The sequence below is a fragment of the Eptesicus fuscus genome, chromosome 6, assembly GCF_027574615.1.
Source record: "Eptesicus fuscus isolate TK198812 chromosome 6, DD_ASM_mEF_20220401, whole genome shotgun sequence".
In the NCBI taxonomy this organism is placed as follows: Eukaryota; Metazoa; Chordata; class Mammalia; order Chiroptera; family Vespertilionidae; genus Eptesicus; species Eptesicus fuscus.
Genome location: NC_072478.1, coordinates 94,810,633 through 94,871,580, shown reverse-complemented (window position 1 = coordinate 94,871,580; position 60,948 = coordinate 94,810,633). Strand labels below are relative to the sequence as shown.

General features: G+C 45.0%; 2 protein-coding genes and 1 non-coding gene across 6 annotated transcripts; all 3 read left to right on the top strand.

Moving 5' to 3' along the window:
* Nucleotides 1-2,242: 2,242 nt before the first annotated feature.
* SLU7 (SLU7 homolog, splicing factor) lies at nucleotides 2,243-16,143 on the top strand. Its single transcript, XM_054718120.1, has 16 exons — nucleotides 2,243-2,316; nucleotides 4,168-4,353; nucleotides 5,003-5,156; nucleotides 5,497-5,577; nucleotides 6,110-6,274; nucleotides 7,168-7,236; nucleotides 9,248-9,295; nucleotides 9,511-9,642; nucleotides 9,894-9,991; nucleotides 10,335-10,402; nucleotides 10,516-10,655; nucleotides 11,251-11,412; nucleotides 12,705-12,809; nucleotides 12,969-13,040; nucleotides 13,155-13,271; nucleotides 14,300-16,143. Exons 2-16 carry the CDS (start codon nucleotides 4,184-4,186, stop codon nucleotides 14,477-14,479), a joined length of 1,761 nt encoding a protein of 586 aa, XP_054574095.1. The 5' UTR covers nucleotides 2,243-2,316; nucleotides 4,168-4,183; the 3' UTR covers nucleotides 14,480-16,143.
* Nucleotides 16,144-19,046: 2,903 nt separating this feature from the next.
* FAM200C (family with sequence similarity 200 member C) lies at nucleotides 19,047-32,155 on the top strand. 4 transcript variants are annotated; one of them, XR_008556435.1, is made up of 5 exons: nucleotides 19,047-19,468; nucleotides 25,477-25,554; nucleotides 27,797-27,905; nucleotides 31,648-31,851; nucleotides 31,934-32,155. It is a non-coding gene; the product is annotated as a family with sequence similarity 200 member C (transcript). The 4 variants fall into 4 exon arrangements; XR_008556433.1 differs by lacking the exon at nucleotides 19,047-19,468 and having other exon boundaries at nucleotides 24,610-25,554; XR_008556436.1 differs by lacking the exons at nucleotides 25,477-25,554; nucleotides 27,797-27,905.
* Nucleotides 32,156-35,598: 3,443 nt separating this feature from the next.
* Nucleotides 35,599-48,945, top strand: C1QTNF2 (C1q and TNF related 2). The gene is made up of 4 exons (XM_054717035.1): nucleotides 35,599-35,657; nucleotides 46,119-46,211; nucleotides 46,795-47,047; nucleotides 48,159-48,945. Exons 2-4 carry the CDS (start codon nucleotides 46,179-46,181, stop codon nucleotides 48,770-48,772), a joined length of 900 nt encoding a protein of 299 aa, XP_054573010.1. The 5' UTR covers nucleotides 35,599-35,657; nucleotides 46,119-46,178; the 3' UTR covers nucleotides 48,773-48,945.
* The last annotated feature ends 12,003 nt before the right edge of the window (nucleotides 48,946-60,948 follow it).

The window sequence follows — 60,948 nt, the reverse complement described above, 5'->3', positions numbered from 1 at the left end:
TAAAAAATAATGACATTGTAATGGGTTATCTTATTTAGGTAAGAATGTTAGCTATTTTCACTTTTACATTTTTTTATTTTTTTTAATATATTTTATTGATTTTTTACAGAGAGGAAGAGAGAGAGATAGAGAGTTAGAAACATCGATCAGCTGCCTCCTGCACACCCCCAACTGGGGATGTGCCCACAACCAAGGTACATGCCCTTGACCAGAATCGAACCTGGGATCCTTCAATCCACAGGCTGACGCTCTATCCACTGAGCCAAACCGGTTTTGGCATTCACTTTTACATTTTAAAGGACTATAGATTATTTGGAAAAAAAATTTTAAAGGTGATCAGAACAGATGGGACAAAAAAATAAAAAATTCAACTGAGTAAACTTGAAGATCTAATTGGCTTTATTAAATGATTTGTGGATTGGGCAGCACCCCATCTAACAACTACAAGAGCATTGGGGAGGTTTTTATAGGACGAAGGATGGAGCAAGGAGATATTTACAAAAAAGAAAGGGTTTTTTGGAGACCAGGACATCTTTTTTTTGTTTTTAAGGGGGAAGAAAGAAGGGGGCGGATTTTTATCAGGCAGATGGACTCTTCTTTCTGTGGGGGTCGTGGATGAAAAGGGCCCTTGTGACAGATAACCTTACTGGTGCTTGAGAAAGGAAAGAATGTCTAAGCTGCTGCTGGAACTTGATCAGTAACCAAGGGAACACAGAAAATTCCTAACCAAGCCACATATACTTTCCAATGGTATCCATTAAAAAGAGAAATGGCTGTAGAAGGCAGTGACTGTTCTTTCTATATCCTGATAAAAATATAAAAATAACTGCTTCCAGAACCCTCCCCATGGCTCCGGATTCCAGGTGCTTAATGACCCTATCTTATCTGTATATTCTTTCCATCTGATGTAAAGCCATTAATCCTTGACTATATGTCATTAACTAAAACAGCTGATGCATAGCTATATTTTTCTTTGTTCCCCCCTCTCCCGGCCTATATAAATACCCCTGAACTCTACTCTCAGGCAATGTCCTCAGATGTGCCCAAATAATTCTCTTTTCCTAAATCTGTAAAAGTTCAAGTCTTCTTTTCCTTGATATGCTTGATGAGAAATTCCAGACTGCATGATTAGATTATATTTCTGAGAGAGGTTGAAATTGCAATTAAATCCATTTGGAGGGAGGAGTAGGGCAAGGGGCAAAGGAGCATAAGGCTGAAGAACTTCAGAAAATGGGTTGAAAGCTTCCAATTCTTTTTTTTTTTTTTTTTAATATATTTTATTGATTTTCTACAGAGAGGAAAGGAGAGGGACAGAGAGCCAGAAACATCGATGTGAGAGAAACATCGACCAGCCGCCTCTTGCACACCCCCTACCGGAGATGTGCCCGCAACCAATGTACATGCCCTTGACCGGAATCGAACCTGGGACCTTTCAGTCCGCAGACCGACGCTCTATCCACTGAGCCAAACCGGTTTCGGCAAAAGCTTCCAATTCTTAAACATATCCTCATAGGGGAGACAAATGCCAAGTTGAAGAGGGAACAGGGAACCGGGACCTTGAAGGAAGCCGCCATTCTGAGCCTCAGACATGGGTCCAATCAGACCAGGACTCTGTCTTCAGTGTTTTGTTTTTAATATATTTTATTATTTTAGAGAGGAAGGGAGAGGGAGAGATAGAAACATCAATGATGAGAGAGAATCATTGATTGCCTCCTGCACGCCCCCTACTGGGGATGGAGCCTGCAACCCAGGTATGTGGCTGAAATCGAACCTGGGACCTTTAGTCCGCAGGCCGACGCTCTATCCATTGAGCCAAACCAGCTAGGGCTATCTTCAGTGGTTTTTAAAGTAAAAATTGTAAGATATTATGTCAGATTTTAAAGACTTTTTTTTTTCTAACGGCGAAATGATATGCTGGATATATTGAGTTAAATAAAATACTGAAAAGTAATCTTGTTTCTATTGTCTTATTGTGGCTACAGAAATGTTTAAAATGACATCTAGGGCTGGCATGATATTTCTTTGGGACGATGTTGCATTGGAGGGTTTTAAGCTTGGGTGATGGGACGTGATATGAACAAATTAGGGTTTTGAAAAAATATCACTACAGTGTGGACTACTGACCCGAGGGAGTGGGAAGATTAGCAAAATTCGAGTCTCGCGAGACCAACGTCTCGGGAATCTGAGACCCAAAGAGTTGTTACTGCGCATGTGTCCCGCGGTGGCTTCTGGGAAGTGCTGAGAACCGGAAGTAAACATTGACGTATTGGCTTTGTTTCTGTCCAGTGGTTTGGGGGTCCGCTGCGACAGGACTTGGTGAGGAATTATTTTGAGAACTTGGGTGGGAGGGTGAGGAGGCGAGCGGAAGGGGGAGCGGGAGTGGGACGGTTCGGGGGAGTGGGACGGGCGGGCGCGGGGATGGTAGGGGGTAATGGGGCGGGAGGGCGCGGAGACGGGTACAAGAAGAGGAAGGTGAAGCTAAGAGAACCCCGGAAAATGGGCCGGAAACTTCTAATTCTTAAGATATATCCTCAAGGGGCTGATGAATATCAGGTTGAAGAGGGAACAGGGAACGCAGGCCAAAAATGAAGCCTTAGACGTGGTTCTGTGTCCAGTCAGACCAGGACGGTGTCTTTAGTGGTTTCTAAAATAAAAATTAATGTCATTGGAGCTGCACTGCCCAGTATAATAGTCATTAGCTGCTTGTGGCTCTTAAGCACTAGAAATGTGGCTAGTCTGAATGTAACATCCATATCAGATTTTAAAGACAGTTTCTTTTTTTCTTATGGTAAAGTGATATACGGGATATATGGGGTTAAATAAAATATTGCAAAAGTAATTTTACCCGTTTCCTTCTATTGTCTTAATGTGGCTACTGGAATATTTAAAATGACATGTAGAAGGAAAAAGTAATAACACTACGTGGTAGTATTGACAATTAGATGAATATGAATGATATGTAGAAGGTGAAAAAAATTTTAATAATGAAATAGGTATGGGGATTAGCTGGAACAAGTAAAAGGATGAATGGTGGTGTTTTTTATTAAGAGAGGAAATTGGAAGGAGACTAGCTTTCATAGAGAAGATCATGAATTTGAATTAAGATGTGTTGAGTTTATGCGTCTCTGAGTCCTCTACGTGGAGATGCTGTGCAGTAAGCAATTGGAATATATGTATCTGAAGCTCAGATAAAAGGGCTAGAGTAGAGAAATAAATTGGAACCAACGGTGGAATGTAGCTACTAAAGCCTTGGAAATAGATGAGCTTGTCCACTAGTGGAGTTCACAGTGATGAAAGAGGCTCTAGGACTTGCAGAATCCAAAATTAAATAACTAGGCAGGAAAGGATAACCCTGCAAAGGAGCCAGGAGAAGCAGCAAGAGGGGTCCAAGAAAAACCAGAAGAGTGTAGTGTGCCATGAGCCAAGGGATAAGAATATATCAAAGAGAAAGGGAACAACTCAAAAGAGTATCCACTGGTAACTTAGTAGTAACTCTTCAGAGTGGTAAGGGTTGGAAGCTAAACTAGAGTGGTTGAAGAGGGAAGTAGATGATGAAACAGAGGTAATAAATATAAATAACTTTTTTAAATATATATTTTTATTGATTTCAGAGAGGAATGGAGAAGAAGAGAGAGAGAGACGTCAGTGATGAAAGAGTCGTTGATTGGCTGCCTCCCACAGGCCCCACACTGGGGATGGAGCCCTCAACCCAGGAACATGCCCTGAGCTGAAATTGAGCCATGAACTCCTAGTTCATAGGTCAACACTCAACCACTGAGCCCTGCCGGCCGTGCTAGATAACTCTTAAGACTTTCAGTCTTTAAGGATAACAAAGATCAGACTGCGTTTAAGAGTTTATGTGGTGAAAAAGTTTAACATTTACGTAGAGAGGAATTCAGGAATGTATATGAGAGAGTCTTAGGAAATTTTAAATCTGTGTGTATGTCTCTCCATTTGTAAATTAGAATTGAGGGAATAACTACAACAGTAGATACTTTTATTTAGGGGAAAGAAAACCTGCCCTTAAAAATACTATGAAAGAATAAGAATATATGAAACATTATTTATAACTCACAGTATGTGTTATTAAGATGTGCTTTTGATAGTTTCGCTGATGAACTCATGAAGGCCTAGTTTATACTAATATAGATTTCTTCCCTTTCAAAGAGGAGGCCAGATAACAATGGCGGCTGCAGCTGTGGACACAGTTAATGCTGCCCCTGTGGCAGGGTCCAAAGAAATGAGTTTGGAGGAACCAAAGAAGATGACCAGAGAAGACTGGAGAAAGAAGAAAGAGCTAGAAGAACAGCGAAAACTGGGTAATGCTCCTGCAGAAGTTGATGAAGAAGGAAAGTAAGTAATTTTTTGTATGATCTTTTCATTCACAATTCAAATTCATGTCTAACTTTATCAATTCCTCATCCTTTGGCAGGAAGCTATCTTTACCATTTACGTCATGTTTGTTTTATTTATTTTTATCAAACTCATGTGTAAGGTGGAGTAATCAAGTAATATTGAAGGACTTATAATGAACGGCTATAGTCCCTTTCAACCCTCCCCACTCCCTGTCCCACTATACAAAAGTGACTAATTATAAATCTTTGTACTTTTTTAGTTTTTCTGGCTGGTACCTACACATGTCTAATATATCTAACCCATTATTTTAATCAACTCTAAGGTATTACTAGTTTACTTCTTTCTCTGATACAAGATTTTTCTCACTAAAATACATCTCTCTCTTCTTCCTTCAGCTATATCACTGTTCTTAATTTCTTTGTGGGAAACTTTTTACTCGAATTTAAATTATTTTTGTTGTTTTCTTTTAATTATTTAAATTATGGAAATATCAAGTGTATCCTTCCCCCACCCCACTCCCACCTCCCCACCCCCACTGCAATATCTCTATTCTTAGATTCTGTATAGGGTACCTTTAGTAATTTGTAATATCAATTATTTTCACACTTTATTCTTTAAAAAAAAAAAAACTTTTATTTTATTACAGGGACATCAACCCTCATATTCCTCAGTATATTTCTTCAGTACCATGGTATATTGATCCATCAAAAAGACCTACTTTAAAGCACCAGAGACCACAACCAGAAAAACAGAAGCAGTTCAGCTCATCTGTAGAATGGTATAAGAGGGGTGTAAAAGAGGTATGTAGGCAACCTGTATATATCCCTGTGGAAATGGAGATTAAGAACTTAATATAACAGCCTTTAATACAATCCTGTATAAAATAGAAATAGATTATATAACCTTCCATCTGGTATTAAAATTCACACATATGACATTAGCGTCTATATTTTATTTTATAAATTTTATATTGCTGAAGTCCTTAAACTTTCTCATTTATAAAAGTGTAGGAGACTCTAACTGGTTATCCTCCTAATGAATGAATCATTTCACTAGACAGTATAATGAGAGCCAGTGTTATTTCTAACTTATTCAGATAAATGAAACATTTCCTTTGTTTTTCTTTACATTCATTTATAGAATTCCATAACTACTAAGTACCGCAAAGGAGCGTGTGAAAATTGTGGGGCCATGACACACAAAAAGAAAGACTGCTTTGAGGTAAATTCACCTTTGAGAATTTTGGAAACTGTTGTCAGTGTCTCTCTTTCTTGATTCCTTATCGGAGAGCTTGATTCTATTTTTCTAAAATTATCTAAACTTAGCTACCAGTTAAATAAAAATTAATTTGAGTGACATAGTTCAACATTATCAAGTTTTTCTGCTGGAAGACTTCACTGGTAATTTAAGAAATAGACCATAAAGTTCCATGGTATGTTCATACCTGCTCTATAAAGATTATAGGAGCCGAAGCTGGTTTGGCTCAGTGGATAGAGTGTCGGCCTGCGGACTGAAGGGTCCCGGGTTCGATTCCGGTCAAGGGCATGTATCTTGGTTGCGGGCACATCCCCAGTAGGGGGTGTGCAGGAGGCAGCTGATCGATGTTTCTCTCTCATTGATGTTTCTAACTATCTCTCTCCCTTTCTCTCTGTAAAAAATCAATAAAATATATATTTTAAAAAAAAGATTCTAGGAAATTTTCCTCTGGGCTACAGGTACTTAGGGAAAGATGTAATCTTACTCTGTTTTCCAGAGACCTAGGCGAGTTGGAGCAAAATTTACAGGAACTAACATAGCTCCAGACGAACATGTCCAGCCTCAGCTGATGTTTGACTATGATGGGAAGAGGGATCGGTGGAATGGCTACAATCCAGAAGAACACATGAAAATTGTAGAAGAATATGCCAAAGTTGATCTGGTGAGCAAAATTCCCTGTTTTCCTGGTATCCTTAAAGAATGAACGTTTTACTCTACCACTAATTTAGCTACTCTACTTTTCAAGCCTTCAAGCAGTTTAAAAATGGAGGCATTTTTATGTAAGCTTAATTGAATAGTGAACATAAACAGTGTACTGGCCCCATTTAGTAGCAGTTTCGTTTTATTTGATTCTTGTGTTGTCCTTTACTCCCTGACTTACGTTTTAAAAAAATACTGGAAACATGAGAACAGATTAGTGTCCAAGCTTTTGGCTTTTTGAGATTATAAAATTGGTTCTCAGACTGTATCTTGACCAAGGCCTATTTTACAATTGTCTCAGAGCATTTAGAGGGTGATAGAGTGGAAACTAAGATAACCTGTTTCAGAAAATTGAATTTTTCTTTAACTAAACTTTAATTTTCTTCTGTTATGTTTTCACCTACTCATCCTCATTCTTTAAAATCCATAGTCACATTGCCTTTTTATTTTTCTAAGGGGGAGTTAACATTTAAGAATCATGGGATTTCCATAAGCGGAATTTAATCTTTTCTTGAGCAGTGAAATATATGGAAATACTGGGCCTGCCTGACAAGAGTCAGTCATCTGGAGTCAGGTGGCAACTGCCCCTTTTGGATAGGGCTTGCTCTGCAGTTTACCACAGGTGCTGTCTGGCTCAGTTTCCATTCATGCCTGCTTCAAACAGGGGTTTGTAACTCCTATTCCTTAGAGGACCATATGTCTAGAGCTCCGGGAAATCTCAGGGATGACCTTGTCCACTGAGCTTTTCTGAAAACAATAAACTTCCTCTCTTTAATTATATTACAAAAATAAAATGTTCATTTGAATGTTGTAAGTAAATTGCAAATGTTTTGTTTGTTTTCTTTTTTTGGTCAGGCAAAACGAACACTGAAAGCCCAGAAACTCCAAGAAGAATTGGCTTCAGGAAAGTTAGTGGAACAGGCTGTAAGTAATAAAAATGATCAATAAAATTTCAGAGCTTAGTAACAAAGAAAATTGAAATAATATTTAATTTCGTCCTGGCCGGTGTTTCTCAGTGGTTAGAGTGTCAGCACTCACACCAAAGGGTTTCAGGTTCGATTCCTACTCAAGGGCATGTGCCTAGGTTGTAGGTTTGATCCCCAGGCCCCCGGTCAGGGCGGTTGCAGGAGGACACCAATTGATGTGTCCCTCTTATATCGATGTGTCTCTGCTTCCCTACTTCCCTCCCTCTCTCTAGATATATCCTCTGGTGAGGATTAAAAAAAAAATTATATTTAATACTGCAAATCACATTCTTGTATATAACTCTTTATGTAATTGACATATTATTTATTTATGATAAATTCCTAAAAGTGTAATTGTTGATGCAGTTAATATGTTTATTTAAAATTGTGATGACCTATCACTTAGCTTCCATTCAGAAAGGCTATATGATACATATGTATAGTAATACATACACACACACACACACGCACACACACACGCACATGCACGCACGCACGCACTAGAGGCCCGGTGCACGAATTTGTGCATGGGTGGGATCCAGCCAGCCTGGAGGTTAGGGGGGAGAGGGAACACGGGAGGTTGGCCAACTGGCCCCGCCCCCTGGTCAAGGGGACAATTTGCATACTAGCCTTTAATTATATACTAGAGGCCCAATGCATGAAATTCGTGCAAGAGTAGGCCTTCCTTCCCCCTGGCTGCCAGCACCAGCTTCCCTCTGGCACCTGGGACCTGGGCTTCCTTGCGGCTGCTGGCAGGCACCCGGGACCCAGGATTCCCTCCAGCTGCCAGCAGGCACCTGGGACCCAGGCTTCCCTTGCAGCCCCAGCTTTGTCTATAAGGTCGTCTGGAAAAACATCCGGTCTAATTAGCATATTACGCTTTTTTTATTATAGAGGATTTCTTTTTTTTTTACACTTTTTTTATTGATTGATTGGTTTTAGAGAGAAAAGAGAAACATCAATTTGTTTCACTTATTTATGCATTTATTGGTTGATTCTTGTATGTGCCCCGACTGGGGATCTAACCCACAACCTTGGCATATCAGGACAATGCTCTAACCAACTGAGCTACCCAGCTGGGGCCCACATACACTTCCATGCTCCCCTACTAATGCTATAAGGTATTCTTTTTACCTTTGAATTCTTTTAAATGAACATGATGAAATACTGACTACTTTGCTATAGGTGTTCTGTGGAGTTAGAGAAAATCCTGAACAATTGTTAATGAAGAAAGTATGTCTATAACAAAAATTTCATACTCTCCTTAAATCACAATATGGTGTTACTTTAGTAGATTTCTTCATGGCCTGAATTTTTTAGAGGCTCTTTTGGGCTCTAAAGATACTTATAACATGATCCTAGTAACATTTTATTTTTGGACTTGGTAGAACTAGTGAGGTATAATGAAAATGGTATGTCTAAGATTAACACATATGAAATGAATATTTGTTGGGTACATTGTTCATTTTAATCTTTCTATTTCCTTTGTGTGATTAAAATTTTACTACAGGCCCAATGCACGAAATTTGTGCAAGGGCCTTGGCCCTGCCCGCTGCCAGCACCAGCTTCCCTCTGCGACCCCCACTAGTCCCTCTGCGGCAGCCTCTGCCCACTGTGGCTGGGGGCCTCTGCCATGGCCCCTGCCACCCCCCACCCGCCACTACTGCCTCTGCCTGGGCCCCCGCCCGCTGCAGCTTTGGAAGGAAGGACGGAAAGAAGGACGTCCGGTCTAATTAGCATATTACACTTTTATTATTATAGATATCAATAAAAATTCTCTAGAAATGTTCTGGCTTCTAATAAGATAAACTATTCACAGGGACATACCTGTATTAAGAACGTATGTGCTCATTATAAGTGAGAAATATGAGAATTTGTTCAGTTAGATTTGTTATATTATGTTTTTAAAGTGTTAAATAATCAATAGGTTTAGTAGAATAAAAATTATTTTTTCCTTCTGTCTTATGCAGAATTCTCCAAAACACCAGTGGGGAGAAGAGGAACCAAATTCTCAAATGGTAATGAATATTTGCACTATCTGGGTATATGTTAAATGTTTCCATTTCTGATGGCTAATATAATAATACAATTATTACTAATTATATTAACACAGAATGAATAATAGCCTTAAAGAACACAAGTGAATAAGGGTATGGTTAAAGGGAAATGAAAGGAAAACAACTAAATGCTATTCTTTTTTTCTTACTATTTTTTTTTCCTCTCCCTCTTTCAGGAAAAAGATCATAATAGTGAGGATGAGGATGAAGATAAATACGCAGATGATATTGACATGCCTGGACAGAACTTTGACTCTAAGAGACGGATTACTGTTCGGAATCTCAGGATTCGAGAAGATATTGCAAAAGTAAGCCTGGCCAACTTAATGTACACATTCAAATATTTGTCTTCCCAGCCTAAATTTTACCTATGTGTCTCATATCTGGGCAGTATATGGGTAATATAGTCAGTCATTCCAAAATTAGGTATCATTCTGGTTTTTCCTCTTCATCTGTGCCCCAGAATGCATTCACATAAATAATTGATTGTGATCAACTACAGAAAATGTTAGTTTTGGGAATAAACATTAATGCAGCCTTCAAACTTTTTTTATTCTAGTATTTGCGGAATTTAGATCCAAATTCTGCTTACTATGATCCCAAAACTAGAGCGATGAGAGAAAATCCCTATGCCAATGCAGGAAAGAATCCAGATGAGTAAGTATTGAGTTAAATGTACAGATTATGGGGGGTGGGGAGTGGTGGTATTAACCGGGGAATATATGCATAGCCCATGGACACAGACAGTAGTGTGATAAAGGCTTGGGAGGGGCGGGTGCAGGGAGGAGGGGGTCAATGGGGAAAAAACAACAAAACAAAGGGGACATTTGTAATACTTTCAAAAATAAATTTCTAAAAACCACTCAAAACACCCAAAACACAGATATCAAGATAATAATGAATCTGAATTAAAATGAACATTATCTATGATTAGATCAGAAAAGAGTTAACTTTCCTTAAATCAATCTCTGAAACAAATTTTTTTCCCCAATTTTTACAGAGTGAGCTATGCGGGAGACAACTTTGTTAGATACACAGGTGATACCATTTCAATGGCTCAGACACAGTGTAAGTATTTGCTCCTTTGTCAAGGCATTTTATATCAGCCCATAAGAAATTTGGGGGCATTTTAAAAACACTATATAGCTGACAACTTATTAAGATGTTTTTAATTTCCCTAGTGTTTGCATGGGAAGCCTATGACAAGGGATCTGAAGTGCATCTGCAGGCCGATCCTACCAAACTCGAGCTCTTGTATAAATCCTTCAAGGTCAAAAAAGAAGACTTCAAAGAACAGCAGAAAGAAAGCATCCTGGAAAAGGTAATTTTGACCGAAATGTTAAAGTTTCTTAAAGATAAATGACCAGTAAATAAGCACTTGATCTACATTTGAAATACAATCCAAAGAGAGTCCCTTTTAATCCATCAGGAAAAGTACTGTCTTTCCATTGACTTAATCATTTGGCAAATAGTATCAGTATAGCTGTGTCCCTGAGTTTTGGTAGCAAAACAAACCACCCCAAGACTTAGTAACTTAAAAATGCACTTTTCTTTTTTGTTCATGAATCTGTGTATCAGCTGGATCTCCTGGTCTGGGCCTGCTCATGCGAGGCTGGATGGTCTAGGATGGCCTGACTCTGATCTCCAGCAGTTAGCAGGCAGGTTGTCCTAAGGGGGCTCATCTCTGCCCCACCTGGGCTCTCCTCTAGAAGGCTAGTCCAGCTTCTTTCCATGGCATTCTCTGGATACCAGAGACTAGTAACAAAAAAGGTATGCCCCAGTTCATGAGTGATTTCCAGGCCTTTGCATGCGTCACATTTGTCAGTTTTCCATAGGTCACAACAAGTAATGTCAGTAGAGAGTTGAATGCAAATCTTTATTGTAAAATGTATTTAACAGTGTTCAATTTTTTTTAGTATGGTGGCCAAGAACATTTGGATGCTCCTCCAGCTGAATTGCTTTTAGCTCAGACAGAAGACTATGTGGAGTACTCAAGACATGGGACAGTCATTAAAGGACAGGAGCGGGCTGTCGCCTGCTCCAAATATGAGGAGGATGTGAAGATCCACAATCACACGGTATGTGTTAAGCCAGAACCATTTTGTGTCCTTGTTAGCCTTATGCTTTGGATTGTATTTTTATATTATGACTTCATTATTAAATCATTGCTGTGCTTTTTTTTTACATTTTAAGTTCATGAATTTTTTTCCAAAAAATAGAAAAACTGTAAAAGAATACTCTTCTATTCACCCATATACCCACCCCCTAGATTCAGAATTTTTTTCCATGTTGCCATATACATGCTTTGTCTAGGTGTGTGTGCATGCACACATACTAAAATGTGTGTGTATATGTGTGTGTGTGTATTTTTTTTACTGAAACATTTGGAAATTACAGATACCATGACAGTTCACCCATAAACACAATATTATGTAGCTCTTAAAATTAAGGATATTCTTTTTTGTAGCTACATAACCAATTCATAAAATTGACATTAGCTCCTTAATATCATCTAATCTCTTGGCCTTACTCACATTTTTAAAAATATATTCCAAAATGCCTTTAAATAGCTCTTTGGAGTTTTGTTTTGTTTTAGTCAGAATCCAATCGAAATTTATTTTGGTTGTTATGTCTCTTTTTTTCAGAGCGTAATCTTTCCATTTTCATAACAGTGTTTCTTTAACAGATCAGGCCAGTTATCTTGTAAACTGTCTCATATTCAGTACTTGACTGGTTTCTAGTGATATTATAACTTTTCCTCTATTTCCTGTATTTCCTATAAATAGGAATTCAGACTTAAAAGCTTAATTAGATACGTTAAATATTTTGACAAGGACACTTCATAGGTGATTCAGAATTCTTCATATTACATCACTTCATAAAGCATATAAGGTCACTTGCTGTGCTCTTGAAACGCCCAAGCTGCAGTTGGCTCTCTAAGTTAGGGGCTAAAAGTTTAACTGCCTGAGGAGCCAGGCTGGTAAACATACATAAGTGAAGTGAGCCAGGCACATTGTACAAAGTAGAGAGCACAAACGCTGTCTAATAGGAGCATTCACTGTTCAACAACAGCCAATTCTTTCCAAGCAGGAATGTGGGTCCAGAATTTCCTAGTCCTTAAATTTTCAGGAGAAGTCATATATCCAAATTTTTTAATACGTTTTAAGAATAGGATATAAGAACACTGTACTGTAATGCCTGCTTCTCACACTTGAGGACAGGCCAGCCTTTGCTTTTAGCTAGCCCTGGAATTCATATAATTTTCCTTCCAAATTACCTTTAAAGGGACTGTATTTTACACTTCTAACAACCTTATGTGAGAGTCCCTAGTTCAGGTTCCATTTTAAGTAACATCTCTCTCTCTCTGCAGCATATCTGGGGATCTTACTGGAAAGAAGGCCGATGGGGATACAAATGCTGTCACTCTTTTGTCAAGTATTCCTATTGCACTGGAGAAGCTGGGAAGGAGATTGTTGTAAGTAATTGTCCTCTAGTTCTTACAATTGTAAAACAACCAAATCTCCTAAGTCACATCTTTGTGAAACATATATATCCTCATGCTTCAAATTTCAACTTTTTCTTACATGATTCATAACTATGATACTCAAGTCCAGTTACATGTATTTTCCCACAGAATTCAGAGGAATGTATTGTAAATGATATAACTGGAGAAGAATCCGTGAAAAAACCTCAAACCCTCATGGAGGTAAGTCTATCATCATTTGTCCTGAGTTTTTAAATCCCTGAGGGAGGACTATAAAACTTGCACTAGAGCTTTGTTTTTGCATTAAAAATACTATCTTTTAATCCTCCCTGCCAGATACATCAGGAAAAACTAAAAGAGGATAAAAAGAAGAAAAAGAAGAAGAAGAAGAAGCATCGAAAGAGCAGCTCAGAGAGTGATGATGAAGAAAAGAAACAGGAAAAACTGAAAAAGGTACTTTGAGAAGTCTAAATAGTAAAAGTGACATCAGTATTCCATTAAAGATGAAGAAATGAGCTCCTCTTCTGGGTGATTTGCTCACGTCACCTTGTATCAGGTCTAGAACGTGAAGGAAGATTTTGTGTGTCTCCGTATTGCCTGCTTCTTGGAATATTTGACAAATATCACTAAAGCACAGGAAAAAAAAAATGTGCCTTGTAATTTTAGAGTTACTAACATGTTTCCCAGAAAGAATTGCCTTCTAGCTCTATAACCTGTAAGTTCCATCAACTCCTTGGGAAAAGTCAGAGTTGCATTCTTCACCAGAAGCATCATTTGTGGGCTTCTTTCAGTAAAATGAACATCATTCAATTTGGGCTATTAAGTAAAAATTCTTTTTTTTTTTAATTAACCTTTTATTTTACTAGAGCAACTTTAGATCCAAGTAAATTGAGCAAAAGGTATAGCTGTTTCCTATAATATCACATTTATAGCCTCCCATATTGTCAACATCCCACACCAGAGTAGTACATTGTTAAAATTGATGAAACTATATTGATGCATCATAATCACCCAACATCTATCTAGTTCACCTTAGGGTTCACTCTTTTTTATTGAATTTATTCCCCCCCCCCCCCCTTATTGAATTTATTGAGGTGACGTCGATTAATAACATTATATAGGTTTCAAGTGTACAATACTATAATACATTATCTGTATATTGTATTGTGTTTTTACCACCCCAAGTCAAGTCTCGGTCCGTCACCACTCCCCCCTCCGCCCGCCCCAATCATCTTAAGTAAAAATTCTTTAAGATTGAAAATACTGTAGAATGGTTGAGGCTCTATGAAAATAATCATATGAGCCAAACAGTGATTAGTTGCAGCTTGATAGAAGAAGGGCTGACTCCCAAGCTCTTTCAGGTAATCTAGGTTTTTGATGTAGCAGTTCATATTCAGTGGAGTCTTTGGGTTTTCTGCCACTTTGGGACAAAAGAGAACTGATGTAGAGCCATGGCACTCATGTTTTCCCTCTCCCTGCAGGCACTGAATGCAGAGGAGGCCCGCCTTCTTCATGTCAAGGAGCTCTTGCAGGTTGATGAGAGGAAGCGGCCTTACAATATCCTATATGAAACCCGAGAACCCACCGAGGAGGAAATGGAGGCCTATAGAATGAAGCGACAGAGGCCGGATGACCCCATGGCCTCTTTCCTTGGACAGTAGTAACTAGTTGCAGATGGACATTCATGATACACAGCTTCTTGCCAATGATTGTAGATGGAAAAGTCAGTGTCTGCTCATCTTGCTGCCTGACTTTAATAAAGCTTCCAGAAGTCTAATAGTAAATTCATTCCTTTCCATGCTGAAGGAATAGAAGAAAAATAAAGAGGAGGTACATTAAGAGAAGATTAAGATTTTTATTTCTAATTTTATATTAGTGATATGGAAAGAGACCCTGGCTGGCTTGCTCAATTGCTTGGCATTTGAACAGTAGATTAATTACTTTTTCTCAAAACTAGGGCTTCATTTTTTTTTAATTAGTAACTGTAATTGTTATTTTATAGTCTTTTTTTTTTTTTTTTGCCTTTTAATGTTTTTCTGGTTTGCAATTTAAAAAAAATTCTATCTGAAAGGAAATTTGTAGAACATGTGAATAACTTTATCCTCTTTGGTAATCTGTTTTTCACTCATTTATAAAATTTTGATTTTTTAATATTTTCTTGTGTCTTACACCCAGAACTAAATGTGTTAGCCTGTGAATGGAAAAATAGTTGTTTTGTCATTCTTGAGTCAGAGTTGACCAATCAGTGATAGGTCTCTTATCATCCTATATAATAAAAGCATAATATGTAAATCAACCGAACAGTGGAATGACCGGTCGCTATGATGCGCACTGACCCACACTCAATGCAAGAGCTGCTCCCTGGTGGTCAGTGCACTCCCACAGGGGGAGCACCGCTCAGCCAGAAGCCGGGCTCACAGCTGGCGAGTGCAGCGGTGGTGACAGGAGCCTCTCCAGCTTCCGCTGCAGATAGGCTGTAAGGAGTGAGGGGTCCCATACTGTGAGAGGGATGTCTGACTGCCAGCTTAGGCCCAATCAGACAGACATCCCTTGAGGGATCCCGGACTGTAAGAGTGCGCAGGCCAGGCTGAGGAATACCCCTTTTTCCCCCCAGTGCACAAATCTTGTGCACCGGGCCTCTAGTTTTGGATATAAGTGTTTAGACACAGAAATCCTTTATCATAGAGAATATTGTTTGTGATACTATTTTTTTGTTTTAATTGTGATTGATTTTATGTAACAATCATGAATACTAAATTTGATTTTAAAAGAGTATAGAATTTCCTTGTACCTAATCTTTGTAGCCAGTAGGTGTCACTTTGTAAAATTTGCAAAAGCAAAACCTAAAGTTGACAGTTTCTTCAAAGAATTATAAGAATAGCCTGTAGGGCTACTCGCAACTGTGAATGCCATGATCCTCAAGCCTCTTGTAAGAACATTGTGAAAATACAGGGAGAACAGGGTCTGTGGAAAAAAAATTAGTTAAAACATTAGACATGAAAATACTGACTTTCAACAGCTCATTGGATTCTCTGAGCTACCAAAATCTGCTACTGCATTAAGTTAGCATCTTAGAAATAATTCTGGTGGGAGAGTAACTGAGTTGTCAAGTACTATGGATATCTGCATGGTATCTAGATTCAGGCTGGTATGAAATTAAAATAGCAATGCAAATCTAATTCTTAGCCACTTTAAGAATGTCAAAAGTTTATGTTTTCATATTCCTACTTTAATGTAGGATAGTTCAGCATAAATCTGAGATTGGTGTTTATTTTTTATCTTATTTATCTTCTGTTAATAAAGATTTATAATTGAGAATACTTAATAGTATGAATGGTTTGTAGCATTATTTCAAATATTTGGTAGAAAAGTGGTTGCTGATAGGGCTCCAAGGAAGCCTGTGTTGGCTTATATGCGTTTGAATCAAATTCTCAGGGTTCCTTCACTCAAAAAAATGTGTCACCTATCCTTTCTGGGCCTCTGTACCCTCTTCTCTGAAGCCTAATTTACTCTGATTTTAGGAAGAATTCTGTAATATCTGAAATCATGTCTTATTTCTGTTTCAATTTGGAAAAAAAAAGGTAATACCCAAAATATTACTCAAGAGAATGTGTTTTGATTTTATCAAAAACTAGAGGCTCAGTGCACGAAATTTGTGCACGGGGGGCGGGGGGAGTGTCCCTCAACCCAGCCTGCACCCTCTCCAATCTGGGATCCCTCTCAAAATCCAGGACTGCTGGCTCCCAACCACTTGCCTGCCTGCCTGCCTGCCTGCCTGATTGCCCCTAATCGCTTCTGCCTGCCAGCCTGATCACCCCCTAAGCACTCCCCTGCCAGCCTGATCGACACCTAACTGCTCCCCTGCCGGCCCAATTGGCCCTAACTGCCCTCCCCTGCTGGCCTGGTCACCCCCAACTGCCCTCCCCTGCCAGCCTGGTTGCCCCTAACTGTCCTCCTCTGCAGGCCTGGTTGCCCCCAATTGCCCTCCCCTGCTGGCCCGATAACCCCTAACTACCCTCCCTTGCCAGCCTGGTCGCCCCCAACTGCCCTCCCCTGCAGGCCTGGTTCCCCCCCCCCCCAAATACACTTCCCTGCAGGCCTGGTCCCCCCCAACTGTCCTCCTCTGCAGGCCTGGTCCCCCCCCCCAAATGCCCTCCCCTTTAGACCTGATCCCCCCCAACTGTCCTCCCCTGCAGGCCTGGTTCCTTCCAACTGTCCTCCCCTGCTGGCCTGATCACCCACAACTGCCCTCCTCTGCCAGCCATCTTGTGTGTTGGAGTGGCGGTCAATTTGCATATTACTCTTTTATTAGATAGGATAGCTACTTTTTGATAGGTGCTTTTTGAGTGCTGGAACTTGTGCTGTAATTTTCTTTTTTTTTTTATTTAATATATTTTATTGATTTTTTACAGAGAGGGAGAGGGAATAGAGAGCTAGAAACATCGATCAGCTGCCTCTTGCACACCCCCTACTGGGAATGTGCCCGCAACCAAGGTACATGCCCTTAACCGGAATTGAACCTGGGACCTTTCAGTCTGCAGGCTGACGCTCTATCCACTGAGCCAAACCGGTTTCGGCTGTAATTTTCATGTATAACATCTCCTCAAAAGAACTGCATGGTGCCCTGGCTGGTGTAGCTCCTTGGTTAAAGTGTCACCCCCTACCACACACACACATACATACACACTGAAGGGTCATGGATTTGTTCCTAGTTAAGACCATGTACCTGAGGTTGCAGGTTCAATCCCAAGCCCATCCCGATGCATGCAGGAGGCAACAAATCAAGGTGTCTTTCTCACGCCAATGTGTCCCTCCCTCCCTTCCATTCTATCTAAAATCAATGGATAGCCTGGGTAAGGATTAACAACAACAAAAAAACCTGCTTAATGAATCCAAGTCATTTGCTCAGGGCCTAACAGTTAAAAGTGTCAGCCCCAGGACATGAAGCCAGGTATCTCTGACTCTAAAGCCAACTCTTCTCTAGTGTTTAAGCCCCTGGTTCCATGGCCAGGAATGCTGTCTTTGGCAATTTCTTCCGTTAACAGAAACGTTGAGCAGGCCCTCAGTCTTAGCCAAGTTCACCCTCAACACCTGAAAAGGATGCATCTGCCCCACACTCTTGAGCACTTGCTAGTCTCCCAGCCTTGTGGGATGCTTCTGACAAAATTGACTATCCAAAAAATGAAATGTCATTTCCTAAAGAATTCTGGATGAAAATACCAGATAAGAAAGAGGGCTATAATTGCGTCTGTGGGTTTTTAAAATATATTTTTATTGATTTTAGAGAGGAAGGAAGAAGGAGAGATAGAAACAACAATGATGAGAGAGAATCATTGATCATAGGCTGCCTCCTGCACACACACACACACACACACACACACCCTTGGGATGGAGCTGGCAACCCCATTCTACCCACTGAGCCAAACCGGCTAGGACTGGGTTTGTTTCTTTTTTTTTTTTTTTTTCTTTTTTTTTTTTTTCAGAGAGGAATGGAGAGGGAGAGAGAGACAGAAACATCAATGATGAGAGAGAATCATTGATTGGCTGCCTCCTGCACACCTCCCACTGGGGATCAAGCCCACAACCTGGGCATGTGCCCTTGACCGTAATTGAACCTGGGACCTTCCAGTCCACAGGCCGACACTCTATCCACTGAGCCAAACTGGCTAGGGCTGGGTTTGTTTCTTTAAACAATGTTTTCTAGTTTCTCTGATCTAGCTTTACTACTTCAAAGTCCTATTTAAAATAAGTATAAATAAAAATCTTTTCTCTAAGATGGATGATGATTCTCAGGAAATTCATCCACACTCAAAATTTATGGAAGGAGTTGGGGGTGACCGGCGTGGGCAAGAGGACCTAAGCTCTGTCCCATTTGCCTGAATATTTGGGAGTACAATGAGCCTCCTCCTATTCGTCATTGATTACACGTAGAAAATGGTAAATTATTAGAGCTTTACAAGTTCAAAGCTTGACACGCTATAAAATTTTTCTTCCAGTGCTCTGAAGAACTGTGTAGATTTTACACTGCCTGCCACTCTTTAGATTCTACTTTTCTGGTACATACAATAAACAAAAAATGTCCAGCTCCACGTACACAGCCTAAAAAAGCGGGGGGGGGGGGGGGGGGGAGGGGGGCGGAGGAGACAGCCAGCGCGCATGCTCCTTACCCGAGCCAGCCGGGCCCTCAGCAGGTTGCTAATGCGCCTGCGTGCCCGGAGCCGCCTCGCCCAGTCTGCGGGCGGGAAGCCACCGCAGAACCCGGATGGAACCCCGGCGTGACTGGGGCGGAGGTGGCGGCGGGCGCGTCTGTGTCACTCTGGTTCCTGCTCCGGGTTCACACCTAAGGAACCGCCGCCTGGACTGGTTCCGGCGCCCAGAGGCTGAGCCTCAGACTAGCGGACAGTGACCTGGGGCCTGAAACGGGCGCCTCCGAGAAGCCCGAGCGTCCTTGGGGCCTGCGCCTCCCGCTCGGAGACGGGCGGGTGCAGACGGAGCAGGTCTTCTTTCCTCGCCGCCGGCGCCCTTCGCTCGTCTGGGCAGCCTCCTAAGCAGCGTCCGTAATAATAACACCAACAGGTCCTTCCTACCACTTCCGAGCTGCGTGTGCTTTCCACGCATGCTCATAATTAGACATCCCAACGACCCTACAGGTAGGTACCATTGTCAGCCCCAGCCCCAGCCTGTAAGTGACAAAGCCAGGATCGCAGGCTTCTGCCTCCGGAGCGTTTGCTCGTCCCTTTTCTCCTGGCGATCTGCTTTTAACTGGAAAATGTAATGATTAAATCCTCTGCCTGCCCAGACACCCGCCCCTGCCGCGGACTCGCGTAGACTAGATAGAAGTTGAATCGAATTTGGAGTTTTAGGTTTACAGCTGTACTTTGGTGTTGTCACTGCTGAGATGTATGAGTTAGCATTCCCCAAATATTTCTGTTATGTGAATGTTCACCTTTTAACTGTTTTTTTTTCCCCTCTCTCAATCGTAATATTTTTTCATATCTACCCTTATGCTTCATAAACCTGCAAAAAAACATTCTACTTTGTTATAGCAGATCTCTCATTTTGAATCTCAAAAGAAGCCTGTGTTATAGAATTTTGGAAACCTTGGGGATCACTTATTTATCTGGGAAATAAAGTTGTTTCTAAGGTATATTTGAGCCTACCTTTGTATTATACCTTTGTTCATTGTTCAGGAGGGAAAAAGAAAAAGAAAAAGGGATTTGTCATCAATTCAGAAAACTTAAATGCCTGGTAAAGCATTTAGACTCTTTACTTAGCAGCCTAGAATATCTGCTAGCTAGAGATTGGCCTGAACATTCCTCTCAGTCTGACTGTATAGTAGGATATGTATCAGAATCACCTGGACAACTTTCTTTTTGATTCTTTTGTCCTACTTCTGGAGATGATTTATTAGTTCTAAGGTAGGACATGGGCATGTATACTTTCAAAGGGGATCCCAGTGATTATGATGGGCATCTCTTGTTAGATAGAGGTTACTGTTCTAGTTACTCTTCACAAGAATTATCTAAAAATGCTTATTTAGGACACAGATTCTGGGCCCCTATTCCAGAGCTAGAGAATGGGAATCCCCAGGGGCGCTGCCCAGGAATCTGCATTTTAGCAAGAGACTTAGATGATTCCTCCATTTACTAAACTGGAAAACCACTGCCTTGGATTAAGCCAAATCTTAGAAATGCTGCTTATTTTCTTTTTGTTGTTGTGGCTTTTCTTAACTGCTTTTACTGAATGATAGTTATGTGAAAAAGCATCATGAAATTGCTTGTAATTAAGAGAAATTTTTCTGAAGTATTGGTAGCAAGAATAGTTAGAATAGTTGTGTTTCTCCTAAGCAAATTGTTTTGCTTTTCTATATAAACAGTATGAATCATGTTACACTTTAGCAGCAGGAATCTCTGAGCCAAATTTGTGTCCCACTTCTCTGTGAAGAAAGGCTTACTCAGAACTGTTTGAAATTTTCTGCTTAAGTTGGAGTCAAAGCCACTCAAGGATCAAGTGGTTTTCCAGACCTGTTTAATCCTTAACTATTAAAAAGAAATAGCCACCTGTCAAAATATCTGCCCTTTCTTAAAGTATTTAGTGAATTATTTCCTTCTCTATTCAGTGCTTCATAACAGGGGTGTGCATACATTATTGGCCCAAGATGGAAGGAAGGGGTGGTAGTGAGATGCCCTTTCTGGGAGAACAAAATGTACCAGATATGTTTGGAACATACATCTTTGAAAACAAATTAAGCCATAACCACAGTTCACCAGTAGAGGACTTAAGAGTATTCACAACTTGCATAAACCCAAACCTCCCATATATAACTTGCTGGCAAGTCACATATTCCAGGACTTTAGCTGTGAGTTTTAGCTTTAAGTTGGACTGTCATGCCGTCCTGGCTTACTTTGAACTGACATCTATCTTACAGGTTATTTCTTGACATGAACACAGATTGACAGGATGGCATGTGATGTGGCATTGTTTTAATTTGGTTAGCCACTGATTTTTAATGCATGGGTTATATTTTACTCCCAAAGCAAAATTCTGCAGTATCTCTGGAATACTACCTGAAAATTTGTGGGTACCATGTCGAAGAAACGCAAATGGGATGATGACTATGTTCGTTACTGGTTCACCTGTACAACGGAGGTTGATGGAACTCAGCGCCCACAATGTGTATTGTGTAACTCGGTATTTTCAAATGCTGACCTCAGACCATCAAAACTGTCTGACCATTTCAACAGACAGCATGGTGGTGTCGGTGGGCATGACCTCAATAGCCTGAAGCATCTGCCCACACCATCTGACCAGAACCAAACCGTGAAAGCACTTGGAGTTGCATCTCAAGAGGATACCTTATTACAAGCATCATATCAGTTTGCGTATTTATGTGCCAAAGAGAAGAATCCTCATACAATAGCTGAAAAATTAGTGAAACCTTGTGCATTGGAAATAGCACATATAGTTTTGGGACCAGATGCACAAAAGAAGCTTCAGCAGGTCCCCTTATCAGATGACGTGATCCATTCTAGGATTGATGAAATGAGCAAGGATATCTTACAGCAAGTTCTAGAAGATATCAAAGCCAGTCCTCTTCAAGTGGGTATTCAGCTCGCTGAGACCACGGACATGGATGACTGCAGTCAGCTAATGGCATTTGTGCGATACATAAAAGAAAGAGAGATCATAGAAGAATTCCTGTTCTGTGAACCATTGCAGTTAACAATGAAAGGAAAAGATGTGTTCAGTCTCTTCAGAGACTTCTTTTTGAAGCATAAGATAGCACTCGATGCATGTGGCTCTGTTTGTACTGATGGTGCCTCATCTATGTTAGGAGAAAATTCAGAATTTGTTGCTTGCGTAAAAAAAGAAGTACCTCATATTGTGGTCACACATTGTCTGTTGAACCCTCACGAACTTGTCACAAAGACATTGCCTACAAAGCTGAGGGATGCTCTGTTTACTGTTGTGAGGGTAGTAAATTTCATCAAAGGCCGAGCTCCGAATCATCGCCTGTTTCAGGCTTTTTTTGAAGAGATTGGAATCGAGTATAATGTCCTCCTTTTCCATACGGAAATGAGGTGGCTTTCCCGAGGCCAAATACTTACTCATATTTTTGAAATGTATGAAGAAATAAATCAGTTTCTTCACCACCAAAGCAGTAATTTAGTTAATGCCTTTGAAAATAAAGAGTTTAAAATTCACCTAGCCTACCTTGCAGATTTATTCAAACACCTAAATGAACTTAGCGCATCTATGCAAAGGACTGGGATGAATACAGTATCAGCTAGAGAGAAGTTATCTGCCTTTGTTAGGAAGTTTCCATTTTGGCTGAAGCGAATTGAGAAAAGAAATTTTACTAACTTTCCTTTTCTTGAGGAAATAATTGTTTCAGATGATGAAGCAGGAGGCATTGCAGCTGAAATAACACTGCATCTGCAACTGCTGAACAGCTCCTTCCATGGATATTTTTCTGTGGGAGATCTTGATGAAGCGAGTAAATGGATATTGGATCCATTTCTTTTTAATCTGGATTTTGTTGATGATGGTTATTTAATGAAAAATGATCTTGCTGAATTACGAGCTAGTGGCCAAATTTTAATGGAATTTGAGACAATGAAGCTTGAGGATTTCTGGTGTGTTCAATTCACAGTGTTTCCAAACCTGGCAAAGACAGCTCTAGAAATCCTTATACCATTTGCCTCAACATACCTTTGTGAATTGGGATTTTCAGCACTTTTACATTTTAAAACAAAGTCCAGAAGCTGCTTTAATATGAGTGATGACATTCGTGTGGCTATTTCAAAAAAAGTTCCTCGTTTCTCAGACATCATTGAACAAAAGCTACAGCTACAGCAGAAGTCACTGTAAACTGCTATGCTTTTTTAATGTATACGTTTTAATATATTCTTAATTCCACTGTAAAATTAAGCTATTAATTCTGTCTCTTTCCTTTTATGGTATACCGAATCCTATGTTTAAAAAATTTAACATCTTTAACTTTTAATTTTCACATGAATCATGCGAAAATATGTTTTAATAAGAAGAATGCAAGCAGTAGAAAAGATTTAAGTAACACTACCTAGTTGATACATAGGATTCTTCTAAGTATCTGTCTAATGATGTGACAGATACTAGAATATCCAGCTAAATGGTGCAGTATTCTAAGGAATGGAGCCAAGAAAAAAAGAGAAGACCTCCCAGAACACCCATTTCATGTTAAGAGTAAAAGGACAAAATGACAGACTGAGTCTTCCCATGTCTGTGAGGGTTGTTATAGGCAGGTTAATGAAATCAGAAGGTGATTATGAAATGTTCTAGTGGGAAGAAGGGATGATTCTAGTTTGTATAGGATTTATTTTTAAATGTATTCTTCGGAGTTAGTCTCACAGTGTCCAATCCTCTAGCTACCATGCACTAAATATGACATTAATTAATATCCTGTTAGTCACCTTTTGTCTTCTTTTAAATTACATCAGGACTCCAAGTCAAGGAGGCTGCTAAAAAGGCGATACCAAAGCCTTACACTAGAGATTCTGATTTAGCAGGTCTGGGATATAAGCAAGGATCCTCATTCTTAACCAGCTTTCCAGATATTCTGATGGAGTTGTTGGTCATCTGGCCTCATCTTATTTTTTTTTAATATATTTTATTGATTTTTTACAGAGAGGAAGGGAGAGGAATAGAGAGTTAGAAACATCGATGAGAGAGAAACATCGATCAGCTGCCTCCTGCACACCTCCTACTGGGGATGTGCCCGCAACCAAGGTACATGCCCCTGAACGGAATCGAACCTGGGACCCTTGAGTCCACAGGCCGACGCTCTATCCACTGAGCCAAACCGGCTACGGCTGGCCTCATCTTATTTATTTCTTTTTTAAAAAAAAATTCACCCTCTTTTTTTAAAAAAAATATATTTTATTGATTTTTTACAGACAGGAAGGTAGAGGGATAGAGAGCTAGAAACATCGACCAGCTGCCTCCTGCACACCCCCTACCGGGGATGTGCCCGCAACCAATGTACATGCCCTTGACCGGAATCGAACCTTGGACCTTTCAGTCCACATACCGACGCTCTATCCACTGAGCCAAACCAGTTTCGGCTCATCTTATTTCTTTTACACGTATTTTTCCCTTTATCCCAGTTTTCTCTTTTATTTTATATCTTTGTATATTTTTCTAACATAGTTTAAAACTTTTTTAAAAAATATAATTTTATTGACTTTTTTAAAGAGAGGAAAGGAGAGGGATAGAGAGTTAGAAACATCGATGAGAGAGAAACATCGATCAGCTGCCTCCTGCACACTCCCTACTGGGGATGTGCCCGCAACCAAGGTACATGCCCTTGACCGGAATCGAACCTGGGACCCTTGAGTCCGCAGGCCGACGCTCTATCCACTGAGCCAAACCGATTAGGGCTAGTTTAAAACTTTTAAATGGACCAGAATATGAATAATAAATAAATTGATATGAAGTCATTATAGTAATTAAGGGTCATCAAAAAGTTAGCCCTGGGAGTTTAACTTGATGTACTCTTTCTAAATGATAATTTGGCAAAATATATTTTAATTTAAATAAATTTACATTTTTATTTCAAACCTGTAGTGTTTTATCAAAGTACTGGATGCTCAAGGCTCAGTAAAAAAACAAGTCTTATAATGAAAAGCTGTAGTCGGCCCTGGTTGGTGTTGCTAAGTGGTGTCAGCCTGTACACCGAAGGGTCGTGGGTTGGATTCCTGGTCAAGGGCAGGTACCTGGGTTTCAGGTTCAATACGAGTGTGGGAGGCAACCAATCAATGTCTCTCTCTCCCTCTCCCCCGCCTTCCACTCTCTAAAAAAGTCGATGGAAAAATATCTTTGGGTAAGGATTAACAAAAAACAAAAAAAAAGAAAGAAGAAAAGCCTCAGTCTGCTTCCCCCCCAGTTACCTTAACCATTTCTGCTTTACCTTTCTGTGGTTCTACCCATATAGATAAGAAATATGTTTATACCAAACACATATGCCAGTTTTGATTTATCAGTTTTAGAATTTATATATTGACTCCTCTAGATAATAGGTAAGGATTGAATTTCTAAAGTATCCATCTAATCTCCTGCTACTCTTAATTTTTTTTATTATTATGACACTAATTTTAGTTCCTCTATTGATTATTCATAGCTCTTTGAAGATTTTTCCCTCTAGGGATTTATCGCATGGGGATAAAGAATCGGGGACTTCCACAGTTTTATTTATGAGGTGGGTGATCACAGCATTTTATAATAGTGAAAACTTGGGGGGAGGGGGGAACTAGAAGGGAATGGAATGTGACTACCACTTGAAAACTGTAAATTTATATTGTCTACACAAAACTAAACATTATCACCATTCATCAAAATACTTGTGTCAATAAATACATGCCTTCTTTCATTTTAAAATGTAGTTACAAAGTATGTCTTTATTTTTCCTAGTGTAATCTAATGTCAAAAACAGTTGGGAAAATTTCCAAAGGTAATAAAGGAAAAAATCTGAATGAGTATGTATAATGCTTGATATGTTGGCATGATGAGGCTGGCTCTGGAAGTGTGAAAACTGAACATTTAAAACAATTAGTTTCTACTGCAACTGGAACTAATGCTCATGCCAGGGTGAAGAACCACTGCAGAGATGATACAGCAATAGGAAACTGAAGAGGAAGAAACAAGTCCCCCTCCCTGCCCCTCCCTGTAGATTTACACTATCTTATTTGCATAGCCTTACAGATCTCTAGGTGATGAAGAAATGTACTCAATGGGGTTATAATCCCAGCATCTCAAAGCGGATTATAGAAAGTATAGAAGGATGGATTTGAAGATGAAAGACAATAATTTAACCAGCACATTCTACCCCTTTGGCTATTTTAGCATCCATTCAGCCCTTTCTATCCATATTTGAATTTCTATACAATAAATATAACTTTGAGGGGGTTTTAAGGTGCAACTATTCTTTGTACAAATGAGGAGACACAAAGTCTCAACTCACTCAAATTTAGTAGCAGTCCCATTAATCTGTTGCCTAAAAACCAGCCCCAACAACCAAGTTTTTGGTTTTTTTTCGGGGGTGGGGGGTGGGGGCAGGTGTAGAGGAGGTCTCTAGGTATAAATCACCTCTCTGTTAAAATAAACAATGATAACAAACTGGTACAAACCACCCTGAAATTCTTCAGAAACTTGGCAACAAACAACACGATTCATCAGGACGTGTCATGCCTTAACCAGGCCAATTTCAGACACCCTGGCATTAACCCTCATAGCACATGCCCAGAATAGTCAGTGACAGTCTCAACTTCCAATTCAGTTGAACCACTGTTACATCCCTTGGTGAACCAAGATTTCCAAACCATGAGTTCAGAGCTGCAGCAATGGAAGCAAAAATTCTTTGAGTTATTAGATACAATAGTCAAAGTCACTCCCACATCTAACCCTTGATTCCTGGACCAATGCATTCTGCCTTGGAAATGAAACAAAACCATACTTGTTGGTTACCAACTCAAAGCACATATTGTATCCTAAAAGATTGAACCTTATCCTGTTAGGTTATTTTTTCCCCAACAGCAAGTGTCTGAGTCTTAAGTAGATCATTCTGTCATTCAGCCAGACCAGGTTTTTCTGGGTGATGAAGTACATGACAAGACCAATAAATTACACAGGAAGCAATTTGTTTCCACACTCTGTTATGGAATAAATGTGTCCACCCTAAAATTCATATGATAAAAACCATAACCCCCAATGTGATGGTATTTTGAGGTGGGGCCTTTGGAAGGTAATTAGGGTTAGATGAGGTCATGAGGATGGGACCCTGGCCGGATGAGATGAGTGCCTTCATTAGAGACAACAGAGAGCTTGCTGTCTTTCTGGAGTACAAAGGAGGTCATATGAACACAGAGAGAGATGGAGACCACTTACAAGTCAAGAGAAGAGGCTTCAGAGTGAAAGCTACCTTGCCATACCTTGATCTTGGATTTCCCAGCTTCCAGAACTATGGGAAATAATGTTTACTCAGTCTATGTATTTTGTTATGGTACTCTAAGCAGAATAGCACACACTCCTTTGCTAGTCCTTGATGAGGTGCAATTGGTATATGATACGTGACAGTTAATAAGGTTGGCAGAAGTACTAAAAGCAATCCTTATCCAGATTGTGTCTTTTCCAGTGAGAGTGAATTGCTGCCCATTCCGTGATAGAAGGGGTAGAATACAATTAGCCTGCTACCAAGTGCCCATATCAGGGCTCAGTGTTGGTCTCTGCTCTCTGTTGTTAGCAGGTCAGGCACTCAGTAGGTCAGTCTTGGTGAGGAGAAGTTCATGTTGATGACCCTGAGAGTAAGCCTCCATCCTTGCTAACATGACCACTCTTTACAGGGGCCTGTTGAGCCATCATTAGGAATGCTGGAGAAAGACTAACAGCTATAAAGTACATCATCATGTCCTCACAATTATTGAGACCCTCCTCTGTTAATTTAGGTTCAGCAAAGCCATCAGAAAGTCCCCAAGCCAAAGTCAGCTGTCACAGGAGACCCATATGTGCCTTAGTATTCCTGCCACTCTTGGTTATTTGCTGGGAGCAGTCCAGGTACAGTGATGAATTTCAGAGTGCAGTAGCCGGGACTCATGGGTAATTATATTCCCTATAGCTGGATGCCTGCACAGTACAGTCTCATGATTGCACAGTGTCCTTTGATGAGCATTCACCTGGAGCGCAATAATCTTCCATTCTCTGCCTATTCTGCAAGATCCATCCACAGACCTCACCCCCAGACCTTCTTGTCCCTTCTCTTCTAAATCCATTTCAAGTCCCTGGCCATTTATCAAGCTATTAGTAACTGCCTTTGAATACGGGAGTTTAGATTGGTACTCCTGGATAGCATTTCAGTAGACAACCAAATGCACTGCTCAGAATTCTGCTCCCACTTAAGATTTCCCTTCATTTAGATCTTTCAGAGACACCTAATTGGAGTTGTAAGGTTGTAGCAGTTTTGGCAAAAACCAGCTGGTGCTAGCATATAGGGCGGACTAAACTGAAAACCAGGCCTGAGTTGCTTTGTTCTAGTCAGCTGTTCATACGGAACTCTCCATGCAGCCAGAGTTATAGATTGAGAAAAAGGAAGCCTTGCAACAAGATTAGGTGTTAAAGCAGTTGGGCCAGCTACTCAGGCAACCTGTTTGTGCCTTCCTGACCTGCTTTATCTCTATCCCTTGAATACCATTTCCACTTGATGACAGATTGTTGCTGTGCACACTCCAGTTCATGGCTTGCTGGGCCACACAGCACCCAGACCCACTGAGCCATTTCTCAAAAGGACAATAGTTATCTTCAAAAGAGGGAATGATTTGCTCCAAAACCCTAGAGGCCCATGCTTTGATTCTCCTTTGTCAGAGGCTCCATACAGAATCCCTATTTGCCATGTTCAGGTGGCATTGTACCTTTGGGGTCTTTAGTCTCAAGCAGCAAAGTAGCTGGCACCACAGCATGGACTCCCTGCAAGGCCTTCTTCCCTCCACTCAGGACTGGCAGTGTTATGGAAAGTGGGTCAGAGTGACACATGGAAGTGTGGTAAGCGTTGCCTCCAAAAAGGCCCACCAAGCATTATGCCTCTATTGTAGTACGTGATGCAAGGTACAGCAACTTGTTTTTTCACCTTGAACTATTGCAACATGCTCCAGACCACTAGCCCATCAGAAACACCACCCAGGTGGGTGAGCCCCTGAGTTTGTATGGAGTCTATCTCCCACTCTCTGACTCACATGCATTTTACTTAGGCATCTAAAATACTTGCTACTGCCTTCTTATCAGAACTAATCTGCATGTCATCAGTGAAGTGGACCAGTATGATGTACTGTGAAAGGTTGTGATGATCAAGATCTCGGCAGAGTACATTCTGGCAGACTGTGTACTTGTTCCCTTAGAATATGCTGGATCTGACCCTACTATGGGTCTAGTGGCAACAAGGATTTGGGGTAGGTCTTAAGAAGTATAGGCATCTCCTTGAAAGGCACCTGCCTCAGATGAGGTTATTACAGAGACTTCAAGCAAAGGAAGCTTAATCTCAGACATGGGAGGTGAAGGTAAGGAAGGCTCAGAGTGATTTAGGGCAGCGGTCGCCAGCCAGTGGGCCGTGGACCAATGGTGTCCGTGAAGTCTGAAAGGTTGGCGATGGCTGATTTAGGGGTGAAGATTTTCAGCTTCATCAGAGGCCATGCAGATGTCTCCATACCAAATCTTGGGGACATCTTCCCAACCCTCATTCTAACTTCCACTGAAAGTTGTAAGCAGTGAATTCAATTTACATTTTATCTGCAACTCTCACAATTAAATATATCTGAATTTGTTGGGTTTTTAAAAATATTTTTATTGATTTCAGAAGGAAGAGAAACATCAATAATGAGAGAGAATCATTGATTGGCTACCTCCTGCTCACCCCACACTGGGGACTGAGCCTGCAACCCTGGCATATGCCCTGACCAGGAATTGAACTGTGATCTCCTGGTTCATAAGTCAATGCTCAACCACTGAGCCACACTTGCTGGGCTTTCTTTGAATTTGCAGCTACAAGAGATTTGAGATACCGTATTTTTCCGTGTATAAGATGCCCCCATATATAAGACACCCCCACTTTTCCAACCCAAAATTAAGAAATCAGTATTTTTAATATATATTTTATTGATTTTTTTACAGAGAGGAAGGGAGAGGGATAGAGAGTTAGAAACATTGATGAGAGAGAAACATCGATTCAGCTGCCTCCTGCACACCTCCTACTGGGGATGTGCCCACAACCAAGGTACGTGCCCTTGACCGGAATCGAACCTGGGACCTTTCAGTCCGCAGGCTGACGCTCTATCCACTGAGCCAAACCGGTTTTGGCAAGAAATCAAAATTTTAAACATTTTTCTGGTTTTCCTCTTAAGACCTTCTTCTTTTTTGGCATCTTAAGGAGTTGTTCTTCCTGTTTTCTCCACTGTCTGATCATACACTCAGTGGGAGGAGGTCCAAATTGTCTCTCTGCAGTTCTATTTCTCATTCTCTTTTGCATAGCTGATTACATTCAGTTTGAATTTTGCAGAATAAGGCAATTGCTTACTGGTTATCTTTTTATTTTTTGACATCTTTATGGGCTCAGAACACTCAGGTCCCTGTTGCATCTGCACACTCTCCACCTTCAATTACGGCATCAGCTGTTGTCAGTAACAATAAGGCTAGTGATTGGAGGAGGCCTGTTTGACAAGGTATGGGCAGCTACGCACCCACATGGCTCCCTCCTCGGCTGACTTCATGTATAAGATGCCCCTCGATTTTCAGTCTAACCATTTTAGAAAAAAATAGCATCTTATACACGTAAAAATACAGTACTTTTAGGACCCCTCCCCCCCCATAGAATCTCTATAGTTCTCTGACTGGGACTTGAGCTGATATATTAGAGAGCTGAGTGTGTCCTTTTCTTTCTGTATGCACACCGGGGCAGTCAGAAGGAGCCACCTGCCCCAATCCTTGTAGTCATGATTGTTCCCAGCAGCCTCTTGGTCCCCCAGGGCACCTACTTCAGGAGGCTCCTCATCACAGTGATTAGTCAGTGCCACTCCATGCCACTGGATACCACATTTCATTTCCATGACAAGGAGTTCAACGTTGCATTCAAGTCTAAAGACAAACGCCTACACCTGAGAAAATGTCATCTTTGAGGATCTGTTTCCTGAGACTCCTGGTACAAATTTCTGATCAGTCAAGGTTCAGTCAGGAGACACAAACTTCTCCAGTCACAACAGCTAACAGATAAAAAATTTATTTCTAGCCGCTAGCTAAATTTCATGTATTCAGTTTAATCATGCCTCATTTTCTCAGTCTGGGATTTCTGCTTTTCTTCCAAGCCAAAAGGCAGAAAGAACCAATGGTGTCTTGGTTCTATTTCTAATATTTCCTCCCAAAATGATGCTGGGAAAGCCCTGGTTTCTCTACTCATCCAGAGACTGCTTTTTCTAAGCTTGATTCTATAAAGCAGGAGCCTCCAGCCCTTCTCAGTGGGACTTTTCCTCAAATCAAATGTCTGTTCATTTCGGATCCTCACACTGAGTTGTGAAACCTCATCAAGAACTTATTGCATCAGATTCCAAAACGAGGTCTCCCCAACTGAGGCCCTTCAAGTTACATCTGGAAACTAGCTGGATCTTTTCTGGGTCATTTCCCGTTGAATGTGAATCATGTCTATTTTGGTCTGACTTCGTTTGTACTGGGGCTCTAGCTGGCTCAGGGCTTTAACTCTCATGAAACCTTAGACCAGAAAAGCCGCTCAGAACTCCCTGGTTCTTATTTTTCTTCCCAGGAAAACTGCTCTGCCCAGCTAAATATGTCCTGTAGCAGGAACCCATGGCTGGGCCAGATCCGCACTCACAGCCCAACTCTGCCCCCCACTCCCTGTGTAACCCTGGGAAGATGGCCCGCTTCTGTGCCTTGGTTCCTTCAACTGTACGATGGGAGGAATATTTGTCCCAAACCTGGAAGATTGGAACAGCCTGCTCTTTGAAACGTACGTTGTTTTTTAAATGCAAGTGTATAATAGTTGAGGGTTTATGATTATTAACTCTCTAAACTCTCTGCCATATCCCCAGGTCCAGCTTATCCATAAGAGCAAAGGAAGAATTTCCAAGAAATGGAGCACAGCATGTACTTTGTTTTAATCCTCACCTGAGGATATTGGGGGTTTTTCTTAATTGATTTTTAGAAAAAGAGAGAAAGAGACACTTTTTTAAAATTTTTATTGAGGGAAGGGGGTGTCCATAATTATTAGACTTTCATGATTTAAAAAAAATAAACTGTTGCAAAAGTCATACCGTGAAAAATATCTCCGTCTTGCCTCTGTTTTCCAGTTCCCCAGTCCAGAGACAATGTCTTGTATCATGGTTTTTTGTACATCCTTCTGGAGCTCGATTATACTCCTACATCCATGTGCTTGTGTGTTTTCCTCACCTCTTCTTTATGTAACCTGCATGGTAGAAAACAAAGCACACTGTTTTCTCACTGTCTTGGAGATAATTCCATAATAGTACATAGAGGTCTGCCTCTATTACTTAATTAGTCCCCTATTGCTAGGCATTTTGATTGTTTACAGTCTTTTATCAGTTCAAACAAGGTTGCCAAGAACATCCTCATACTCCCAGGATAAGTTACAGGAAAGAAAACAGCTATGTCAAAAATAAATCGTGTATGTTTTCATTTTTATAAATTTGCAAAGCTTTCCTCGCAGTTCAGCTGTCATCTTGCTGCATTCTAAGTGACAACATTCACTCCAACATCGGCCTTTCTGTGGAATGGCAGCGAGTCCTCTCCATGTACAGCTGTCCCCAGTACTGCGACATTAGCGAGACTGCGCTTGGGAGAGTCTCATGCTGGAGAGCCTCCCAGCCCCAAAGCCCCTTGCTGAAAGTAAATATTGACAGCTTGGGTTGTGGCCATTAGCTGTTTGGAATGATTCAACAGCCATTTTAAACACGCTTTTGTACCAAAATCAGAGTAAAGTAGTGGTTGAAAAAAAAGGCAAACAGGAAGGTCTACATTTATTGTAAAAAGTATTACATAGGTCCTTCTTTTTCCTCCATTAACCTCTTCCAGCCCGCTCCCATCCCCACCCCCCCACCCGCCCCCCCCCCCCCCCCCCCGCTAACCCCTCCGCCCAGGCCCTCACCACCCCATTGTCTGTGTCCCATCCACTCTCCCCTGCCTTCCCTCTGAGGTTCAATAGTCGGAAAGTCTACATTTTAATAATGGATGCAAGACAAAATGATCTTGGACTTTATCTTGACTCCACAACTATCAAGTCACTGAAGGTCTCTGGACCTCTTTGTCCTTGTGTGTGAAATGAAGACTACAGACCAAATTATTTCCCAGGACCCTTCCTGCTTTGAGATACTGAAGATTCAGATGGAGTGAAGGTCAGGGGCACTTGTCCTCCCAGCCTCACTGTATTCAAAAAGCAAGAGATGTTGCAAATCAGTACATTATTCATATCTAAATCGGTGGTACGGTTGGGCAGGGATTTAGACAGTGATGAGTTGGTAAACAGGACTGAGTTGGGGGAAAGACAGCCTTGATTTGTAGCATTTGCTGATTTGTAGCAAAACTGGAAAAACATCCACCCCCCACTCTTCTGTTGACTCGGGCAGGAAACATTTATTAAATGCTTGCTGGGTGCCAAGTGTGGCACCACTGCCTTTTCCTATACTTTTCATTAACCATTTTCTTACCAGCAAGAGCAGGCCAGAAATTTCAACATGTTACAGTGGAGCCCTCAGGGTAGCACATGGAGATTCCTACTCTACCCTAAGAGAGGGACTATCCTGAGCCCTTTAGATTCTGAATGGGCTCTAGGCATCCTAAGCAGGGTTTCCTCACCTTTTCCATTCCTGACACATCTGGGAACAGACCAACTTACCCAGATGGGGTGGTGGACGGAGGTCCCCTTTCTAGCCATCCGTGAATCAACACCCTACACTCTATTTCACACGTCATCTTTCATGCATGTGCAGAACTCGCACCTCCCCTACACCCAGACAGGTCTCAGTCACCCCTTGGGGCTCACCGGGAACCTCACTTCCCCAAGCTTTCTCCGACCACCCAGTTTAATACTTAATGCTTTTCTGTAACACTCATTTCACATGAAACCACTTGCACCATCCTCGCTAGACTCTTAAGTTCTTGGAGGACAGGCACCAAGCCTATTTGGTATAGCTCTGTATCTCCAGCACCTAGCTTGGGTACTGACACACAATAGATGCTCATGAAATGTTTGTTGAATGAATGTTTGTTCAGCCCACTAACTTTCTTTTTTTTTAATATATTTTTATTGGTTTCAGAGAGGAAGGGAAAGGGAGAGAGAGATATAGAAGCATCAATGATGAGAGGGAATCATTGATTGGCTGCTTCCTGCATGCCCCCCCCCCCCAACCCCCACAATGGGGATCAAGCCCACAACCCTAGCATGTGCCCTGACCAGAATCGAACCTGGGACCCTTTAGTCCACAGGCTGACGCTCTATCCATTGAGCCAAACCAGCTAGGGCGAGCCCATTAACTTTCATCCTCAAATATAATTTATGTAATATTAGTAATAATTCTCTACCTAGTTCAGTGGCTTACCAAATACTTTTATGGGTGAGTGTCCCAACTTTGGGGGGGAAGGACAGTGCAGTAATATCATTATTCTCCCAACTTTTCAGAAAATGAGACACCATCTATGAAGTAACTGACTTGTCTAAGGTGGTAGAACCAGCATGAGCGTTGGAATGCATACCTGCATTAAAGGACTGCACACCTTGGGTCATATACCATCTGTTAACCAGAGGCTCTGGCAGCCCAGGGAATACTGGTGGCTAGTGGAAGACAGCAGTGGAAGGAAGAGGGAGAAGCACAAGCCAGGCCTCTGATGACCTTTCCTTCCCCCAGTGTCTGCTTGCTACCCACACAGGTTCACTCCGTGTGTTCTGGGAGCTGGGACCCTAGAGCTGGGCCAGAGAGTTGGTGAGGCCAGCAAAGCCTTTTCTTCTGGGGAGGAGGGAGGTGAGGGCTGAGAGGCAGGGGCACCTGCCCACACTGTTATGTATGCGCACACTCACATCTGGACAAAATCCACACCAAGGCATATAACACACCGAATGAGCCACTGCACAAACAGGTGCCCACAGATATCGTGCACATACATACTGGTGCGTGGTTATGCATACTCATATACACATTAAGCATGTACCCAACGCACAGATAATCCAGACACTACTGTGTACACCCAGCAACTGACCTACACGCCGGTTGCACACCAGGCTGCAAGAGTAGACATGTGCACTCACCCATGCACACACATACTCGCGATTCTCACTCTCACGTACACGCACAGTCAGTACACAGAGAAATGTACTCCATTGTAAGCGTCAAGCCCACACGCACCCTCACATCCACAGCGATGTCAATGCTCACGCGCAAGCAACAGACACATACCCATACCCATACGCTTGCAAAGGCCTGGTAACGATCACTTTCGTGCACGTAAACCTCCAAACACACTGACAGGTTCTACACACGGAGAGATGCATCGATACACCCACGTTGCCACCAGCGCTTCAAGTTTTTTCCAAACCCACTCGGAAGGGAGAGAGCCCTGTGCTGCGGGCCGGCCCACGTGACCGGGGAGGGCGCTCCCGCCGGTGACGGGATGGGAAAAGTATGCCTGGGGCGGGCGCCGGGCCGGCTGCCGTGGCCGCGGGAGGCGGGAGGCGGGAGGCGGGACGCGGAGCAAGGCCGACAGCTTGGTCGCTCCGGAGGCCCCTGGACGCGCGGGGCAGCGAGGGTGAGTGTCCCCCGGCTGTCCACGCTCCGGGGAAAGTGCGGGCGGGGAGCAGAGGGGAGGATACGTGGTGCTGGGGCGGGGGGGCGGGGTGGGAGACGGTAGGAGTGGGAGGACTGCGAACGCCCCTTCTTTGCAGGCCGGGCAGCCCTGCCTCTTGACCTCCACCTTCGGGAGTATATTTAATATGAATTAACCTTTACGGAGCGCTCACCGTGTGCTCCTGGTTTACCTGTGATAGTTTTATACCTCCACCGCTTATTGAGCGCCTATTTCGCGCCAGGCCCTGCCTGCCCTCTGCAGCAAGCTGTTTCATTTCCATGACAACAGCTTATCTGCCTCTGCAAAACAGGAACCGGGCTCAGAGATGTTAACGACTTGCTCAGGGCTGAACACCTGGTAACTGGTGGCAAAGGGATTTGAGCCCCGGTGAGTCTGCGTCCATTACCCGAGCTAACAATCAGAGCTAACGTTTATCGAGCGCATTACCTCATTTACTCTTTGCAGCATTTAATTAAATATATATTATACAGACCCGCAAACTAAGCTCAAAGGGTACTAAACGGCAAGCTGAGATTTGCACCCACTTCTTCACAGCTCTTGTCACCCTCCATCCTCCCCCAAACTTTGTTCCTCTTTCTCCATCCCCATCGCCACTGCCCCATGCCAGGACTGGATGGCAGCTGAATGTTGCATGGCCCCCGGGGTCTCCCACCCCAGGCCTCTCCCCTAACACCGTGGGTGCTTTGCACAACCTCAGTGTGGTCCTCCTCTGTTCTCTTACAACAAAACTCCTGCCTAGAGCCTTCAAGAGTCCCCTCCTTAAACTGGCCATCTCCCGGAGACCACCCGCCCCCTCCCCCCATCCCTGCCACGCTAAGCCAGTAGCAATAGCGTTAACAGTGTCCTATATATGTCAACCCAAGGCTGGTCTCAGCACTGTTTGAAGTCTGTCCTCTCCCATTCTCCCTTTCTACACCCCCCACAGTTCTCCTCTGACTTATTCTGTTATCTGGCCGTGATATCCATCACGCCCACTTTCAGCTGCCTACCGTCAGAGCATCCACACTTTCACACCTCACTCCTGCACCGCACTCTGTTTCTTCCCGGAGTCTGACTTCCCTCCAGCCCCTAGCAGGGACACCAGTCTTGCCCTCCTTCTAATCCTTCGACGTTAGGATTACCTTTGGTTTTAAATGACATAAAACTAACAATGTTCATCGTGACAAATTCAGACACTTCAAAAAGGTAGAAAGTGAAAAGTAAAAGCCCATATACCTCCCGATTCTGAAAGGTAACCCCTTTAAACAAGATGGGGGGTCCTTTTGGAAATTTCATATACCTATATATTTGAGTGTCTATCTTTTTTTAACTCAAAGATAAGCATACTTTACATTCCATGCTGCAACTTGCCTTTTTCACTCTGTGTATCTTGGTCATCTCTCCATATCTGCAGATACAGACTCACTTTGTTTGTTTGTTTTTGTTGTTGTTTTAATATATTTTATTGATTTTTTTTACAGAGAGGAAGGGGGAGGGATAGAGAGTTAGAAACATCAATGAGAGAGAAACATCGATCAGCTGCCTCCTGCACACCCCCTACTGGGGATGTGCCCGCAACCAAGGTACATGCCCTTGACCGGAATCGAACCCGGGACCCTTCAGTCCGCAGGCTGACGCTCTATCCACTGAGCCAAACCGGCTTCGGCCTCACTTTGTTTTTATAACGGTGTCTTAGTGTGTCATTGTACCAAGGAATCGGGATTTGGTTCACAAGTCTGGGGTCATCTTTGAAGCTATTCTCCCTCCATTCAGCAAATTCCCCCAAGAGGTTACTTGTTTCTCTGCAAATCCCTCCGTTCCTCCCTATCTTGCTGTTCTTTCTCTCATCCTCATCTGCCGAGTGGACACAGACGACTGGACCTTCCTCTCCACCGTCCCAGTCTCTGATGATCCCCAATGTTCGCCGCGGGGTAATGGAGTGCAGACACTCACAGCTTCCCGCACGCCCTCCTCAGGAAGGCCTGCCAACTGGCTTTGCCTCTGTGAGATGAGCTCCTGTAGAAATTTGATTTCTGTTCATCAAGTTCTAGTCTGCGTGGACTTTGGAAAGGAATTCTATGCTGAAGCTTTGCTCAAGGAAACAATTCTCCGTTGGATTTGTGCATTTCTGTAGATGGCTTCTTTAGAGAGCTGCCCTGGGAGGGTTTATGTCCATGGGTTCTGTGCCCTGGGCCCGAGTCAGCAGGCCTGGCTTCCATCCAGCTTTGACCGGGGGAAAATTCTTTCTTTCTTTTCTTTTTCTTTTTTGCCTTTCTTTCTCTTTTGCCACATGGGGATGATAGTATCAGCCTCTTAAAACTGTGGGAGATTAAAGGAGAAAATGAACCTCAAAGCTTTGAAATAAGAATTCACGGAGAATTCTCTTTTCCTCTAGATCAGGGGTTGCAAACTCATACCAACTGGGGCTGTGCATTCTAACCTCCTGTTGTATCTCTCCTTGTTCTCACACATTATTATTATATCCCAATAACACTACTGTCACTGAGTACTTCCTGTGGGCTGGTTACTGTATTATCTCATTTAATATTCATAATTACTCTATGAGGGAGGCCCAGGCCATCAAATTACTCAGGGAGACATTCCTAAAGACCTTATATTATTCAAACTGGTATAATTCAAAACTCACCTTCGGAAAGAAGGATGGCAGCATTTCCGTTTGCCTATTAGTATAGGGCTATCCTGTGGCTATAGCATAAGCACAGTTTACAATGTACAACTCCTGCTGCCTTGCAAGGTCCTTGACAAACTTTCACACATAAATTGGAACCATAAATATGTTTCTATCATGCGATTTCAAATTCAAATGATTCAAATATGACCATGCAGTATTGTTTTCTCCCATTTTACAGACAAGGAAACTGAGGCTCAGAGATAGCAGAGGTCAAATAGCTAGAATATGATCCCTAACCTCTTAACCACCAGACCAGCTCTGTGCTTCTTGAAGGCCAGATCTTTAGAGTTATTTCGAATGTCTGTCAGGGCCAGACCAGAAGGAACTGCATGGAGACCAGCAAGCACAGGGAAGTCAAAGAAAACCTAGCCTTCTTCCTCTCCCCCACCCCCACCCCAGCTCAACCCTTCAGAATTCAGACTTTGTTCCTCTCCCTCAGTTTCCAGATCTTCAAGCGTGGTCCCTTATGCCATCCCAAGGAACCGCCTACCCCCATTTCCTTTCCCTGTCTTCAGTGCAGTCCTGGCTGCCTTTGAGAGAGAACCTGCTACAAAGAGAAAGAAGGAGAAAGGCTTACTCCCTCTCCTGCCTAGAGCCTGGTCATACATTCAAAGGAATTCTATACTGAAGCTTTGCCCAAGAAAACAATTCTCCGTTGGATTTGTGCATTTCTGTAGATGGCTTCTTTAGAGAGCTGAAGGTTTATGTCCATGGGTTCTGTGCCCTGGGCCCGAGTCAGCAGGCCTGGCTTCCATCCAGCTTTGACTGGGGGAAAATTCTTTCTTTTCTTTTTTTTTTTTTTGTTGGGACACCAGTCTTGCCCGCCTTCTAATCCTTCGACGTTAGGATTACCTTTGGTTTTAAATGACATAAAACTAACAATGTTCATCGTGCCAGGCTGGATCCTCATTAGAACAAGACCCTGTGCCCTACAAGAGCAGCAACCAGCCAAGACCGGTTTGGTTCAGTGGATAGAGCGTCGGCCTGCGGACTGAAAGGTCCCAGGTTCGATTCCGGTTAAGGGCATATACCTTGGTTGCGGGCACATCCCCAGTAGGGGGTGTGCAAGAGGTAGCTGATCGATGATTTTCTCTCATCGATGTTTCTAACTCTCTATCCCTCTCTCTTCCTCTCTGTAAAAAATCAATAAGATATATATTTAAAAAAAGAGCAGCAACCACATCTTTTCATTCCAGTGTCTGGCCTCAAAGGCAATAAAAATAGGTGACGCCATTGATTGGGCATCCTCGCCAAGCACCAGCACACATGATGTCTCGTTGGCCTTCTGTCACATGAGCTAAGCACTAACCCATCGATTCACCTGTCTTTATTAATCACCTGTATTATGGATCACGGTCATGCCAGGTGGCTGATAGGTGTATGTGGCCAAGGCAGGGACCCCCACAACTTCCCTCAGCATGGAATGGCTGGGCAGGAATGAATGCCAACCTTCACTAGGATGCTCTTTTGGTAGCAACCGACAGAAACACTATTCAAACCAGCTTAAGTGAAAATGGAGAATTTATTCTAAGACTACAGGGGCCTCCACCTGAAATGCCATAGGACTCATGTAGGAGGTCAGGACTGTTTTTCATTAGTTCAACTGCAGTTGGTGACAATTAAAATCTTAAACAAGGTCTGAATTTTTGTATCAGGTTTTACTTCCAACACCCTTTATCTGCTGTATTTTCAGAAGGACAAGAAATAGTGAAATAAGAATAGGTGATGCTAATAAAGATTTATTAACAATGACAAAAAAAAAAGAATAGGTGATGCTTTTATACCTCTTACCATATGCCAAACCTTATTCTAGGAGCATTATAGCCTCATAACAACCTTCTAACGTAGCTACTGTCACTGTCATCCCCATTTTGGTGAGGACTAGGCTGAGGGAAAGAGGATAAGTCATTTGTAAAAGGCCCCACAGCTAGTTCGTGGGATTTCAACCCAAGCAGCTATGCTTAGAGCAGAGGCAGTAGCTGCCATGTGGCTGTCGGGCACTTGAAATGTGGCCGGTCTGGCCCTAGCCAGTTTGGCTCAGTGGATAGAGCTTCCACTTTCGGACTAAAGGGTCCTGGGTTCTGTTCCAGTCAAGGGCACATACCTCAGTTGCAAGCTCGATCCCTGGTCTGGGTGCATGTGGGAGGCAACCAATCGATGTGTCTCTCTCACATTAATGTTTCTCTCTCCCTCTCCCTTCTACTCTCTCTAAAAATTAATGGAAAAATATCCTTGGGTGAGGATTAACAAAAAAAAAAATTTAAATAATAATAAAAAAGTAATGGCCAGTCTGAATTAAGATGTGCTGCAGGTATAAAATACACACCAGGTTTCTAAGACTTAGTGCCAATTAAAGAATGTGAAACACCTCATTAATAATTTTTACATTGATTACATGTTGAAATGATGATGTTTGAGATATATTAGTCTACCCAACATATATTATTAAAATTAATTTCACCTACTTTAAAAAACCTTTTTAATGTGCCCATAAGGTCGTGTAAAATGACATGTGACCTCATGTCATATGCCTGTTGGACAGCACTGTTCAAACACCGTCCCATCCCTCTGATCTGCCGCTTGGAGAAGCTGGACACAGGGCGCTGAACCGCCTCGGCCCTCCATCCCTCAGCTCACATCTGGCCCATCAGCTGCCTTCTTCTCGCTCACTGCAGTGCTGGGCAGGTCCAAAGCTTGATGGCTTTGGCCTCAGCCACCCCGAAGCCTGACTCTGGGCCTCACTGCACAGGGCACAGGGCCCAGGGCCCAGAGGGGTGGGCTCCACGTCCTCCGCATCACATGCCGCGATGGCTGGTTCCCAAGGATTTGGGGTGATAATACAGTGGCCACCAGACTGACTGCTGGCGTGCTCTCGGGAGTGCCACCGAGACAAACCCCGCGAGATCCTGGCTCCTGAGACCTCACTAGGTCATGGTTTGGCCTTGGACCTCTTGTCTAGACTGAGTCAGAAATAGGGGTGGAAAGAGAGAAAACAAATATTTTCTGGGCCTTTTGACAAGCGGATCCCATGACTTCTAATGGTCTGTGTTTTGACTCTGGATGCTGGAGTGTTACCAACCAGGCATCGATGTGAGGACCCCGGGAAAGGGGGTGTGGGTGAGCGCTGTGTGAGCCGCCGCAGCAGCCCCTCTCTCCTCCAGGCGGAAAAAATATCCTTGGGTGAGGGTCTCAGCTCTTCCAGTGAAGCTGGACAGGGCTGTTTCCAATTTGCTTCCTGGAATTCAGGGAGGGCATGGGGTGTTTGTCATTATAGAATTTGCACTCCCATTAAAGCCAATTTTGGGAGCATTTCATCTGCAAGCAGGCACCACCCCATTCCAACCACCAGCCCTTCCTTGCCCAGTTGGGTCAGATTCAGGTATCCTCTCCTAATCACAACGAGGCCTCCCTGTGAAATATTCCGGGGGGGGGGCCCTACTGTGAGGTCAGGGCTGTGTGCTGTTAGTTCAGCTGCAGTTGGCGGCAATTACAATTTTAAACAAGGCTCTAACTTTTGTATCACGTTTTGCTTTCAACGTCCATTATCTTGTTGGATTCTCAGAACAGCCCTGTAAGGCAGACGGGGGCGAGTGTTATTATCTCCATTTGGTAGGTGAGGAGATGGAAGCCCAGATCAGAGGAAATGACTTTTCTACTGTCACGTGATCAGTGAGTTACAGAGTTAGGACATGCACCCAGTCTTCCCAATCCAAGCCCAGTCATCTCTCTGGGCTTCCCTCAGTAGCCAAGTGTGGCTTTGTTATCCGCACGTTTACTGAAACCTTTGGATCCTGTTGCTCTTTATGTGAGTGACCATTTCACTCAAGGCTGGAACAGCTATGAGCTGAGCACTTACTGCGTTCGGGGCGGGCACTGTGCTAGACCCTGGTGACATCACACAGAGCAAGACGGGCAGGGCCTCTGCTTTCTGGACCTTCCTCTCCAGGGGAAAGGCACAGGCAGTTAGCAAGCCAAGAAGCAAAGAAATCTCTAACCACAACTGGAGCCACGTGCTTTGAAAGGGCAACCAGGGTGGTCTGAGCAAATCAGCAGGGCAAGACTCTCCGAGGAGAGGTTATTAGACCTGAGGCTTGAAGGATGAGGCAGGCAGCTCTCTGAGGGCTTTGGACAGAGGAGATTAGCAACAATTTTAGGCAGAGTTATCTTCAACTGCTGAGCATTTACTGCATCACACACCTCACAAGAAGCTTTGGGGACATTGTCTCGTTACTCCTATTCCAACTCCACGAGGTAGGTATAGTATTATTTCTATTGGACAGTTGAGGACACTTAGTGGCTGGTTTCTCGTGTCTCTTAATCACCCCTACCTACCCATGCATCACAGCCTGATAACCAACAGGTCAATTGTATTCACGCATAACTTACCTCCTCTGATCTGCAAGGTGAGATTATTCAGAACTCAGGCCTGGCAGCCTTGCTCAAGGCCCAGACGAGGGTCCCCAGAGTTTCTCCTGGCAGACCATGTTTGGGCGGGATCAGCAAAAGACAGACGACCTTCTCTTGTCAGTCTGGGTGGAGGGCCCTTGGGAAGGAACTGGGGGGTAGGGTGCCCTGAGGGTAGGGGAAGTGGGAGAAGGAGGAAGGCTGCTTCCCTGACAGTTCAGGCTGGGGCCCTTCGTGCCTAACGTTCTCCCAGAACATGTGTGTTTATGAATCATTAGCTACTTAACGGAGAGATGAGTTAAGGGACCGGGCAAATTACAACCAGACGGAAGAACTCCATCCAAGCTTAGCACCTCATGATTCTGTGTTTGGGGTTTAACCGTGGAACATTTTTTCCCTGCGGCAGGAAGGCTGTCATGCAGCCTCCCCGACTCAACTCACACCGGAGAGGGCCATTTAGGAACTAAGATAATGTTTAAAAGATGAGGAAGGACCAATACTTCTCTGTAATCAGTTGAATGGACATTTATGGAGCACCTGCTAGATGTAAAATATTTGCACACCCCTCCCTGGAGTCGGGGTGGGGGCCCTGTGCTGTGGGAGGTCAAAAGGAAGAAGGGGTTAGATCTGGGTTGGGCTAGAAACAAAAAACAAAAAAACGGGAAGGGAGGAAACTTCTTTAAATCCGAGAGTATGGGTGCCCTTTTTGATTTAGGCCACTACCTTGATTTCCCTTTGCTGTGGGTGTTCTCAAATACTCACGAATCAAGCAAGTATTTCTTGAACACCCACTGTGTGCAAGACAGTTGGAAGCCCCAGGATATAGCAGGTTGGCTGCGGTCCCCGCTCCCAAGGGGCTTCCGTTGCCATGGGAGGCACATGGGCGAGGCAGCGGGCCCAGTAGGCAGGTGAACGGGCAAATACAGCCAATACGGGTGGGCTTGCAGGGCCGGAAGGACACCGGCAGGGAGCTGGGGTCCCAAGGGAGGGCTGTCCGGCAGGCCTTGGAAGAAGCGCTATTTAAGCCGAAACAAGGGATAAGGAGCCGGCATGCCAAAGGGTGGGGCCCAGGGATTCAGAAAGAGGGGCAGGATGGAGCTTGGTCTGACGGAGAAGGGGTGTCTGGAGGAGCGGTGAGAGATGGGAGGAGCTGGGATTTGGTGGAGGCGGGTCATTTAGGGCCTCGTGGGCCACATCCTCAGGGGTGCTGATATTGCTCTTTGCAGCCCGCAGCCAGTGGAGTAAGATCATCCAGGAAGTGATGAGGCTGAGCTGTGCTTTTCAAGGATCCCTCCGCTTCAGCTGGGAGAGTGCGGGAGGGGGAGCGAGCGAGGGAGGAGGTGCTTGCCAGGTGCAGGCATGGACTGATGGCCTCCCCGTGTGCCCCCTGGAAATGCCTCCCTAACACTCCAAAGAGGCTCGTGGTGGAGAGTCAGAGCCCAGGAGGCGGCCCACCCCCCCTCCCAATCATCTTGGCTAAGCCCAGTGCGCATCTGTCAGAGAACAGGAGGCTCTCTCCAAGCATCGGGATCCTGAGGGAGGAAAAGCATCAGCTTACATTTCCAAAGTCGCTTGTGTGTGTGTGTGTGTGTGTGTGTGTGTGTGTGTGTGTGTGTGTGTGTAAAATGATAAAATACACAATATCAAAGAAATCTCTCTATTGCTCTCTGTAGCTTTGTCACACACTTCAAGGTCCCTTCTGTAATGTGGGATATTCAGGAGGAAAAATCAAAGAAACGCTGACATAATGGAAAGCATGTGGCCATTAGGGTCAGCCAAACCCAAGTTCAAATATAACTCCTGCCATGAACTGGTTGTGTAAACATGACCAAACTGGCCTCTCTGAGCTTCACGTTCCTCTTCCATAAAACAGGAAAAAAACACCAGGGGGAGGGAGCAAGGGGCAGTGGGCGAAGTGGGGGGGTTCTTCAGAGCCCCTCGGACATGGGTTTGAGTGCTGTCCCCACTGCCCTGATTGTGTGACTGCGGGTTAATCGTTGGAGTTCTCGGAGCCTCTGTTTCTCCCTCTGAAAACCGGAACCATCCGTTTTCCACCTCCGTCGGATTTATTATAAACTTCACAGAAGAGAATTCAGGTGAAGAGCGTCGCTCAGAGCGCCTGTCTCAGCTCCCCTGTCGGTCACTGAAGAGGTCGGATGAGACCATTCCTTGGGGCCCTCCCCAAGTTTGTGATTCTGAATTTCTTTAAAAGACCCGGGAAGAGTTAACCTCTCTGGATTCCTTGGGGCCATGGCACACCACCCCAGGTTTTCTCACCCCTTCAGTATGGAGAGTAGACTCGGGGGCACAGGCTGGGAGCAGGGCTATTGGAGCCTTGTTTTTCTTGGAGGTGCCCTGGGGCCAAGGAGACTCTCCTCTCCCTCCCTCTAGGTTTGGAACCAGAATCTAGTCACCCCGCCTTTATTTCCAAAACAGTTCCTGGCACCGGTGGGAACCTCCAGGCTCCAGCTCTGAGAAACCCCTCGCTCCCTGCCGGTTCCAGAGCCCCCTCCTCCGCCTGCCAGACGCTGGGGCCTGCCCTGGCCCAGCTGTCACTGAGCATTCTCCCTGCTGTTCACAGAGGCTGGCATGGGCAGGACAGCAGGCCCTGCTCCCTCTTGCCCAGCACGTGTGACTGAGAGTGGAGGTCAGAGAGAGGGGATGGGAACTGACGCCCAGAGCTCCCCTCTCTCCTGCCTGTCTCCATCCAGCTGTTCACAGGACTCTCAGCGTGCCTGGGTGACTGGCTCCCACCGCTTCCTTCCTCTCTCCCTTGTCCAAAATTACAACTTCCTAACCCAGCTCAAACCTTCTTGAAGAATTCAGTTTCTCTTCGGGGAGCCCAGATGTGTCCCAGCTGATAAGTCAACCTGACTCGTTTCCCAAGATTCTCAGCAAGTCAGCAAGGGAAGGAGATGGGGATCCTGGGGTCTGGGGGGTGTCTGGGGCACCGTTTTCCAACAGCACATCATGAGTGTAACACTTCCCCAGCATTTGCCCCATCTGCCTACCACCTCTGCTATCACTGATGCCACCCATAAGGAGCATTCGTGACACCAGCTACATCATACTGCAACTTTATTTTTTAAAATATATTTTTATTGATTTCAGAGAGGAAGAGCGAGGGAGAGAGGTAGAAACATCAATGATGAGAGAGCATCATTGACTGGCTGCCTCCTGCACACACCCCACCAGGGATCAAGGCCCGAACGGGAATCAAACCATGACCTCCTGGTTCATAGGTCGACGCTCAATCACTGAGCCACACCGGCCGGGCTGTGCCACATATTTGAAGGAAACCATGGATCATTTCTCTCTGTGCACAGCTCCCCCCAGCCAGCTGTCACTGGGCCATAAGTCCGGCTACTCCAGAGTTCGATGGTGTGATGATGAGTGCCGCACCCCAAGACCCCTCCAAGGTATATTCTGGGCTCATGACTCAGCTCATCCACATACACTGAGTGGCCAGATTATTATGATCTCTGAACGCATAATAATCTGGCCACTCAGTGTATGTATGTGTATGTATATATATATATATATATATATATATATATATATATATATATATATATATTAGAGGCCCGGTGCATGAATTCGTGCATGGGTGGGGTCCGGCCAGCCTGACCAGGGGGAGGGGACATGGGTGGTTGGCCGGCCTGCCTGCTGGTCAAACTGGCCCAGGGGACAATTTGCATATTAGCCTTTTATTATATAGTATATACACTGAGTGGCCAGATTATTATGAGTTCAGAGATCATAATAATCTGGCCACTCAGTGTATAGACTCAAGACATTGTCCAGCTACTTGTATGTGATGTAGGAGAGAGCAGGAGTCAGAAATATAGTTTCTCCCAGCTACCTCTTCCCCCTCCTCCCCTTCCTCCTCTCCCTCCTCCTCCTCCTCCTCCTCCTCCCCTCCCTCCCCCCGGGTGCCTTTCCAACTGACCCCCAGTCCGCTCAGCGGGACTCACCTGCTCACAGCTCTCTTGCCTCCTACAGGTGACCACCATGATCCCCTGGGTGCTCTTGGCCTGTGCGCTCCCTTGTGCGGCCGACCCTCTGCTTGGTGCCTTCGCCCGCAAGGATTTCCAGAAGGGCTCCCCTCAACTTGTCTGCAGCCTACCTGGCCCCCAGGGTCCCCCCGGCCCCCCAGGAGCCCCAGGGCCCTCAGGAATGGTGGGAAGGATGGGCTTTCCCGGCAAAGACGGCCAGGATGGCCAGGACGGGGACCGGGGGGACAGTGGAGAGGAAGGTAAGAGTTTAGGGGACATGAATATAAATATTTTCTATGTAATCATTGGCCAAACATGTTGTTTTGAGAGAAATGCACGTTTTATGAAACATGGGTCTTAGGGACCAAGAGGCGCTCTACAGGAAACGTTCTGCAGGGCGTGCCGAGTGTACTTAGCTGTGCTTACTGTGGGCCAGGCACGCTTCTAAGCACTTACATGAGTATAGAAAGAGCGTTGTGGTTTCCTTTGAACAAAACACGGTTCTGCTGCCTTCTCTCTCCTCTTCACAGGATATTTCAGAGAAGTTTTCATATAGTGCACATAAATCTGCCTCGTTTTTAAAAACTCCTGCATAGAATTGCACGTTATGGATGGACCATCCTTTTTTTAATCTTTTTCCTTTGGACGGGCAATTAGTCGTTGTTCCCAGTGTTTGCTGTTGGAAGCGGCACTGCACGAACCACGATTGCACATGTGTGCAGGGATCTGGGCACTAACCAGGGACTGCACTAAGATCAATGTTTTGAGGTCAAAGGCTTCTTCCAATTCTCTCCTCAACCCACAACCAGCACAGCCCATCAAAGGATTGTTCTGCCAGACAAACCAGACTCTTCCTTAGAAGGCGGGAAAAGAAAAGGCTGTGGCCTGGCTGACGTGCTCAGTGGTTGAGCCTCGACCTATGAACCCAGAGGTCATGGTTCAATTCCCGGTCAGAGCACATGCCTGGGCTATGGGCTCGATCCCCAGTAGGAGGCCTGCCGGAGGCAACCAATCCATGATTCTCTCTCATCACTGATGTTTCTATCTCCCTTTCCCTTCCTCTCTGAAATCAATAAAATATATTTTAAAAAAAGAAAGAAAAGAAAAAGAAAAGGCTGTGAATTATGTTCGTTTTGCCCTGATCCTCAATGATTCTGGAAGGTAAGCATTACCGTTCCCGGTTTCCAGATGGGACTGGGACACGTGCCCCAGGTTCCACCATCAGGACTTGCACCCATTTCCAGGTGGCTCCATTGCCCTCTTGTTCTTCCCATTACCAAAGGCCTGTGCTCCAAAGATGGAGAGCCAGGGCCCGCAGCCTCTGCTAGTTCTCTGAGGCCCCTTCTTAACCCCTGCTGCTCTGTCTTCCAGGTCCACCTGGCCGGACAGGTAACCGGGGAAAACCAGGACCAAAGGGCAAAGCCGGGGCCATTGGAAAGGCTGGCCCTCGCGGCCCCAAAGGGGTGAGTGGTGCCCCAGGGAAGCACGGCACACCGGGCAAGAAGGGGCCCAAGGGCAAGAAGGGGGAGCCGGGCCTCCCGGGCCCCTGCAGCTGCGGCAGTGGCCAGGCCAGGTCGGCCTTCTCGGTGGCGGTGACCAAGAGCTACCCACGGGAGCGGCTGCCCATCAAGTTCGACAAGATCCTGATGAACGAGGGCGGCCACTACAACGCGTCCAGCGGCAAGTTCATCTGCAGCGTGCCAGGGATCTACTACTTCACCTACGACATCACGCTGGCCAACAAGCACCTGGCCATCGGCCTGGTGCACAACGGCCAGTACCGCATCCGGACCTTCGACGCCAACACGGGCAACCACGACGTGGCCTCGGGCTCCACCATCCTGGCTCTCAAGCAGGGTGACGAGGTCTGGCTCCAGATCTTCTACTCAGAGCAGAATGGGCTCTTCTACGACCCTTACTGGACCGACAGCCTCTTCACAGGCTTTCTCATCTACGCCGACCAGGAGGACCCCAATGAGGTGTAGGCAGGCCGGCGCTCGGTCTCCAGGGAGGGCACCACGCACTCCTGGTCTGGTGCTTACAGAGCGAGACCCCTAACCTGTCTACTGGGGCCGGGAGTCGGGAGCTTCTGGACTCAGGCCGACCTCCTTCCTCTGCCCCCTTTTTCTCCATCATTAAATCCAAGCTTTTTTATTCATCCTCCCATTTCTCCATTTACTATTTTTTTTTTTTCTTTTCCTTTTTAGAACCTACTGTGTGACAGGCACCAGGCTGTCCTCTGGAAGGTACCACAGTGAACAAGACGGACAGAGGCTTTGGCCTCATGGGGCTTACATTCGAGTGGGAGATACAATTTACACATAAACAAGCAAGTCATGTAATTATTGTGCCAGGGTGGAAATGCACACGCCATGGCCAAGAGTAGTCGGAAGAACAGGAGACAGGGAAGAGGTGGAGGTTTGCTTTTGGACTCCATCTTGTTCGGTTTACTTACGTGCAGTAAAGTGTACGCATCTTGAAAGGGCAGCTAATGGACTTGTACACACGTGCACACTTGGTAAGCTCCTGTAGATTAGGAACAGAGTATTTCCAGCCGCCCAGCAACCCAGGCTCTCTTCAGTCCCCTCCAAGTCAGTCCCAGGAAGAAGTTATTTATTTCTTTTTTTAGGAAGATGTTAATTTTTAAAATATATTTTTTTTATTGATTTCAGAGAGGAAGGGAGAGGGAGAGATAGAAACATCCATGATGAGAGAGAATCATCAATCGGCTGCCTCCTGCATGCACTCTACTAGGGATCGAGCCCACAACCTGGGCATGTGCCCTGACCAGGAATTGAACTATGAACTCCTGATTCATAGGTTGATGCTCAACCACTGAGCAACACCGGCTGGGCTACTTTTTAAGCTGAGCACTGAAACAGGAGAGGGAGCCATGCAGAGAGCTGGGGGGAGGGGTCTTCTGGCAGAAGGAGCTGCAAGTGTAAAGGCCTTGACACTGGGGAGAGCTTGGCATAGCTGAAGGCCAGAGGGATGGAGGGAAGTGACAAAGGGGATGGAGGCCTGAGGTGAGAGGCTGGAAGATTATACAGAACCTCACAGGCTGTGGCAGAGTTCATTCCGCTCAAGAAAGCTTGTCGGGATGCGGGAGTGAGCATGACGTTAATGCAGGGGTAACCTTGAATCTGCTCCGTGCATGAGGTCAAGTCTGTCTCACCCTGAAGCAGTTGATTATTAGAGATCACCTGCAGGCCCACCTGGCAATCAGTGAGATACACCAGGCTATCCTCGCATGCCCGAGAACTGCAGCTCTGAGCCGGTGGTAGCATGTAAATGAGTCTTGCCCCTGCCCCCGGGGTTCCAGTGTGCAGGGAGCCAGGGACAAGAAGCCACAGCACAACGTGGCAGGTGGGGAGAGGGCCCACAGGTCACTTGCTGGGGAGAACTTTCGGATGGAGCCACAGCTCCCTGCAGATGGCTCTCCCTGACCTCTGGCAGGAAAGGAGGAGCCAGTGGGGACCCCAGGAACAGGGAACCCTGCCTGGGGTGGTCGAGGAAGGGGCGGCCCCCTCCATAAATAAAATGGGGCTTATTTAAAATAACTCCATTCTCACTGGGCCACAAAAAGTATGGGGTTAGGATGCATCTGAGAAACCCAGGAAGAGGCCTGGGACCCAAACGGATTCATGTGTAGGTCGGGGTCCTGCCTGGCACCTCTGTGGGGAGGGGCCAGCTTCTGAGTTTGAGCAGGAATCTTCGGGAACAGTTCTTTTTACTTTCCCTTTATTTAACCATTTTTTCTTCCTTCCTCCGGGGAGGTAGGCATCTGAAGGCAGTGAACTTACGCCTTTGTAGCCTGGGTAATAAATCCAGCCTGAGCAAGATGAGCAGGGACCCAGAGCTCTGTGGTTGCCACTGCTGGGCCTGATCTAAACCATTGTCCCTTTGTCACCCTTCCAGGGAATCCCCAGGGCTGCGGGGAGGATGGAGGGACAGTCAGCATTCATGGTGGGGGTGGGGCAGGTGGAGGCAGAGCTTGCAGGAACCTGGGCTGGGGTCTTGTCTCCCTTGGATGTGGTCCAGGGCTGCTGGGTTTGTGGCAGGTGGGCAGAAGCAGGTGACACGGTTCAGAGGGTCTCTGGTAACCAGCTGATGGCAAGGAGGAGAGCTGGTTTAGCCACTCACACTGCTGAGGTGGCTGCCTCCTTGGTAACCACTGGAGTCCTCAGGCCAATGCTGCAGGATGGAGGCCCAAACGAGGAAGGGGTCCCCAAAAGGGGCCTTTCCAGACACATGGGGCGCGGGGGACCAGCCCCATACTGTGAGCTTCAGCAGACAGGTCTACCTTTAGGCCTTCACGTTTGCAGGCATTGATGAAAACCCAGAACCCAGTGCACCTCTGTGCAGTAAAATCGCCCTTGACCCCCAGGTCATTTCTCCTAAGGGGCGCACTTTGAAAGGCAGCCATCGTCAAAGATAAACGCAGCTCAACACTAAAGTGGCAAGGTCAAGATGGCGGCATAGTTAAACAACTAATCTGCTGCCTCACACAACAATTTCAAAAACACAACTAAAAGACAAAAACGTCTACCACCCAGAACCACGGGAAAGTTGGCTGAGTGGAAGATTTACAACTAAGAAGAGAAAGAAGCACAATCGCTGAAAAGCTGAGGTACGGAGGCACGCGAATCGGGCCGGCGGCGGGCGGCTGGCGGCTGGGTGCGCGGCTTTTCTTCAACCCGCAGGGAGACAAGCTCCAGATCACTCTGAAATCCAGTTTCTGGGGACACTCGGGGGACCCAGACGCCTACGGGGAGAAGCTGGACTCTCGGCCATCGGGTCGGAAAGTGAGAGTGACTTTTTTGCAGAGGTGCGCCCAGCAATCATTGTTTACTGCGCTGGTGCGCGGGGCGCAGGGACTTGGAAACGGGAAAGGCAAAGACAGCTGACGGCAGCCATCGCTGTTGGCCACGCCCCAGCCTAGTGACGCCCTGAGACCCCGCCCCGCCCTGAGGCCCCGCCCCGCACATTCTACAAACCCGCCCAGGCTCCACACAGCGGCTTTTGCATATAAATGGCCTGTTCAGTGGCAGCTTAACCAACTACAGCTCCAGACTGCTCCAAAACCGCCCAAGCAAAGGAGGAGAAAACTAGCCCTTGCTGTAGCTCCTGCTGGGGAACACACAGTACACAAGGGTACACCAAGAGTGTCCACCTCAAGTAACTGGGAGGCTGACCCGTTGAACCAATAGGACACCTAGTAGACAAAACTACCCTACCAACTCAGGGAAGCAGAGAATATGAGAAGGCAAGGAAACAGATCACAAACCAAAGAAATGGAGGAGAATAAGCGACTGGACATAGAGTTCAAAACCACGGTTATAAGGTTTTTCAAGAATTTCATGGAAAAGGCCGATAAATTCAATGAGACCCTTGAGGATATGAAAAAGGACCAACTAGAAATTAAACATACACTGACTGAGATAAAAAATATTATACAGAGACCCAAAACCAGACTAGAGGATTGCAAGAATCAACTCAAAGATTTGGAATACAAAGAGGCCAAGGACACTCCTCCAGAGAAGCATGAAGAGAAGAGAATTCAGAAAGTTGAAGATAGTGTAAGAAGTCTCTGGGACAACTTCAAGCGAACCAACATCAGAATTATGGGGGTACCAGAAGAAGAGAGAGAGCAAGATGCTGAAAACCTATTTGAAGAAATAATGAACGAAAACTTCCCCCACCTGATGAAAGAAATAGACTTACGAGTCCAGGAAGCACACAGAACCCCAAACAAAAGGGATCCAAAGAGGACCACACCAAGACACATCATAATTAAAATGCCAAGAGCAAAAGACAAAGAGAGAATCTTACGAGCAGCAAGAGAAAAACAGTTAGTTACCTACAAGGGAGCTCCCATACGATTATCAGCTAATTTCTCAACAGAAACCATGCAGGCCAGACGGGAGTGGCAAGAAATATTCAAAGTGATGAATAGCAAGAACCTACAACCAAGACTACTCTACCCAGCAAAGTTATCATTCAGAATTGAAGGGCAGATAAAGAGCTTCACAGATAAGAAAAAGCTAAAGGAGTTCATCACCACCAAACCAGCATTATATGAAATGCTGAAAGGTATTCTTTAAAAAGAGGAAAAAGAAGAAGAAAGATAAAAATTATGAACAACAAATACATATATATCAACAAGTGAATCTAAAAGTCAAGTGAATTAAAAATCTGAGGAATAGAATAAACTGGTGAACTTAATAGAATCAGAGGCATAGAATGGGAGTGGATTGACAATTCTCAGGGGGAAAGGGGTGTCTGTGTGGGGAGTATGGGAAGAGACTGGACAAAAATCATACACCTATGGATAAGGACAGCGCGGGGGGAGGTAAGGGAAGAAGGGGGGTAGGAACTGGGTGGTGGGGAGATATGTGGGGAAAAAGGAGAAACAATTGTAATCTGAACAATAAAGATTCATTAAAATAAAAAAAAATAAAATAAAATAAAAAAAAAATAAAGTGGCAAGGTCAGGTTTTAGTCAGTAGTATACTATTGCCACAGTATATAGGGAATATGTAATATATAAATTGCAATAATATGTCTATAGGGAAAAGACTGCACCGTGAGCTCACTTTATACAAAGGTGGCCGGGTATTTTAAAGGAAGAGTGAGGGAATAGGGAGAGGAGCAGAGGGGCACTCTGCCGAGTCAGGGAAGAGAAAACTTACAAAAATACAGAAAGGATGGTTAAGGACAACAGGGGGGTGGGGGCATCCGTGGGGAGGGGTGTGGGATGGGAATGGGGGGATGAGGACAAACATGTGACACCTTAATCAATAAAGAAATTTTAAAAAAATACAGAAAGGGGGATTGGTCTTATCGAATAGGTCCTCCTCTCCCGCGGAGACAGAGACCAGGAGACGGGGTGCTATCTTCAGATGTTGGCAAGAACAGACCGTACGTTCTTTTCGCTGGCTAGAGTTTTTTCAGGCAGCCACTTTACGGGAGGGTCGGGTCACCCTAGGACTGCAGCCTTGAGCTGTGAGAAACGAGTAGGGGTTTGTTGGCGTCTTTATGAGCCAAGGTTGACAGGCCTAGTCAAGAAGAGGGCTCAGAGGAGCCCGGCTGGCGTGTGAGCAAGGAGCGTCTTTGTCCCCGTCCCCTTCTGGAGAGAGCCTGGGACCTGATGCCCCGGGTGTCACAGTGCACAGAGCACAGGCCCGCGGTCCTGACTCCCGCCTGGCCCGCCCTGCCGGGCCTCAGTGCTCATCAGGCAAGTGAGGGGGGTTGCATACATCTGGGAGGGTCTTCCCATGCTGACTACTGGATTGGACTACGACCAAGGGGAGGCAAATGAGGCACTCACCTAAAGGGTGCCCCAAACCTCAGCAATCACTATAAATAATACTGTGATGTAATATTTTAATACATCGAAACTAACGCAAAAAATCTCTGTGGTGGAGAAACTATAGAAATTTTAAATAACGAGGAAGTCTGATAGCTGGAATTAGGACGAGGCAAGGGAGGCTGAGGCTGCAGCAGTAGTGTGGGACCCCTGGGCAGCCAGGCCCTCGGGTAGAAATTCTCTTTTAATGTCCTGCCTGTCATCTTCCCTTACTCCACCAGGGGGCGCATGCCTACTACGCAAACCTTCAGTCCTAAGGCTTACTGGCTGAAAGACCTACGCTGGTCTCCTCTCCAGGCTGTTTTCAGGGCCAAAGACAAAAGAGAGGGAGGGAAAGAGAGGGAGGGAGACATTCTGGCCCATTGTTTTATGCGACCGTGACCTTTCTCTGGGGAAAGAACAAAAATTAAACTTAAGAGCTGCGACTAGCGGGTTTGGCTCCGTGGAAAGGGCGTTGGCCTGCGGACTGAAGGGGTCCCAGGTTTGATTCCCATCGAGGGCATGTACTTCGGTTCAGGCCTGATCCCTGGCCCTGGTTGGGGCACGTGAGGAGGCAACCAATCGATGTGTCTCTCTCACATGGATGTTTCTCTGTCTCTCCCTCCCTCTCCCTTCCATTCTCTCTAAAAATCAGTGGAAAAATATCCTCAGGTGAGGATTAACAAAAAATAAAAATAAACTCAAGAGCTGCATGTCTTCCTAGCCTTTTCATTAAAGGGATTTTGCACACCTTCTAAGTTGCAGTCACAGCTGGTGTAGGGCAGGAATATAATAGCAGTTGTCAGAGAAACAGAAAACCTGGGTTCCAGCCCGAGTTCTGTCTTCAGGTTCCTTGGTCTGATTTGGCCAAGACTTTTCTGGTCTGGTGGCCTCAGTTTCTCCATCTGTAAAATGAAGGATTGGCTCCGATGATCTCTGAACCCATTTTGGCATTAAACATTTACGTTCCTGTCTCCAAAGCAGAGCCAAGAAGAGCATTCCTGAAGCTTAAATTGAAACAGCCGGGCGAATCAGGCCGGCGTGTTCTGAGGCGTTGAACTTTGACATTCGGCCCTCTGCTCCCACTGACGACTCTCACCAGATTGCTGTTCTTCGGTTTCCTGGGCTAGAACGGAAATCGTGACCAACTGTTAGTGGACATTAGCCATATGCTGGGTTTGACGTATATTGTTCCTTTTCAGCTTCTCAACACCCCTGCTTCCCAGGTGGAGAAATCAGTCCTAGGAAGAATGCCACAGGGCACCTCGCTGGGAAAGGCATTGCTGGGATTGGAACCAGGGGCAGCCCTGGCCAGGCCCTCCCTGCCCTGCTGTGTGTCCCCGGTAGGAGGGCAGCCACGAGAAGTGCTCTGATACCGAAGCTCCCCTGAGTGGTAGGGGGTTGGGCCCCAAACACTTCCCTCCCGCAAATCATGGTCCTGCCTAGCGGATTCAAGATTTCCTGCCAGGTCAGTGGACATCTCCTGAGCACTCGTGTGGCAAGGCCGGGGAAGGCACCCTTGGTCCCCAGACAGCTGGGGAGTCAGAATCCCCCAGAGCAGGTGGGGCTGCGACCAGGGGAGAGACAGCTGCATTGGCTCTGCCCCCTCAGCTTCCCAGGTGCAGCCGGTGAGCCTGGTCCTGGCAGCTCCTCAGCCAGCCCTGAGGTACAGGAAAGACTCCAGTCCTGCTCCTTAATGGGGGGTGGGCCATGTGTGTGTTCCTTTTTCTTCATTTCGCCCCCTCCTGCTGTCCACAGCTGCCCTCAGGCCTGGGTGGACACTGGAAATGGAGCTCTGAGGGCGACTGGGAAGGTAAGCTCGTAGGCCCAACTCCTCAACCAGCGTCCGCGGCTGGAGGGGTGCGGTTACTTGCTCACCCCTAACAACCTCACTGAAATTCCCCGCCATCCCCCTCTTCCTGCTTCAGAGGCAGAAGCCTACAAAGAAATTCTCAGAAAGGGCCCACAGATGGCTATGGGCACATTGCCCTTTTTTAAAAAGAGATATTTTTCATCTACTTTATCATTTTGTCTCAGGTTGGCCCTGGTTAAAAAAGAAGAAGGAAGGGTTCCGTATCATCACTGGTATTTCTTTTCCTTGATGCCCTTGTAAGCCTGCAACCGCCATTCATCCCCTTCCTCGAGTAAGTGGTTTTCAAGCTGAGGCTGATAATGATCCAAAATGGCCTCCTAGTGGGCAATGTTCATAGTCCACGTGGGGCTCCTTTATCCCTTAAAACTCATTAATGTACAAGCTTAATTACATGGAGATCAAGGGCCTTGGAGGTGAAAGGCTAATGAGGGCATTCAATCCGGACCCACTTCTCAGCTTCCCGGTCACTTGGCAGAACTGTGTGGGCAAATCGCTCCTGAAAAGCTCCCCATCCCCTGGTTGGAGTCCTGGTCCAGGCGTCCTACAACCAGAACCTGTTGGAGGAGGATGGGCAGGGTCTGGAAGGTCCACCTTCTATAAGCAACAGAGAGGAGAGAAAAATGGGAATCCTGAGGGTGCCTGCCCACCCAAGAGCAGTGATTTCTTTCACCCGGTGTGCTGCAAGAATTTTTAAAACGTGCAATACCTGACTACGTTGTCAGGGCCACTGACCTTTTTTCCCTTAGATTGTCAAATAAAAAAAAAAGGACAACAGCTAATATAGCAATAGCCGTCCATTAATAGTCATGAATTAATCTAAATTACACCCATTTTTTTGTCAGATAGGCAAAAAGTCTATCTTTTGGTGTGCTGCAGAATTGTAGTTATTAATGTATGTCATGAGATGAAAAAGGTTGAAAATTGCTGTTGTAGAAGGCAGATCTTAAACAACTGGTGGGCTTCATCCAGAAGCCAAATTGGGCCAGTTTACTTGTTCAATAAATGTTATTAAGCCTCCACTACTAGTATGTGCCAAGCACTGAGTCAGGCAGTGGGGAATCTGGGATGAGCAAATCCTAGATCTGGTTCCCATCCTCCTAGAGCTTAGAGTGTAGCACAGGTGACAGGCATTGGACAGATGACCACACCAGTAAGTGCAAAATGTCTGCCGAGACAATGGTGCGGGAGAATGGCAAGGTGAGGATTTGTCCTGGGAAGAGTGTCAAGGAGAATTCTACAGGTGGAGTGACAACAAGAGCTGGCAACTGCAGGCTGGGTGAGCCCAGGGAGCGGGGTGGGAAGGCGTTCCCAGGGCAGGAATAAAAGAGGACTTCATCCCTAGCTGGTCTGGCTCAGTGGATAAAGCATCCACCTGCAGACTGAAGGGTCCCAGGTTCCATTCCGGTCAAGGGCACATGCCCAGGTTGTGGGCTCGATCCCCCAGTAGGGGGCGAGCAGGAGGCAGTGATCAATGATTCTCTCTCATCATTGATGTTTCTCTCTCTCTCCCTCTCCCTTCCCCTCTGAAATCAATAAAAATATACTTTTTTTTTTTTTTAAAAAAAAAGGTTTTTAAAAAACATTAAAAGAGGACTTCAGAGACTGGTAGGTCAAACTAAAGACTTCTGTCTTGACCCTGCGAATAACGGAAAGCCATTGAATGATGTTAGGTGGACAGGTGACATAAGCAGATGGGTATTGAGATCACTCTACAGCCATAAGAACATTTCAACTTCACCTAAAGAATAGCCTCCTAAGACAATGAGAACGTAATAACAATAAACATTTATTGGCCTCTGACTAGGTATGAAATGCCATGTGCTTCTCATGGCTTAAAACACTTGGCCATGAGAACAACATATCAGGTAGGTGTATTGCAATGATGCTCTTTATACAGGTGAGGGAATGGAGCCTCAGAAAGGTCTAGAAAGCTACGTGGGGTCCGTTGGCGAAGTTGCAGAGCAGGAGCTCACATCCGAGTCCGTCTGACCCTAGAGGCTTGGAGGCCTCGCTCCTAATGACTGCAGCATCGGAAGCTGCAAGGGACCACAGCCTTGCATTGTGGGGCCAAGAAAGTCGACACTTTTCCTGCCACCTTCGAAGTTCTTCTAGCTGGGCAATAAAAACTAACAGACAGATTAACAGAAGAAAATCACATGTTTACAGGCCTGCACGTGGGGAATTCACATAAGCATAAAAATTCCAAAGACAACGAGGCAACATGGGGTGTATAAGACATTTTGGACAAAGGAGAAAAGGAAGGGAATGGGGGTCTTGGATTTCAGAAGTAAGAATGGGCCCTTTACAGGTAGTTGAGGAAGCGCTAAGCCTACATGGCAGGAAACTTCTTGCTAGGCAACTCTGGAACAATGGGACACAGCGGGTATCTAGCTAACAAGCCTGGAGCCTTCCTGGCTAACGCTGGGGTGAGGATTCTTAAAGTGATTAAGCAAAGGCTCCCTTCCTAAAGCAGGTTTCTCTGTCTGAATCTCTCGGGCAGGAAAAGTGGGGAGGATCAAAGGTTCTTTCCGAGTCTTGCCTCTTGATAAACAGCTTAAAATCCTAAAAAGGCAGCGTCAGGGTGGCAAAACTTGGGTTCCCTTCAGCACATTGGAATCCCCTGGGTGGGATGTTAAACTGTAAATCCTGCCCGGCCAGTGTGGCTCAGTGGTTGAGCATTGGCCCATGAACCCGAGGTCATAGTTAGATTCCCAGTCAGAGCACATGCTCAGGTTTCAGGCTCCATCCCAGTAGGGGCATGCAGGGGGCAGCTGGTGGATGTTTCTATCTCTCTATCCCTCTCTCTTCTTCTCTCTAAAATCAATAAAAGTATATATATTTTTAAAATGTGAATCCTTTCCACCCCAAGAGATTCTGTTGCAATGAGCCTAGGGAGCAGCCTGGGCATTGGGAATTTTTGGAAACTCCCCAGGTGAGTCTATTGTGCCGCCAGGTTGAGACCCACTGGCCCGCAGCCCAGAAAAGCTCCAGGGAGTGCTGTTGAAGCAGAGAGCCATCTCTCTGGCGGGACTCAGTGGCCTCGAGTTCCCTTCCTGCTTGGATAGTCTGTGATTTTGTGATTCACCAGTTCTGCTTCCAGGAGCCTTGCCCCCCAGTGACTGGGTTTCTGGCACTGACAGATGGAGGCTGAGGGGCCTGGGTAGCTTTGCATTGGCTCTGACGGCTGCATTTCCGAGCCCTGCCAGCCACATTCCCGCTGGCTCGGACCCAGCCTGCAGACAAGCTGAGAGGAGGAAGAGAATGGTCAGCCAATCCCGGTGGGCCCTGCCGGAGCGGGGTGCTGCTGGCTGTGGGCGCCCCGACCAGGGACTGATCCCCCCTCCTTTGAGAGCATCTGGAGCCTCCGGCCAGCCCCACCTGTGACTCAAGTCACAAACACTTACCTGACCCTCTCTGAGCTCAGTGGCTGCACAACCAAGGAAGCTGGAAAGAAATGGTGCAGTGGAGAGTGAAAAACAATACCTCATGCATGAGGGCTGCTTTCTGCCGGTTCCAGACCCTTCTGGAGCTACTATGGCATTTATAAACTCGGAATCTGATAGCCTCATGATGACCTCCGGTGCCCTCTTCACAATATCAATAAGAAAGGGGGACGTCAGAGATTTGATGGCTGGTACGAAGTCACGACACTTGTGAGTGACAAAGCCTAGACTATGACGCCCGCAGATTTTGAGGCACCTTTGTTCTCAGGATAACTCTGCAAGACGGGGATTCGGTGTGTGTGTGGGGGGGGGGGGGGCGGGGGGGGGGGGGGGGAGGAGGGAGGTGTCTCACTGGCAAACAGTGAGACACAGAAACCAGAAATCTGCACCACTGGCCATTCCTACCATTACACCAGCAGAGGGAAGGCAGGCGGGATGGAAATAATGCCAGGGGTGTGAGTTCTAAACGGAAAAGTTGTGTTTAGGACTGTACGTTCTCAGTTCCTCAGAACTAGAGTTTGACAGACAAGCCCAACTTTTTTCCTTGACCACTATGTCTCAGTTTCCTCATTCATTAAAGGAGGATAGTAATACTTACTTACATTCTACTAGAGAGATAAGCAATAACCCAGGTAAGGAGGTAAAGTAGTATGCTCGATGGTCACAACGACTATGGAGAGAAAATAAATCAGGAGAGCGAACGGGGCGCCCCTTTAGGGAGGTGTTACTGAAAAGCTGACATTTGAGTGAAGACCTTTCAGAAGGTGAGATGAGACTATCTCGGGGTGTTGTATGTGTGTGTGGAGGGGGTATTTTATTTTATTTTTTTAAAATATATTTTACTGATTTCTTTACAGAGAGGAAGGAAGAGGGATAGGGAGTTAGTGCCCGCAACCAATATACATGCCCTTGACCGGGATCAAACCTGGGACCTTTCAGTCTGCAGATCAAAGCTCTATCCACTGAGCCAAACCGGTTACGGCAGGAGAGGGTATTTTAGGCAGCGGGAACAAGCAAACAAATGCAAAGGCTTGAGGCAGGAGCTGGCATGGTGTGTTGGGCCTTGAGGCCACAGTGGCTAGAGTGGGAGAAGTGATGGTGGGCATTACGGACCAGGTACGGCAGCATGGACCACTGCCCCGACGTTGGCTTTTACATGGAGATGGAGAGCGTTTTGAACAGAAGTTTTACATAAATGACCTTGCGCTTGGCTGGCCCGGCTCAGTGGTTGAGCGTCGACCTATGACCCAGGAGATAAGGGTTCCCAGTCAGAGCACAAGCCTGGGTTGCGGGCTCCATCCCCGGTGTGGGGAGTGCAGGAGGCAGCCATCCTTGGTGTTTCCACCTCTCTCTCCCTCTCTCTTCCTCTCTGAAATCAATAAAAATACATTTTAAAAAATAAAAATAAATGGCCTTGCATGTAAACAGGAAATAAATTAAAGCTCCAGGTCCCCTGCAGAGGAGCCGGTTGGGTGGGGCCAGTTCTAAATACATTCC

What these genes read in the sequence shown, in the direction of transcription:
- SLU7 (XM_054718120.1), top strand. Translation starts at nt 4,184, where the DNA reads ATGGCGGCTGCAGCTGTGGACACAGTTAATGCTGCCCCTGTGGCAGGG. An exon ending in GAAGTTGATGAAGAAGGAAA is followed by an intron (nt 4,354 to 5,002) that starts GTAAGTAATTTT and finishes ATTTTATTACAG; the next exon opens with GGACATCAACCCTCATATTC. An exon ending in GAAAGTTAGTGGAACAGGCT is followed by an intron (nt 7,237 to 9,247) that starts GTAAGTAATAAA and finishes TGTCTTATGCAG; the next exon opens with AATTCTCCAAAACACCAGTG.
- C1QTNF2 (XM_054717035.1), top strand. Translation starts at nt 46,179, where the DNA reads ATGATGAGTGCCGCACCCCAAGACCCCTCCAAG. An exon ending in CACCCCAAGACCCCTCCAAG is followed by an intron (nt 46,212 to 46,794) that starts GTATATTCTGGG and finishes TGCCTCCTACAG; the next exon opens with GTGACCACCATGATCCCCTG. An exon ending in GGGGGACAGTGGAGAGGAAG is followed by an intron (nt 47,048 to 48,158) that starts GTAAGAGTTTAG and finishes TCTGTCTTCCAG; the next exon opens with GTCCACCTGGCCGGACAGGT.